Below are 72,065 nucleotides of genomic sequence, written 5' to 3'. Positions count from 1 at the left end.
GGTATGTCTGGTGTTATGATGTCAGATAGGGTGAGTCTGGGGGTAAAATACCTCACGATATTCGGACCACGGCTAGGCATTGTTATCTAGATAACTACCCCTGACTTAATTGTCTTGTGGTTCTTTCTTTTATGAACAAAGGTTCGTGGTAAAACTTATTCCATTCCCCTCATTTGATGTCTTTATCGATCCTCGTTTGCTGCTAGGGAATTTCCGAAGCAGCTTCGTCAGTTTGTTGTTCATATCGATCCTTTAGGCTAGATCTTGTAAGATCATTGTATAGGATTAGTACATGGGGATCGACGTTCGTTAGTGCTTGTAGTATAAACCTCGGGCAGCGATGGACTTCGTGCTTATTCCTTAGGTCAATCCTTAGGAATGAAGGATAGATGATTCTTAGGGCAAATCTTCAAGATTAAAGATAATAATGGGGATGGGTAATTGGGTTGATTGTTTGATGATTAAACATAATAATTATGTTATTGTGGGTTGAAAACCCTATGTACTCACCAGGTTTCCCAACCTGACCCACTCAGTTTATTTGTATCACAGGTGTCGATACGAAGCTACTTTACACTGAGAGATTTAAAGGAGATGTAGATCACTAGTGTAAATAAATGTAAGGTCTGTTTATGCTTATGTTTCAGTATTGACGATGACATCCCAAAGTTTTAATATGAACAAAATACATTTCTTCGGAAATGCTTTGATAATATATTTATCATGTTTTTCTGGAAACAAATTCCACAACATTTTTATTAAGAGGGTACTCTAATTTTTATAAAGCATAAACAAAATCGGTCTTTTCTGGCCGTGAAATTGGGGATGTCACAGTTGGTATCAGAGCATTACTTTAAGCGGACTAGGAATTTGTAGGATTTCTAGACTTAAACTTAGAATGCTAAGTGATGATCGTGAGATGAGTGTCTACCATATTTTAAGACACGAGCACTAGTATATTTTAGGAAAGATGCCTAAAATGCTTTTATGTGCTAAATGTTATATGTTTGCCATATATGATATTATTTGTTCGGATCTATGGTCTATTGCCGACCGGATCTGGAAACCTTATGTGTTCAGGATTCTAAGCGTATGACTACGATATTAGAACTAGCATGTAAACGTTTCGGAGTGATAAGGAGATTTATACGTCTATCATAAATAAAGCTTTCCTATCTTAAATTCTCGCCTAGTACGCCGAACGTCTGCTTGGGTGTACAAAACGTTATGGTGAAGACTTGTAGAGAATTAAGTAAATGGAGGAAATGAAAGGCTTATGATAGTGAATGACACCTATCGGAATATATCGTAAGAGTGGTATCTTGCCTTTAGAATATGTTTGATAAAATAACAGAACGTTTAGAAGAGTACGGTACGTCTGAAGTACACCTTCGATTGGCAGGATGATGGAACGATTGGTGTAAATCTTGAAGTTGTCCCATCGTTTGGAATTTCCATCACCAACCGAGTTGAAGTAGAATTGATGTTTGAAGGTACGCATGGAAGAAGTCCTAGTAGAGTCTAGGAAAATTTTATGATTAATTGGACACATTCGTATGTGTTAAATTGTTTTGTGATTTTAGGACTTGGGGATTGCGAGACAATACTTGGGACGAGTATGAGTAGGTGTGAATAGTAGTAGAGATCTATACTACTGGAAGCACATGACTCACGCTTGGATCAGGGAAAGTCACAAGGTTACCAAGAAATTAGTAATTGATTTCGTTTTGTTCAAGTCTATCGTTACCATCGTTTCGGTAATGACTAATGAGATGATTGATATTCCAACCCTAGTGGTCATATCAAATCGAGTCCGACTAAGACGAGTATGTTACATGGTTTAGAGAACCAAGATCCATGTACTAAGAGTCCGAGAGCATGGATGGTTTTTTTTTACTTGAGGCCATTAAACTTCTGGGTCTGGTTCTGGTTCTGGGTCTGGGTCTGGGTATGGGTCTGGTTCCTTATACCAAGTTAACCATATCCGATGGATCTAGACCCACTATACCTCATACCTAGTTTAGGATAACCATGATACCCGATACTCATACTTGTTAAACATATATCGATTCCAAATGGTTATAGTTCCGGATCAGGTTTTCGGGTTTGCATCTCATCCCTAATCTCCACCCCTTACGCATCTTGCAGTCCTTGATATAATGTTAAATAGGTTTGTCAGCCAACAACCAACCCTTCCCCCCTCCCCTTAAGACAATGCCATGTACTAATAGGAAATTGATATGTACCTATTACAAGATCTATATGCTCAATAATAATTGTAGAATGATATTTTCTAGAGATATGAAAAGTGGATGTCAAAGTCATCTTCTTGAATGGTTGGTCATCTTAACGAGGATGTTTATATACTGCAACCATAAGGCTTTGTGAATCCAAAGCATCCAAAGAGAGTGTTCAAGATTCAAAGATTTATCTATGATTAAAGCAAACATTTAGAAGTTCGAATATTTCATTCAATGATAAAATCAAAGAGTTCGAATCTATTTGTGTTTTGACCTATTATTACTGCTAAGGTTTAACCACTTCAACAAATGATAAACGATTTCACACAGAGTAATGATGCAAAGTGGAAAACAAAGACAATCAGTTTACATGGTTCCCATGATCAGGATAATCGGCTATGTCCACGACGAACACAATATATATATATATATATATATATATATAGAGAGAGAGAGAGAGAGAGATTTATTTTCTATTTTTCTTAAAAAAAAATGATAATTATTAAATATACAAAGGGTCTATCTCTCTCTCTCTCTCTCCCCCTTATCTCTTTCACACACACACACAAGAACTAACCCCACCGTTTACCTACAACTAAATTCGAAAATCAAAACCTACAACTATGTAAAACCACAACTAGAGGAGATAAAATTGAAGCTTTCTTCAATAGTAAATGAAGTTTTTTTCAATTTTCTTTGATTTGATTCATAACAGAAGATAAAATTACATGCTGATTTATCTCCAAACCGATGTTCTTCACATTTTTAGGGGAGAACAAAGGAGAGGATGATGAAACCTTGTTCTAATAAAATCTAAACCATGACTAATGAAATTAAACTCCAGATTTTATAGCCCTCAAGACTACACTCATATGCGTCCTCTTTGGCAAATGAATAGGAAGAGGATTAATGGAGAAAGAAGGTGGTTTTTTACTCATTGCGTCTTCGATCGGTGATGGTTGTGATGGTGGACAGAGCAGTTCAAGGGTTTATGTTCACAACACCTTTGATGTTTAATTCTCCCGATAGTCTTCTTACAAATTATAAAATTCCAAATTTCTCTCATCTTCATCTTCTCCACCTACACATCCTACAAACAAGTTAAAGCTTTACGTACACACCTATAGCTTAGGAAAAAACCAGAAAGAGAGGAGACATAGAGATATAGAGGGAAGTATCAAACATGTATGCGAGTTTTGTGGGTTCTTTAGATCGATTGAAAAGGAAAAAGTCTCGACTATTGGGAGGGGACATCAGATCGACACAATGCACCCTCGATTGGAAAACTAGATTCTCGATGGATATGAGGTCGACACATTGATGATGAATCTATTCACCTGGTGGGTTCATCCCAAGGACACGATTGAAGTTTGTGGGTTAATCCAAATTATAGGAAAAATAAGAGAATCAATTGTTTGAGAAGGGAGAAACTAGATCTATGATGGTGTAATCGATTGTTTGCAAGAAAGAATTCAGATCTTTGATGCTGGAATCTGATGTTGGAATCGATTGTGAACAAGGTTTGCATCGTCGATGGGTTTGCACAGGAGAGAGAGAGAGAGAGAGAGAGAGAGAGTGTGTGTGGCATCCCCAAATTTCACGGCCAGAAAAGACCGATTTGTTTATGATTTATTAGAAAATCAGAGTATATTTTTAAATAAATATATTGCGGAATTTGTTCCCAGAAAAACATGATAAATATATTATCAAAGCATTTCCGAAGAAATGTATTTTATTCATATTAAAACTTTGGGATGTCATCGTCAATACTGAAACATAAACATAAACATACCTTACATTTATTTACACTAGTGATCTACATCTCCTTTAATCTCTCAGTGTAAAGTAGCTTCGTATCGATACCTGTGATACAAATAGACTGAGTGGGTCAGGTTGGGAAACCTGGTGAGCACATAGGGTTTTCAACCCACAATAATATAATTATTATGTTTAAACATCAAACAATCAACCCAATTACCCATCCCCATTATCTTATTTATCTCTTAAGGATTTACCCTAAGAATTATCTATCACTCATTCCTAAGGATTCATCCTAAGGAATAGGCACGAAGTCACATCGTCACCAGGGTTTATCTAATAGGCATGAAGTCACATCGTCGCCAACGTTTATACAACAGACACTAAGTCCATAGCTACCAGGGTTTATACAACGGGTGCTAAGTCAATAGCTCATTTATCGACAATATTATTTTCGGCAATCCACCCGAAATACATGTCAATGAGTTTTTAGAGTACACCGGGTGAACACGTCGTTCACAACACCTACAGGTTGCGAGCCTGCTAGTGTTCCACAGACCATCTAGAATAGTCCATGGTTGTCATCCATACTCTGCTAGATGACGGGGCCAACGTTTGAGTAAAGGCTTTTCTCACTTCTCACCTCTCACCCTCATCTCATGATCTATATCACCTTTCATCTCACCTTCCAACTCATCTTTCATCACACAACCACTATTTTATCTATCCATGTTTTACCCCAACATATTTGTAGATACAAAATACATATACAGTTTAAATCATTTAAAACGTATATAAAATCGATCATCCAACATAGATAGCAAGTATACAGATAATATGCACACATAGCACGTAATTTATATAAAATACTGCATATCTATGTGTAAGATGAAAATAATATGCACTCACCTTAGCAGCATGGGTTGATAGAATCTAACTAGAAACGGTCAGCGCTTCGTGATCGTCGGGCTCGGGAAGCGGAAACAGCTTCAGCAAACGAGAGAGAAAGAAAGTAGAAGGTGTAAGGAATAAAAGGGTCTTGATCGCTATTTATAGGCTGTTCTGGGCCCATTCACGTCGTGAACATGATAGGTTCACGTCGTGAACTTCCATGAGTCATCCCGTAGCTTTAACGCATGTTTTCTAGCCTCGATTAGTGTCTCTGACACGTTTCACGTCGTGAACTTCATGTTCACGTCGTGACTTAAGGCGGCTAGGGTTTCTGCCACATGTCATGCCCTTAGACAGCTGCATCTTCGGAAGGCCACAACTTTTGCATACGAGCTCCGTTTTCGACGTTTTTTATATCCACGCGAAGGTGGAGACGTACTCTACAACTTTATTTTAGAAACCTAAGGCTAAAAAGTAGTAAATCATAAAATCACTTTTTACGATTCCCGGTGTCGTGCCGGTTTTGTCGCGAAACTTCGACAGGTCATAACTTCTTCGTTATAACTCGGATTTCGACGTTCTTTATATGTACGGAAACCTTGTGACATATACTACAACCTAGGTAAGATTATTTATTCTAAATAATCCTCTATCAAAAAGTCATTTTTGACGTTTATTGTCTCTAAATTGACTAGCCCGAATCTGCGGGCGCTACAGAGAGAGAGAGAGAGAGAGAGAGAGAGAGAGGTGGGCCATTTGTATATTTAATAATTATAAAATATTTAAGAAAATGAAAGAAAAAGAGAAAATAAATACACCAATGGTATTAAAGTCATTTCATTTTACTGAGGGACCAATCCGCAACGAAACTAGCTCAAAAGGACCACGAAGCCAAAAAAGTTGAGGTTTAGACTAAATCTCAGAAAAATTGCATACCACATGACCCATTTTACAATTTCGTCTAAAATATAGTTAACTAAAATTAATATTTTATTAATAATGTCTTTTATCGTAGTATGTTTTAATTTTGGTATGTAGAGTTTGACATAACTTTATAAGTAGGATTTAAGAATTATTTTTAGAGAAAATTACGAATATAACAAAATTTGTTAATGATTTAGAAGAGGAAATTGCACTCGTACGTTATAATATTATCGCTAATAATGATAATCGTCATTGATCTCCCACATTCGATGTTAAAACCACCTTAATTTTGAGCCTACTGGCCAGACAAAAAAAAAGACTAAGTTTAAGGATTTAAGTAGAGAGGTGAAGATTTTAAACAAAAAATTATAACAATATAGCTAATGAATTTATGAATGAAGACGAATATGATATTTTGGAGGTGGCTAGGGAGCAATACAGAATGCAAAATGACGAGGCTGACTTTGCATACAAAGGCGTGTGTAATATTTTGAAAGATGTCCTGTATTTTTCTAATTTCTTGTTTTTATTTCTGTTATTTGTCGAATGGAATAATAAGTAATGATAATAATTATTTACTTATCTAGTTTTGTAAGTCCATTTTTAATAGTAGTATTTTATTTTCATATTCCTATTAGTGTTTAATTTAAGTTTATATGTATTCTTATTAGTGTTGGAAATAATTTATATTAGTGTTTTATTTATGTATCTTGGTTATATGATTATTGTACACAAATATTCAGTAGAACTCATATTTTTGTTTGTAGTAAAAAAAACACTTTTTATATATATTTTATATATAAACTAGTAAAAATGTATGAAATAATAGTCAAAACATGTCAGACATCGTACTTAAAATGTATAAAATCATAGTCAAACTGACATGATTTTATTGGGAAAATAATAAAAAAAAATCTCCAAAACCGCAAGGCAAGCCAGAGGAAATCGTAGATGGCTCTTAGCCATTCGTAATTTCTTAACAAAAAAGTTCTTGTTTTTTTTTCCTAAATACCTACATGCTATTAAGATGTGAGCCGAATTCATAACCCATTTTTGTGAAATCACATGTGATGGAAATGATTTTAGGGAATTTGTTAAATAAACCAAAATTAAGGTGGGGTTGAAAAATATGACTAAGGAAATCGAATTTTCATAAAATGACCAAAGTTTCTGTAGGGACGGGTTCTGCGAAACAGCTTCCCCTCTGAGAAATTACACTTGTGCAAAAAGACAAAAACATACGTCTGGCGAGATGGTTTCTCAGAGCAGGTCTCTGCAGAAATAGTACGACCTCTGCATAATTGTTAATGTTCTGCGGAAATGGTAGCTGAATAAACATTCTTTACGTCCGACATTTCAGCAGAGCAGGTCTCTGTGGAAATGGTACGGCCTCTGTAGAATTGTAATTTCTCTGCATAAAGGGTAGCTGAATAAGCATTTTTTTGTCTTTTTGTACAAGTGTCCAATTCCTCGGAGGGGAAACTGTTCCGCAGAGCCCGTCTCTACGGAAACCTTGGTCATTTTTTGAAAACCCGTTTTTCTTGGTCATATTTTTCAACCCCATCTCATTTTTTTCGTTATTTGATAAAATTTCCCATGATTTTATAGCCGACCAAATCCACATGTGAAATCATTGGCTATATTTGTAACTTAATAGTAAATGTTAAGTTACTACTCCCGCTTTACGGGGGAATCGAATTTTCGTAACTATTAAAGTTTATAGAGCAAATATGTAAATATACAAAAGTCTTGTGGTTAAAATCCAAAAAGGCCACGGACAATATACGAAAGTACAGACACCAAAATGCAATATACAAGTTTTTTCGCCAAATTTTAAAACCCAAAAAGATTATGGACTGATGCCGTTAATATAGAACAACTATGTCAAATCTATCAAACACAAAATCTTTACTATTCATTTAAATCTTTACTATTCATTTTCACTTTGTATCGTTTAGGTTTAGGTTTTATTTGCTTTTTTCTTATAATTCTAAAATTTAGAGTAAATTATAGTTTTGGTCCCTATGGTTTGCTCAGATTCTCACGTCCAGTCTAATTTTTGAAAAGTTGACAAGATACATCCTTATGGTTTAAAGAAATTGCATTGCACATCCTTATTCCAATTAAAAAGACCATTTTACCCTTACTTTTGTATTTTTGTTTTTCTTTATATATATATATATATATATATATATATATATATATATATATATTATTTTTTATATTTTTTCGCTTACATTTTATTTTATTTATTTATATTTTTTATTATTTAGATTTTATTTGACATTTTTTGAATATACTGTTTAATTTTTTTTACATTTTGTTCGTTTATATTTTTTTGAATAGTTTTTTTCTAGTTTTTTTGACGTGTTATTTAACTACATTATAATATTTTTTTGTCGTTTTGTTTGTTTATGTTTTTTAAAATATTTTTTGTAAAAAATGTAAAAAGTTCCTTAAATGTGAATATATTAACATAGATTAGGTATAAAATTATAATATTGATATGATTAATTGATAGGCTAACTGAAATTCGAGAACATGTTTCAAGTTATATAATAGCTAATTGGAAGCCATATAAATCGGAAACGAACAAAAATTCTATAAATAAAAAAATCAACTCGAAAACATTTTTTAATAGAACTAATACATAGGCTAATCGAAATTTGAAAATAAATAATTTTTATACTTAATATGTGTTAATCATATACACGTAGGAATGGGTCAATTTGGATCAATGTTTTCCATATAAAAAATGTAATTTAGAAATTTCATTTTCGAGTCAAATTGTTAAAAGAAGTTATATGTCTTTAAAAAACGTTTTCGAGTTTAGTTTTTTATTTTTAGAAATTTAGTTCGTTTTCGAAGTATATGGTTTCCAATTAGCCATTATATAACTTGAAACTCGTTTTCGAATTTCAGTTAGCCTATCTATTAATCTTATTAAAAAAAATATTTGTATACCTAATCTATGTTAATAACAATGTTCTAAAAGGTGCGCCCTGACGTGAGGAGCGACTTCGTCGTTACGAAAAGCCTCATGATGCTGCTGTTAGGCGTGACGTGTGGCAAGACGTGATATGGCGTGTTATGGCACATGTTTTTTCGTTTGAGACACGTTTTTTGCTCTTTTTTTTACTTTTCTAATCGGATATACAAGTATTGTATTTTTTGCTAACTTTTGTTATTAGTTGTTGATATAACACTTCTAAAAATTAGTTATATTTGATATAAATCTATATTAATTATAAATTAATACAAAATTGCCGTCTTACATCACGTATTGAAAAACGTCATGGTTCGTCGTGGCTCGTTAAGGTTGAGGCTTGACCTTGCCGTCACGCCACGCCTCACGCCTTTTGGAACCTTGGTTAATAATATTCACATTTAACGAACTTTTTTATATTTTTTACAAAAAATATTTTAAAAATTATAAACAAACAAAATGTCAAAAAATATTTAAATGTATTAAAAAAAAAGGTCAAAAATCTAGAAAAAACTATTCAAAAAAACATCAAAAGAATATAAACAAACAAAATGTAAAAAAAAAACATTAAGTAATATATTCAAAAAAAATGTCAAATAAAATCTAAATAATAAAAAATATAAAAAAATAAAATTAAAATGTAAGAGAGGAAATATAAAAATGATTAAATTATATATATATATATATATATATATATATAATGAAAAAAAAAGTAAGGGTAAAATGGTCTTTTTAAATGGACTAATGATGTGCAGTGTAATTTCTTTAAACCACATGGATGTATCTTATCAAATTTTCAAAAATTAGACTGTGCAAACAAAATTTGCAAATTGAGTTTCCTTTCGTAAAAGCGAAAATGTTTGCAAAACGCCGTCTCTTATCTATTTTATCTTCAAGTGCCAATTGAATGACCAGTCAAGCGAATCTGCAACTTTTTGGTCTTTTACTGAAACATCGATCGCACAAAATCTGTCAAAGTATTCTTGGACCTTTTTGAATCATACTTATCTTTTGACACCCAAATCAATTCGTGGTTTATATTAAAGATCATAAACTTTAATTTAACTCGATTAGATAAGCATACCAATCTCATTAGAAAACAACTAATCGTGTTTAATAATGCATTCTATTTTTAAGAAACAAAAGAAAGATGAAGAATCATATTTGGATACTGTTTCCTGCTGAAGCCAACAGGTGGCTGAAGGTCGACTTCTGTAGGACCACAATGACCACCACTAGCCACTGTATAGCCCACCCCCACTATGTTTTTGTTTTTGTTTCTTTTAGACATAAACACAAACAGGTTGTGTGCATCTGATAGAGATAACGGTAGGTAGCCTTCAGTCCCATCCAAATTCTGAAAACGGTGGACCAAACGTATTTTCAAATGTCAGTAAAAGGAAGATTTGACTACGATTCATGCATACCCACATGGATATTTGTAGTTTGTGCGGTGGATGAACGCTTGGGTCTGTATCAGATCAGCCACTTTCGTGATGATGATTCATGAGACGTTTTTGTTTGTTAAGGAATATAAGCTTTTGCATTCAACATTTTTTTGCCTTTTTTATGTTTAGTAACTGAATTATTTTTATATTTGATTGTCATTATATTCTTTCAAATTATGATATGATATTATAGGTTATGTATGTTATCTTGACTATTTGAAAAGAAAAAAGATTAAATATTAATTATGTGGATATTAATCGGATAATGACTTGAGAATGTAATGTAATATAATGATTAAATATTAATTATGTATATATATTTAGTGACTGAATTGTTTTTGTATATGATTTACCGTTAAAGTCTCTTCAGATGTTTAAAACTACCATTATGATTTTGTATTGTACGTAAATATTGATCGGACATTAACCTAGTTGTGGTTGAGATAGATCTAATAAGTAACTTTGTACTTATATTTAATCTGTAAGTCATATGCATCTCTTTTGCAATTAGATACCACTCATTTGTAGGTAAGTGATTCCACATTGGATTTTACATTTTTAGGTGAGTGGTTTTAAAAATGAGATATCACTTGTATGTAGGTTCATATCGAAAGGATAAGCCAAAATCCAATGCAGAACCACTAATCATAGGGGTTCAAGTCACATGGTAGATAATAGGTGTAGTTTTATGAGTACGTGTGACGTCCCCTATTTTCCATAACCGAAAAAAACTTTTCTCTATGCTTTCAAAACTATGTTATCTTTGTTTGCGAAAAATCCTAGTATATTAAAAACGTTTTGCGGAAACTGTCTCATTTTATTAAAATATCTTGAATACTGATCTTGTTTCAAAATACATAAACCCTAAGGATATCATAATCAATACACAACATAAGTTACAATGTAAAGACTTAACAGTCCGGTAGACTATTGCAGATTGTCTCTTAATCACTCGACATCCTAATCAAGTTCTAGTAGCCTTAGCACCGTTACCTGTGATGCATATAATTTGAGTGGGTTATGTTTGAAAAAACATGGTGAGACACATGGGGTTTACAATCCCACAATATTATTATGAAAATAATCCATAAATAATAATTCTGCAAAACCAACTTTTCCCAAACAACATAGATATATCATATAACATAAATATTTATAAGACACTATACCATTAACCCTTAGTTACCCAGCCCTTCGATTCTCACATATTGATCCTATTACAATGATCCCTTGAGATTTAACCTGATGGATCACTGTAAGCAACAAGTAGACTATTTTGCTTCGGGGATTCCTTGGCAGTGAAAAGCAATAAGGCAACCATGATGGGGATAAAGTACTCAAATGAACACACAATCCTTTTCACTGGATACATATAATTCATTAACACTTACAGACATACCCACCAGTAGCCTGATACAGATAAATACACAAGATGGTTTGTTTGTGGTTGTCATTTTATTCCAGAAGATGACCACACATACCATCTGGTAGCCTAATATAGATACACCATTTCTAGCTGTCTAAAAAGAAGATGAATATTAGTACAATACTCTAGTACGTAACCCATGCCCCGACACGCAACAATGTCACAAAACAGAACGCTACTTTCCGTTCCAATCTCTCACATACACCCTTACCCAATATCCAATTTAATTGAACTAAGTATCCCTTTTAAGTCTTAGTTTATAACCAAAGAAGATTACGATACCTACAATCAACTTTCAATATAATTTTCCTGCTTATGCAATATCGTTACAATACATGGTATAACTAAACACTTATTCAACTTCCAAAACTGTTTTCCTATTCATACAATATTATCGCAATACAGGGTAGGACTATACCTTTATCTAACTAAAGTTCCTTTATACTTGTTAATTTAAAACTAGACAAGACTACAATCTTTGTAATCAACTTTCAATACTAATCCCTGTTTTTACAACACTATCTTAATTCAGTGTATATATTTAACACATAGTATCAAGTATTTAGTATACATTAATTTTTAAGTAATAATACTTGTATTAAGATTATCATGTAGTATTTACTCAATATCTGTAACATCCCATTTATTGAATAAATAAGTAGATAAAGATTTATAAATGAACAATAGTCCTAAAGTAAATAATATTTAGCGGGGTGTTGGTGTTGGGGAGCCAATTGATACAATTTTAGAAGTTGGGGGTTAAAAGTGTAAGTTCCGGAGTGGTTTGTAAATAATTATGAGGGCAGGGACTGTTTGCTAAATTATTGGGACTTAATTTGAAGAGATTTAAGAGGCTAAGGGGTTGAATGGTAAGTTTTGGATCTAAAATGAAAGGAATTTATAGAGTTAGGGGCTAAAGGGTAACTTTTGGATTTACATTGAAAATAATTTAGTGGGGAGGGACCAAAAGTATATGTTGGGCAACATAGTTTGAATTGGACACGGGATTAAACCTGTGCCTTCCCCTCGTCGCAACATGAAACCCTAAACCTAGAAGACTTTTCAGCCACTGCCTTGCATGAATCCTCAGCCTCAATGTCTCTTTTCCGTCCGTTTTCCGATCAGACATATCCGAGTCGACCGCCACCTTCCTACCTGTTACGTTATCGAGCACCACCATAGCTTTACTGCCGGATAGTGTGGGAAACCGGAGAACCACCGAGGACCATGTAACTCGCTGTGGACGGCGATATGTGGGTCACGAACAACCGGAAACTCTCGGTAAGGTATCTGCGACCATTCTCTCTTTCCCGTATCTTTTTCGCTCCAGCGTGTGTGACGTGGGTACGTCGTAGCTGTCGCTGCCGGCCTCAGCCGCCGGTTCCGTCGACTTTGACACTGCCAGCCTTCAAAACAGTGGCTGATGGTTGTGTTTATCGTCATATTTTTTCGTGTGATGTTGTTGGACTCGTGAAGATTGTTGGTCGGAGGTTAGGCGCACCACCATGGCAACCAACCATGGTGGCTTCCATTTCTGCTGTATCCTGCCGCCACCAGCCACCGTGGGAGGTGGTTTTGGGTGTGTTTATGGGTTTGTGTTTGAGTGTAATTGTTGTTTTCGGTATTTATGAGGTTGAATGTGTGTTTGTATGGTCGGAAGACCCCCAACACCACCGTGAGCCGCCACCGACCACCACTACCCGAGGTGGCAGTGGGTGGTGCCCAACCTAGTGGATCCCTAATGGACCTAAAAACTTAATTTTTGGGCTTGGTTGGCTTGTGCTTGGGTTGGAAAACCCTAATTTTGGGAGATGTTAGTTTTGGACTGTCGGGACCCGTGTTTGGACCAGTGGATTGATGTATGGCTTATGCCCAATCACACCATATAACTTATCAAGTAGAGTGATGAACTTAATGGATTAAGTCCTTAATGGGTTAATTGAGAAACACTTAACCCTAATCTTCATTTTATGTGAAACCCTAATTTTGCTTGAGTTATGAGTTGGACCTTTCTATTGGGATTTGGTGATTGGGCTATTGATGGGTCATCCAAGAATAATCATATGGGCTAGAATATTTAGATGGGCTTTAGGGTAAGGCCCATATGAGGTTTTGGGCCCCATTTGGAAAATTGGGCCATAGTTGGGCCATTAGTGGACCTTTGTGGACCCATTTGTTATTGGGCCTTGGTGGGCCCAATGGGCTTGCGTTATTTATAGGTCGAGTTGGTGGACCACATTTAGACCTAATATGTGAAGGTTTGGTCTTAGATCCTAATGGGGTTAATTATGGGTTTGGCTCAGTGTTAGAGGCCGGAGTACAACAACAGCATTTATAAGATCTGTTCGCCATCCGAGGTGAGTCTTCTCACTATACTTACCTACGTGGTAATTTATGTGTGACCGAAGGGTCTTATTTGTGTTATTGACCATAGGGTCTTATTTACACTATTGACCGGAGGGCTTTAGTACATTATTGACTGGATGGTCTCAGTACATTGTAGACCAGAGGTTCTTAGTACATTATTGACCGGAGGGTCTTATTTGTTTATAATGTAATATGTGTTATCGTGCATACTGTCTTTGTGACTTATGCTGTTATAGTAATCTGTGTATATGTTGATCTTATGTGCTTATATTGAGATATGTGATATCATGCATTCTGTCTTGTGATCTATGTCGTGTATTATCATGTGCATTGTTGGGATAGGACCAGAGGTTCCACCCGAGTTGTGGGACTGGAGGGGTTCCACTAAGACACATTGACCGGAGGGTTTATTCGAGATATAGCTATAAGAGGCTAATGAGATGTGTGTGGTATTTTGGGGAATCACTAAGCTTCGTGCTTACCGTGTTATGTGTTATGTGTTTCAAGTACTTCTCAGGATCACGAGAAGGCGCCGACTTAATTGTACACATGTAATGCCCGCAGATCCGGGATAGTCAATTTAGAGACAATGAGCGTCAAAAATGAGTTTTTGATGGAAGATTACTTAGAATAAATAATCTTAACCAAGTTGTAGAATATGTCCTGTCGAAGTCCGAGTTATAACGAAGAAGTTATGGCCTGTCGAAGTTCCGTACATATAAAGAACGCCGAAATCCGAGTTATAACGAAGAAGTTATGGCCTGTCGAAGTTTTTCGGCAAAACCGGCACGGCACCGAGAGACGTAAATAGTGAATTTATGATGGAGGACTTTTTAGCCTTAGTAATCTAAACAAAAGTCGTAGTATTCGTTAAACCGAGAACATCGATAAAAAGAACGCCCAAATCTGACTTCGTATGAGGAAGTTATGATTTTTCTAAGATTTGGCATAGCAGTGCAAGGCCCGAAACTCGAATTTTAGTTTGAGCGGTTTTTGGCCTACGCGACCTAAATGAGAGTTGAAGATCTCATTAATAGGAACTCAACGATAAAAAGACAGACGAAAACGGAGTCTGTATGTAGAAGTTATGAATTTTACGTAATCATTTAACAGTATAATCTTCTCATACTGTTAAATTTAAGATCAGTCGAGAATTAGCCAATGGGGTCAAAAGGAAAGTTGTAGAGCTTGTCATTACCTACGCGTGGATATAAAGAACGTCGAAAACGGAGCTCGTATGCGAAAGTTATGGGGTTTAGAAGTCGGCAGGGTGCTGCAGCGAAGTGGGTGACGTGGCACAATCTGATGACGAAACGTGGCACCAACTCGACGAGTTGGACTAGCAACTCGACGAGTTGGGGGTCAGAAACTCGACGAGTTGGGCCAGAAACTCGACGAGTTCACCCCTTTTTCAGCCTATAAATACCCCCCGAGAGTTCCTTCATTTTTCATACCAAAACCCACTTATTCTTCTCTCTACTCACTCTCTAAACCTCCCAAAACACCCCAAGAAGCCTAGGAAACCTTTCTAGCTCTAGAAGGAAGCCTCGGAGAGCCCGGAGTCTCCGAGAAAAAGAGTTTTTCGGTTCAAAACTCTGCCCGTGTAAAGCCCGGTTTTCAAGCAAACTTCCCGGTTTCGTCAAAGAAGATTATTTTTAGAAGCGATGTGCTGTCCGAATCACTCCTTATCAGGTGAGTGCATAGTTACTTTCATCTTACACATAGATATGAAGTATTTTATATAAATTACGTGTTATGTGTGCATATCTACTTGAGATCCGTGCTAGATGAAAGATTTAAACTTCTTTGTTTTTAAGATCTAAGCTGTATATGTATTTTATACTTTGACATCTATGTTGGATGAAAGATCTAACTTCTTTCTTTACAGATCTGAACCTTTTTCTTCAGATCTAGGCTGTAGATGTACTTTGTTTATAGATTTGAACCTTTTTTCTTCAGATCTAGGCTGTAGACGTACTTTGTTTACAGATCTGAACGTTTTTCTTCAGATCTAGGCTGTAGACGTACTTTGTTTACAGATCTGAATCATTTTCTTCAGATCTAGGCTGTAGACGTACTTTGTTTACAGATCTGAACCTTTTTCTTCAGATCTAGGCTGTGGACGTACTTTGTTTATAGATCTGAACCTTTTTTCTTCAGATCTAGGCTGTAGACGTACTTTGTTTACAGATCTGAACCTTTTTCTTCAGATCTAGGCTGTAGACGTACTTTGTTTACAGATCTGAACCTTTTTCTTCAGATCTAGGCTGTGGATGTACTTTGTTTATAGATTTGAACCTTTTTCTTCAGATCTAGGCGGTAGATGTATTTTATTTACAGATCTGAACCTTTTTCTTCAGATCTAGGCTGTAGATGTACTTTGTTTACAGATCTGAACTTTTTTCTTCAGATCTAGGCTGTAGATGTACTTTGTTTACAGATCTGAACCTTTTTCTTCAGATCTAGGTGGTAAATGTATTTTGTTTTCAGATCTGAACCTTTTCTTCAAATCTAAAGCTATAGAGGTATTTTATATCTACAAAAAATATTGGGTAGAACATGGGTAGATAAATGATGAGGTATGAAAGATGATATAGGTGAATATTGGTAGCTGCATCATAACCTGTAGATGATTTTGAAACGCAATGTACTCTAAACATCCTAGCAGATGCGCCTATAGGATAATATCGGCAGTTGCGCCTAATAGAGAACGTCATAATCCCGGCAGCTGCGCCTAGATGATAATATTGGCAGCCGCGCCTAAAAGATAACATTGGCAGCTGCGCCTAATAGATGATACTGGCAGCTGCTCCTAGTTGAGAACAACACAATCCTGGCAGCTGCACCTAAAGGATAATAATGGTAGTTGTGCCTGATAAATGACATTAGTAGTAATGGACTTCACGCGTATTCCCTAGGATAAACCTTAGGAATGAATGAATGAAGGATAACTTATTCTTAGGGTAAACCTTAAGAATAAAGATAATGGGGATGGGTAATCGGGTTGATTGTTTGATGATTAAACATAATAATTATATTATTGTGGGTTGAAAACCCTATGTACTCACCAGGTTTCCCAACCTGACCCACTCAGTTTATTTGTATCACAGGTGTCGATATAAAGCTGCACTACACTGACAGATTAAAGAGATGTAGACCACTAGTGATAATGAATGTAAGTTCTGTTTATGCTTATGCCTCTGTATTGACGATGACATCCCAAATGTTTTAAAATGAATGAAAATACATTTCTTCGGAAATGCTTTGATAACGTACTTATCATGTTTTTCTGGGAACAAATTCCGCAACATTTTTATTAAAATAGGTACTCTGATTTTTATAAAGCATAAACAAAATCAGTCTTTTCTGGCCGTGAAAATGGGGATGTCACAACACACGAGATGGAGTTATGTTTCTGAGGATCCTGGATTTTATTCAAATAACTATGAACATGTGTTTTGATAATTGGACATTTTGGGGATTTTGTGATATGTGTTGATGAGATTTATGTGATTTTAAAATGAAAATTTTGTTTGAAAATTTACGGTGTTACAATATCACATTTAACACATAAACAACCATATCCGGTTTGCACCGTATATGTTATGTAGTATTACCAGATATACATATAACATATATTCCAGATAATAAACATTTAATTCTCGTATAAACTTTCAACTCATATTTAATACTTTTAATAAATACTTGTATTAACGTAACACCCATTTCGAGAAGGTTCATTTCTAACCCTTGACTCTTTAAGCTTGCATTCCTTGTCCATACGACGTGCATGCTCGGGGTGTACGCATGACATACTCATGCATGAGGAACACGGGTTTGCGTGCGTACGCTGGGCTTACTCAGCATGTACGCGGAGCGTACACTGTTTAGACCAAAACCCTAATTTTGAAGGTTTGTGTGACATCCCCATTTTCACGGCCAGAAAAGACCGATTTTGTTTATGCTTTATAAAAATCAGAGTATCTCTTTTAATAAAAATGTTGCGGAATTTGTTCCCAGTAAAACATGATAAATACGTTATCAAAGCATTTCCGAAGAAAAGTATTTTTATTCATTTTAAAACATTTGGGATGTCATCGTCAATACAGAAACATAAGCATAAACAGAACTTACATTCATTATCACTAGTGATTTATATCTCCTTAATCTCTCAGTGTAATGTTACTTCATATCAACACATGTGATATAAATAAACTGAGTGGGTCAGGTTGGGAAACCTGGTGAGTACATAGGGTTTTCAACCCACAATAAATAAGTTTATTAACTTTATCAAACCAAACAAACCCGATTACCCGTTCCCGTTATCCTCACTTTATGTCCCTAAAACATCTAACACAAGGGACCTAGTCTAAGGGACTTTCATCGGGGTGACAACACATGCTTCGGGGGTTCCTCAGCAATTCATGTCAAATAAGGCAACCATGTGGGGGATGGAGTACTGCTGGTGAGCACACAGTTCAAATAAACACCTACAGGTTGCGAGCCTGCTAGCGTTCCACTGGACTGTCTAGAATAGTCCGTGGTCGTCATCTATACTCCGATAGATGATTGGATCATCAATAACATCTATATTGAGGCCTCTCATTATTTTATTTGGTCACACAACAACTATTACATCTACCCATGTTTTACCCAACACGTTTTGTAGATATAAAATACATATACAATTTAAATCATTTAAAACGTGTATAAAAATATTTCACCTAGCATAGACAACAAGTATTCAAACAATATGCACACATAGCACGTAATTTATATTAAATACTTCATATCTATGTGTAAGATGAAAGGGACCATGCACTTACTTGAAAAGGTGGTGATTCCGAACTCAGACAGCGCTTCGCTTCTTAAAAATAATTTCCTTCGATGAAACCTAGTATTATTACCACTAGAGTTTAGTATATTATTCGCCGAGAGTAATTAATAGTCTAGCTATTATTACTATTATATAAGCGTTAAAAAATACTTATATAACCCATAATAATAGCCCAAGTACTTATTATAAGTCCTAATAACGTTACTATAATTAAATAAAAGCTATATTAAAAATAGCGTAGGTGTAGCTCACTTACAGCGAGTTTTATAGAAAACCGGGCTTTGCTTGAAGCAGCGTTCCCGAGCCGAAAAGCTCTTCTTCTCGGAGCCGTCGAGCACTCCGGGGCTTCCGCCTCGTGCTAGGGAGGTTCCATAGGCTTTTCGGGGGGTTTCAGGGCTAGAGAGAGGTTCTAGAGAGAGAGAGAGAGAGTAAAGAGAAGAAAGAATGGGAAATGTGTGAAGAAAATGAGGGTGTGAGAGGTTCTATTTTAGGGTGAAAATGACTGAACTTGGTGCCACATGTCACCATCTAGTGGCAAGACTTGGGGAGAAAGCAATGGCCAAGATTGTGCCACATCACCCATTTTCGCACAGCACACTTCCGACTTCTAAAATTCGTAACTTTCACATACGACCTCTGTTTTTGACGTTCTTTATATCCATGCGTAGGTAAAAATAAGATCTACAACTTTCATTTTGACTCCGTCAGCTAATTCTTGACCGATCTTAAATTTAACAGTACGATGAGATTATACTGTTAAATACCCGCGTAAAATTCATAACTTCTACATACGGACTCTGTTTTCGTCTGTCTTTTTACCGTTGAGTTCCTATTAATGAGATCTTCAATTCTCATTTAGGTCACGTAGGCCAAAAACCGCTCGATCTAAAATTCGAGTTTCGGGCTGTGCACTGCTAAGCCAAATCTTAGAAAATTCATAACTTCCTCATACGAAGTCAGATTTGGGCGTTCGTTTTTTGTATGTTCTCGGTTTAACGTATACTACAACTTTTGTTTAGATTTCTAAAGCTAAAAAGTCCTCCATTGTAAATTCACTATTTACGTCTCCCAGTGTCGTGCCGGTTTTGCCGTAAAACTTCGACGAACCATAACTTCTTCGTTATAACTCGGATTTCAACGTTCTTTATATGTACGGAACCCTTGAGACGTATTCTACAACTTGGTTAAGATTATTTATTCTAAATAATATTTTGTAAAAAAATCGTTTTCGACCCCTATTATCTCTAAATTGACTAGCCCGGATCTACGGGCGTTACAATTATCTCCCCCTTAGGATGATTACGTCCCAGAATCATCAACGAAACAGGCCTCACATGATGACTCCATACGTTATCTCTTCATCCTAAGTAATAACCGTAACTTTGATGTTTCTTCGAACGAATATCTAACTCTAAGACTTCCTGATTGCAGACGGTGCTCGATCTTGCACTTGCTCCCTATCTCACATTAGACTCCAAATTATGACCTTCAAGTCACAATCTCGATCCTTACTGGAGACTGCTTCTTCTTCTTAACAAACTTAAGATAAGTTATTTTATTACTAAAATGGACCGATGTGTCATATTCTAATGACTTATCATCGTATGTTCCCACGCTTAGAATAAGGTCTCTTAGAGTCTTCCAGAACAGACTATACATTTCTTCATGTTCTAATCACATCTTAAAAGGTAGAATTTCTAGCTACAAACAACTATCGCGATACCTCTACCGATCGCTTTGATTAACTTTTATTTCAATCTTCCGACTTAAGTCATATGCTACATCAAATTGGTTCTCTGAACCACGTAACATACTTATCGTAGTCGGACTCAATTCGATATGACCACTAGGGTCGGAATAACAATCATCCTCTTAGTCATTACCGAAACGATGGTAACGACATATTTGAATAAACGGTATCAATTACTAGCTTCTTGGTAACCTTGTGACTTTCCCTGATCCAAGCGGAGTCCTGTGCTTCCGGTAGTATAAGCCTATACTACCTTTCACACTTACTCATACTCGTCCCAAGTATTGTCTTGCAGTTCACCCAAGTCACCATACAAGAAAATCACATAACAACTTGACACATTAGATAACAAAACGAAGGTTTTATATTATTCCTTGAAACGATTACATAGGTGTTCAAGTTCAACCTATACTATGCCTCTAATAGGCTACACCACGTGGTACTGTTTACACGACTACTTCATAGATCCTCATTCTTGATCCCTTTCATTTTGCATCTTCTTCGTCAAGGATCATATGGAACGCTTTTGCCTTCGGTTTCGGTGGAATGTTTGGTCTTGCCGCCTCTTTCTTCTTCGGGCAATCCTTAGCAACGTGCCCTTCTTCACGGCATTCATAACACACCCTTTTGTTGGCGGTACACTCGTCGGCGTAATGTCCGGTCTTCCCACACTTGTAGCAAGTCACTTCCTCGCTACATTTCCTGAAGTGCTTCTTCTTGCACTTCTCGCACCATTTCACTTTGTTTCCTCCTCCGCTAAACTCCTTTGAACCAGACTTGATCTTCTTATTGGGCCTCGTAGACCCCTCAAACTTCCTCTTTTCGCCAACCTCAATCTTGTTGGCAGCTCTTCCCTTAATCATATCCTCCACAGACTTGGCAGCCCAGATAGCTGCCTCCAGAGTAGGTGCCTGACGCACTGGCACCGCGTACTCCCATGGAAGTCCCTTTGCGTACTTGTCGATCTTCGTCAGCTCATCCGGAACAAGACGCAAGGCGAACTCCATCTTCTATGTGAAGTTGTTGGTGTATTCATCAATTGACATGCTTCCTTTCTTCAAGGTCAGGAACTGGTTCTCTAGCTCGAGCAGGTTTTGGGCTGAGCAGTACTTGCGTTTGAACTGCACCAAAAACTCTGCCCATGTCAGTTGCAGGGGCTCATTGGGGCTCAGAGTCTTCCCCATGGTATTCCACCAGTGCACAACACCTCCTCGGAATTGACGTACTGCAAAGGTGGTTTGTAACTTGCCTCTGCAACCACACGTCATGAAAGCTAACTCCATCTCCGAGATCTAATCCATGACTCCGATCGGATCTTCCTTTCCAGTGAAAGTCGATGGATTGCAAGTCAGAAAATCCTTGTACTTGCATCCATTCCTCTCGACTCCGTCATACTGGTTGTTTTGTCGAACTATTGGTGGGTTGGCTTGACCAACGGTCCCACTGTAGTTCCTGTTCAACTGGCATTGTAGGTTCGTCCCTATTTTCATGCAACATTTGCCTCATCTCTTCCCGTTGTTCAGCCAACATAGCCCGTATCATGGCTTGTACTCCGACCATTGTAATTGGCTCAGGAGCATCTGCTACAACATGTATTTGTTCAATCACTGGTGGTTGATTCTTGTTCCCATTTGCATTCCCGGCTCCACTACGAGTTCTTGCCATTTCGATCTATATACCAAATCAGACGTTCGGTGTGCAATGACGAGAATTAAGATAGGAAAGATTTTATTTACGATCGACGTGTAATTCTCCCTATTTCTTCAAAAAGTTATATGCCAGTTCTTATACCGTAATTAAACGTTTAGAAATCTGAACACATAAAGTTTCTAGATCCGGTCGGCAACAGACCATAGATCCGACCATACAATGCATATCATAAATCATTTAGCACATAAAAGCATGTTAGGCATTTTCCCTAAATTAGCTAGTGCTTGTGTCTATTCAGGTGCTTTACCTAAATTTTATTAGACACACTCCTCACAATCCTTGCTTAGCATTCTAAGTTTAAGTCTAGAAATAAATCCATATTCCTATTTCGCTTAAACTAATGCTCTGATACCAACTGTGACATCCCCATTTTCACGGCCAGAAAAGACCGATTTTGTTTATGCTTTATAAAAATCAGAGTACCTATTTTAATAAAAATGTTGCGGAATTTGTTCCCAGTAAAACATGATAAATACGTTATCAAAGCATTTCCGAAGAAAAGTATTTTTATTCATTTTAAAACATTTGGGATGTCATCGTCAATACAGAAACATAAGCAAGGATTGTGAAACTTACATTCATTATCACTAGTGATTTATATCTCCTTAATCTCTTAGTGTAATGTGACTTCATATCAACACCTGTGATATAAATAAACTGAGTGGGTCAGGTTGGGAAACCTGGCGAGTACATAGGGTTTTCAACCCACAATAAATAAGTTTATTAACTTTATCAAACCAAACAAACCCGATTACCTGTTCCCGTTATCCTCACTTTACGTCCCTAAAACATCTAACACAAGGGACCTAGTCTAAGGGACTTTCATCGGGGTGACAACACATGCTTCGGGGGTTCCTCAGCAATTCATGTCAAATAAGGCAACCATGTGGGGGATGGAGTACTGATGGTGAGCACACAGTTCAAATAAACACCTACAGGTTGCGAGCCTGCTAGCGTTCCACTGGTCTGTCTAGAATAGTCCGTGGTCGTCATCTATACTCCGATAGATGACTGGATCATCAATAACATCTATATTGAGGCCTCTCATTATTTTATTTGGTCACACAACAACTATTACATTTACCCATGTTTTACCCAACACGTTTTGTAGATATAAAATACATAAACAATTTAAATCATTTAAAACGTGTATAAAAATATTTCACCTAGCATAGACAGCAAGTATTCAGACAATATGCACACATAGCACGTAATTTATATTAAATACTTCATATCTATGTGTAAGATGAAAGGGACCATGCACTTACTTGAAAAGGTGGTGATTCCGAACTCAGACAGCGCTTCGCTTCTTAAAAATAATTTCCTTCGATGAAACCTAGTATTATTACCACTAGAGTTTAGTATATTATTCGCCGAGAGTAATTAATAGTCTAGCTATTATTACTATTATATAAGCGTTAAAAAATACTTATATAACCCATAGTAATAGCCCAAGTACTTATTATAAGTTCCTAATAACGTTACTATAATTAAATAAAAGCTATATTAAAAATAGCGTAGGTGTAGCTCACTTACAACGAGTTTTATAGAAAACCGGGTTTTGCTTGAAGCAGCGTTCCCGAGCCGAAAAGCTCTTCTTCTCGGAGCCGTCGAGCACTCCGGGGCTTCCGCCTCGTGCTAGGGAGGTTCCATAGGCTTTTCGGGGGGTTTCAGGGCTAGAGAGAGGTTCTAGAGAGAGAGAGTAAAGAGAAGAAAGAATGGGAAAGGTGTGAAGAAAATGAGGGTGTGAGAGGTTCTATTTTAGGGTGAAAATGATTGAACTTGGTGCCACATGTCACCATCTAGTGGCAAGACTTGGGGAGAAAGCAATGGCCAAGATTGTGCCACATCACCCATTTTCGCACAGCACACTTCCGACTTCTAAAATCCGTAACTTTCACATACGACCTCTGTTTTTGACGTTCTTTATATCCACGCGTAGGTAAAAATAGATCTACAACTTTAATTTTGACTCCGTCGGCTAATTCTTGACCAATCTTAAATTTAATAGTACGAGGAGATTATATTGTTAAATGTCCGCGTAAAATTCATAACTTCTACATACGGACTCTATTTCCGTCTGTCTTTTTACCGTTGAGTTCCTATTAACGTATACTACAACTTTTGTTTAGATTTCTAAAGCTAAAAAGTCCTCCATCGTAAATTCACTATTTACGTCTCCCGGTGTCGTGCCGGTTTTGCCGTAAAACTTCGACGAACCATAACTTCTTCGTTATAACTCGGATTTCAACGTTCTTTATATGTACGGAACCCTTGAGACGTATTATACAACTTGGTTAAGATTATTTATTCTAAATAATCTTTTGTAAAAAAGTCGTTTTCGACCCCTATTATCTCTAAATGGACTAGCCCGAATCTACGGGCGTTACAGTTTGCAAGCTATATAATCTGCTTTATGGCCCTAAGACCTTCACTCTCATCAATCTCCATCTAAAATTCGTCCCTCTAGCTAACCCTAATCATGGAGAGTGCACCTTGAGCTCATTTGTGTGTTTTGGTTGTATTCTTTAAGAAGAAGAAGGTGGTGGAAGGACTTTGGAGCTTGGAAGAAGTTTGGATCTAGGATTCTCACCTTGCTAGAAACCTTCAGCAAGTAAAAAGCTCCTAGCTTGATCATGTTTTATTATAGATCTAGTTACTCCTTCATTTAGGGCATTTTTGTCCCAACCTTGGTGATTCTTGAGCATGACATGCTCTTAACCAAATAAGCCATCCTTTCAGACCCATTGAGGGGTATTGAGTCATAAAAATGAGATCTTGATGCTTAGTTATTCCCCATGCATGCTCTAGAATGTCTTTAGGGATTAAGAAGTTAGGATTGTTGGTAATAATCACTTAATGGACATGCAAAGTCATAAAATTGGAAACTTTATGACTCTTAGTGGTAATTTGGCCCTGGATCTATAATTGGAACGTAAGAGCTTAATGTATTAAGCTCTTATTATGGAAAAATGGACTTTGGTGCGTACGTCGTGCGTAGTTTGGGGTACACCGTGCATACGGGGTCAACGACCCGATTCCGGTCAAGGCTCGTGTACGCCCATCGTACAAGCTGAGTACGTCTGGTCAGTTGAGTTGACTGAGTTGACTCGTTGATTTTGACCTTTGACTAGAGTTTTGTCCAAGTTTGACCTAGGGATATTTTGAGTATTTTGACCAATTTGACTTTGACCTTCAATCTTGCCCCGACCCTAACAATTCTTCTATCAACAAATACCACAACAATTTTATACGATGCAACCTCTTAGACCAACAACATTTCAAAAAAATTCTCCGCTCCCCGAATACGTTCACTCACCGGAAGTCGAATTTGTTCGAGAAACTCAACCCGATCCCGAACCGGTAGCCGAGCCTGATCCTGAAATTGTTTGGGAAACCCAACCCGAATCGTCCAACCCTAAAAAATGCGGAAAAGCAAAAGCACCGGTTCGAAAAGAGAAGAGGATGTCTCAACAATGACAACCGGACGAAGAGTTGGTTTTAGCGCAATCATGGGTCGATATTCCGAAAGATTCCAAAAAAAGAAACGTGCAAGAAGATGACAATTTGTGGCGACAGATAAAGGATCGTTTTTCTGAAGGTCATGGATCGTGGAGAGTACCGCACTAAATATCAATGTACTAGCAAGTTTCGCGAGATGAACAAATTTGTCACTAAGTTTAATGACATTTATAACAATTTGTTAACATGACGAAAAAGCAGGGAAGACGATGAACAAATCTCAGAGATGACCCTTAAAATTTATCTTGTTGATAGTAATAAGAAGTCGTTCAGGTTTCTCGATGATTGGAGATTTTTATCAAACTTCCCGAAATTGATAAAAGAGTATGGTAACGAAGAAGGTGGTTAGAAAAGAACCAAAGTTTCTGAGACGTCTTACACTACTTCATCATATGCACATTTAGGGGTCGATTTGAACGAAGTGGATGAGTTCAAGCTGGAAGAAGTGGTTAGACCGATGGGTCGGGATAAGGCAAAAAATGAGGATCGTCGTCGAATACATCGAGAACGGGAAGAGGAGATGATATACATAGAGTTGCTACAAGTTTGGAAGTTTATAATTTGAATTTTTTGAGTTGTTTGAGTTTTGAAAATGAGAAGTTGGAGGAGGAAAAGAGACCGAGAGAGGAAAAGCAATGGGCTCGAGAGGTGAAGCAAAAAACACGGGATATGGAATTTTTAAGAAAACCTTACGATCATCTCATCGGAGACGAGTTCGATATGGTTTTGAGGGCTAGAGCGAAAATCATGAAAAAAATATTACAAATAGTATTTTTTTTGTCGGTTTTAAGAATGTAAACTTTTTTATGTTTTTAGTATTGTAATCGTTTTTATGTATTTTTCTTTGTCGTTTTTAGGAATGTAATCGTTTCATCTAAATTAATGAAGTTTTTTTAGTTAATTACATGTTATTCAACTAAAAAAAGGAAAAAAAAAACAAAAATGTTTTTTAATTTATTACATTTTATTCAATTTTGAAAAAAAAAAACAAAAACAAATGTGATAAGATGTAGTATGAAGACACTAGTTTTGTGGGGTGTTGTAAAAAATAACATGCCATTAAAAAATATGGTAAATGTGATATGATACCCACCAATTACCAGCCTAATAGATTCTTCTCCTTTTTTAGAGGGATGTAAAAAATAATTTAATCAATAAACACATGCAACATAGTATAAAAATGCAGTCATATTGGAATATATTATAAAATAAAAATGACACCGGATTTTATAAGTTTTTTGGTTTTTCGTTTTGATGCAAATTCCTATTTAGTTGGTGATCAGTGCAAATTAACGTATAATCAACAAAAGTAACTAACTGAAGTAGGGACGTCTCGCTTGATTTTGTGGATCATGTGAAAAACTAAAAATGAGCCCCTAAATATAATTTTTTTATATATAAGCAAAATTTGTTAATACTCTAATAATTCGTTAAATGTTATCATTTTATCAGGATTTGTGAATATTTATGTTCCAAATAACACATAAATATTTATATATAAGGACACCTTTGAAGACGCCCATGAACCTATGTTCCAAATAAGTGAATAACACATTGCAATTAACCACCTGAAACGTTGGGAATATTTATGTTACATTTTGTTCGTTATGACAAACAATAAGAAACAAATACTTAAATATTACATTTAACGCATATAATTTCACCCAAGAAATACAAGTAATGTTAAATACCAATTGAACATATAATACTTATTACATTCTACAAGTTACGACAAGCAAACAAAAGAATATTCATAATAGATGATTCAAGACAATTAATTTCACCAACAAAATTCCACAATACAGACACATTTGTCATATTCAAGAAATTTAAACAAACAAGTTCCATTGGTGTATAAATATATAAATTTTAATCATTTAGTTTGAATTTTAATAGACCAACATTTATGCATATCATTTGCAAGTTGCAACTAGAAACCTTACACGAGCCTTACAAACAATTTACCTGAACTCATACAAAGTTTTAAGATAATTATGTCGAATAGCACTTAAAGCATACAAAAGATTTTGAGAAACAAACTACATTAAATGTTTTAAAGTTTCCAATAAATCGAATTTGTTGTATAAAACTATAATGAAGCTTTGTTTTTTTTTACTTGCTACACTATGTATAGCAGGTCATCATTAGAATTTTCATATTTTGGGCCAAGTTTTAAATTTTGTTATGATTGTGATACATGGTTTTTATATCTCTTTACAACTTTTTAAATGTAGACAAAATTGCAAAAATGGTTCCTGTGGTATGCAAAATTTTGGGGTTTTAGTCCAAACCCCAAGTTTTTTGGATTCATGGTCCTTTTGGAGTGGTTTGTATGTGGAAATGGTCCCTAGATTTAACTTTTGTTAACTTGTTGCTGTTAACCCTCTCATGTGCCTCCCACATGAGGGTATATTTGTCTTTTCACTTCTAAGGAACAATTTTTGCACCTGAAAAAAATATATCACCCTTTTTAAAAAAAAAATTAATACCTATTTATTTATTTTAATAATTAAAAAATAAAAGAGGTATCTCTCTCTCTCTCTCTCTCTCTCTCTCTCTCTCTCTCTCCAAACGCAACTTTGACCTACACATAAACACACACTGTCGATTGCAAAACAAATCTAGACTAAATATTGTCATCGATTCACCCGATCACAAACCAAATCTCCAAAATAAAATACAAATTAAACTACTGGTTCATCAACCATGTCATCCTTCTTTGTAATCTTCTCCAACTCCTGTGCATCCAATCGGATCCCAAATTGGTTGTCTCCTAATTTCATCTTGATCAATCAGTTGTGTTTAATCATCATCTCTTTACGTCTGCACCAGATAACTCAAAGGCACTTAGATAAATCAAAGGCCCAAGATGATTGTCGACGTTTTCCTGTGTATTTGACCAAGTAACACCAAACCCACATCACACAATTTTACAATTTCAACAGCATTAAGAAAAATGTGTATTTGAGAAACATACCTGATGAAGAAAATGAAGACGATGGCAACGAAATTGAAGAAGACCTTGTTGGTTTATTAGGTTTTAGGGTTCTCCAGATTTGGTATTCGATTCCAGATTTGGGTTAATGGGAAATCACTGATCAATAACCCACATCCTCCAGAATGAATCGTTCCAAGGTTCCAGTTTCACACACGATCACCATATCGCTTCCGGAGCCCTTGAAATAAACCGCCGCCACAACTTCAACCTCCACCGCTAGAGCACGTTTCGAATCCTACCCCCACGTATTGATTCATCAAAAGTTCATCATCAGCAAATTCATCACCACTGTGATTAGAACCAGTTGTTGCACAAGTGAAAAAGAATATGGAAGTTCCCCCACAATCGAACATTATTTAGGGGTTTTAGCTATTTTTGGGAAATATGGACACCTTGATCAAATTTTGGAGTACATCTAGACATTACCATTTGAAACCCACATCAGAAATCTGGGAAGCTGTAATGAACTATGCTCGAATCCATGGAGATATAGATCTTGAAGATAGAGATGAAGAGATATTAATCAATCTTGATCGATCAAAGATTGACCCAAAAAAATTCCAACTCCACTTCCGAAGAAGATGATGTATCTTACTCACGGGTAGCTAAAAGGAAGAACGGTGGTGATTGGTCCAAAATTGATTAGCTTCTTGAAAATTTCTGCCAAGGGTAAGAGATGGGTACGTGGCAGGGAATTGAAGTGTAATGTGTGTGTTTCTTCAGGTTTACCGAGAGAGAGAGAGAGAGAGAGAGAGAGAGAGAGAGACCTCTTTTATTTTTTAATTATTAAAAAATAAATAGGTATTAATTTTTTTTATAAAAAAGCGGGATATATTTTTTTCAGGTGCAAAAATGATCCCTTATAAGTGAAAAGACAAATATACCCTCATGTGTGAGGCACATGAGAGGGTTAACAGCAACAACTTAACGGAAGTTAAATCCCGGGACCATTTCCACATACAAACCACTCCAAAAGGACCATGAATCCAAAAAACTCGAGGTTTGGACTAAAACCCCAAAAATTTGCATACCACAGGGACCATTTTTGCAATTTTGTCTTAAATGTATGTATTTTCTATTTTTGTTTTTATCTTTTTAACTTCCGCTTTTAAATAGATTTTAGACAAAACTGCAAAAATGGTCCTTGTGGTATGCATTTTTTTGGGGTTTTAGTCCAAACCACGACTTTTTTGGATTCGTGGTTATTTTGGAGTGGTTTGTATGTGAAAATAGTCCATCCGAAAATTGAAATGACTATAATACCCTTGGTGTATTTATTTTTCATTTTTCTTTCATTTTTTGTAAATTTAATATTTATTTATTTATTTTAACAATTAAAATAATAATAAAGGGACCTCTCTCTCTCTCTCTCTCTCTCTCTCTCTCTCTCTCTCTCTCTCTCCTGAACACCATTTAGGATTTGAAGAAAAAACCCAGATTAATTTCTTCAACTCCACCTCTTCTTCATTTGTTCTAAAACTGGCAACTTCATAGAAAGAACTTTACAGCCTGCACTTCTGAGGGAAAAACACACACACAAGCAACCGATGCTCTTCAATCTAAGCTAAAATCGATGAATGATTTGGGTGTTCAATCGAAACAGTAAGTGTTATCTTCCCCATGTCAAAAACCAGCAAAACCAACATCAAGAAATTTGCTTTTGAAACCTTCAAAAACTCCATTGATGAAACCTTAGATTTTTTGCAACCTTCAAAAACTCCATTGATGTTGAAACATTCAAAAACTCCATTGATGAAAACAGGAGACCCACTTGCTCCAATATGATTCATTTAAATCTCAGAATTTTTTGCAATACCCACATCGAGATCTAGTTCAACATATGTTTCGACAGTGTTGGTGGCAATACCCTGTATCCTGTGAATGGAATCACAAATTCGTCCAATGGATGTATCCTGTGAATGGAATCACAAACTCGTTGATTCTTAGACTTCTCAAACTACCCAATACTTGTTGAATCTTGAAGGGAATTGATTAAAGTCATTACCGTATTCCTCTTCTTCCTTTATCAAAAACTGCCCAAACACAAGATAACAGGCACCAGCACTCTCTAATTTTCAGGCAGTGATGAGGTAGACCTAGATGCAATCTATAAGCAAACTCCAACAACGGATGTAGATCCAGATGCAGGTATCTGGTGGGACGACTTTAAACCCAAAATAAACTCGATTTGGGTAAATTTTTGGACGTGGGTTAATTTTTGGATGAAATCAGAAGAAGATGATGGAATTAAAACTTCATATACACTTTGTTCTCTGCCACCAAGTATGAATAATTTGTGGATGATATCAGAAGAAGAAGAATTTCTACAATAATTTGGTTATGAACTGGAAATTGTTTGTTTCTACAATTGAAGAATCTGGGGGTGATCAACGATCCTTAACAGGTGGGCCTTTGACCCCCATCGTTTATGAGATCTTTGATTTTTTAGCAAGCCCGATCCTTCTTAGTGTATCTGATAAATTATAGTTTTCAGATCATTGATTTTTTTATGCATATAGATGAACACATAAATTGTTCCACTTGATTTTATTTTCCACTGGTAAATCGATTTGATACAAAAGGAACTAAGAGAGAGAGAGAGAGAGAGAGAGAGGTCCTCTATTATTTTTTAATTTTTAAAATAAATAAATAAATATTAAATTTTTTAAAAAAATGAAAGAAAATTGAAAATAAATGCCCCAAGGGTATTATAGTTATTTCAATTTTCGGAGGGACTATTTCCACATATAAACCACTCCAAAAGGACCATGAATCCAAAAAACTCGGAGTTTGGACTAAAACCCAAAAAATTTGCATACCACAGGGACGATTTTTGCAATTTTGTCTAGATTTTAATTCCAATGTGTATTGTACGGTGGCATCATTGTAATACTACATTTAAAACTGATTTAAAAAAGTTATCAATTTTTATAGTAACTAACCTAGTGAGATATTGACATGACTATAATTTTTTATAATTTTTGAAATGTTCTAGAACGTTGAACATATATACATATAAAATGCCGAAAAAATATATAAAAAAAACTTACAAAAAACACTAAATTTAAAAACAGTATAAAAAAGTTATATAAAAATATTGTAAATTATAAAAAAGTTTTAAAAAAATGTATAAAAGTTTGAAAAAAAAAGTTGTAAAAAATTATTTTGTAAAGAAAAATTAAATTTGGGAAGATTTTATAAAAAATGATTGAAAAATTTGGATCAAAACCGTAACAAAATTTTAAAAAACTTAGATCAAATGTAAAATTATGAATGACTTTTTTATAGGGAGATATAGCATGTAAAAAACTAAAAAAACAAAGTATGTTACCATTTTAAACAATAAATTCAGTTTGTTAGCTATTAATTTTTTTTTTGAATAACTTGTTTTTAAAAATCAATGATAACTAAAAATTAAACATATAACTTCTATCACTTTTAACAAGGAAAACTTTAATTTATTTAACACCGAATAAATTCTAACACAAAAATGTATGAAATATGTTTCATAAAGAAATCATAAGTTCTATTTTGATAATCAGAAGTCAAATACAAATTAGTATTTAAATACCAAACCAAAGAACGTATAACATCACGTATCACACATGCGAGAATCGATACAAATAAACACATATACTCAATAAGGAATGTATTAACAAATTTAAAACACAATTAAACAAGAAAGCCAAACATTATCAAAAGTTGTATACAAGCAACCGTGCACGACTATTTAATTTTCTACAAATAATATGTATGAGTTTCAAGTTATATCACATAATATCCCAAAAAAAATCATACAAAACAAAGTTTGTATATTTTATCATTTTATGAAGACAAAATATTGATAATCAAAGCAAATTAGACAAACAAAGGTGCTAATTTTTGGGTTTCGAATATCAGTACAATTACTAGGATAAATCAAGGACCGTGTATGAGAAAAGCTTTTCAAAATTTGTGATTTCAACCTTATAGCCTAGGGTACGTATCACGAAATCCGATTTGGGATAATCCAAGAACAATCGAATTGTAATACAAGCCTATACCAAATTTAGAAACACATGATTACCTTGCAATCCATGTGTTTTCCTAAGAGAAGAAAACAAATTTTGTGATGTTCTAACTGTTCTCCAATGTTCCTCTCTTCTATTTATACATAGAATATGATCGTTTTAGGGTGAAAACAACGCCCTCTTAATAAACGTGAAGCAGAGTCATTTATAGGGACAGTTCAAACATATATTTTGTGCTTAGGACAAGAGAAAATAAAAAGGCCTCTTAAATACACAAGTATAGCCAAACAATCTACAAAAATCTATCAGCTTAAAGAAAAAAAAAATCTTGTAACTATTTTAGATATAAAATCATTAATAATAGTATCAAGATAAAAAAAAACTTTGGTTCAATGGTTGTGTCGTGTGCCTTCTATCCGATTGATCAGGAGTTTGAATCCAAGGAAGCTGGTTTTCTTTGTCGTTCTAAAAAAATAGAAGTAAGATCAATCTTGTCTATCATATCTTTATACATGAACGTAGTCAAAAAATTCTACATTTTTTATGACATCGATAAGATAAGTAATTTTTAATAACTTCAACTTTGAAATTTTATATGCAATGAAACTCAAACCGTTAGCACATAGGAATTATGACAACATAATCGACTAATACATTCTATCATTGCTTAATGTTTTTATAGGTCGTCATTTTACAATTCACCGATTCAAATCCCTCATTTTGGTTGCACATACTAATATTCTTTTTGAACAACGATGATAATTATATGTCTGCTATTGTTTCTTCCTCAAATTTAGGCCTTTGAATTTAGCTCATTTTCGCATATGTATTTTTTTTTCTTAAAAATAGACTAATGATTATGATTATATATTAATATTACGTAGCTTTCCCTATCATCAACCGTTTGGGTCAGGCCTCATTTGGCACCCATGTTTTAAGGGTGAAAACACTCGTCTTCTAAGGGGCATCACCCCTGTTTTAATGAGGTAAAGTTGAGCCATTTGGTCTTAATCGATGGTTTTAAGTGTGAAAATGGCACGAAGGGCTCTACGTTTGGACCCTGGTAAGGGTGCTATCCTTAAACCCTGCCAGGGGTGATGTCATTTTCGCATATTAAAAAGTTCCGGGCTTGTCTCAAATAAAAATAACCATTTAATAGAAAACAAACAATCTAAAAAATATTGAAAAAATTTCTGAAAATATCATGTTATGCGATTCCCTTAAAGGACATTGCAGGCTACCAAAATACTGGCTTTACCAAACTTGGTTGCCCACAAAAAGTTTTTTTTGGAATATAATAAGAAATAGACAATTAATTAAATGCTTTAAAAAATACGTAAAAAGAAAAAAAGGTCAGTTTGATCAAAATAATACTATAATTTAACAACAAAAAAACAAGAACACTTTATCAAACCAAAACCAACAATTAATATCATATTTATTTAGGAAAATAAAGCAAGCTAAAAAAATAGGAAATAATGATGTCATCTCCAAATCATTTGTCTAATGGAATCATACTTCAATTTCACAACCAGTTTCAATCATTTTACAAATTGATTTACAACAATCTTTGCAAAGCTAAATCATGTGGCAGACAATCATGTAGTTTTCTAATCGCATGTCGTTTTTTTAACGGTAGACATATAAAAACCCGCTAGCAAAAAGCTAGGTAAAGGAGAATACAAACACAACAAGAGAAACCGATTACATAATAAGTATCTTGGGATCTTGAAGGAAACCCACCTAGTTAGTAGTTGTTCTCCTATGTTTATTATTATACCAACAAAACGACTACATAAAAATCCTATCAAACATATCCGCTTTTTCAAAAGGAGTTTTACCAAATAATGTATCATTCCTAAAACGAATCCAAAAAATGTAGCATTCATGAAAACCCCAAATATGCCACCACAGAGTGTAAACAAACTTACTTCTATGATATCACATTTTTCTGAAGATGTAGCCTTTGAAACTAAGAGCATTCATAATGATGAATTCAACGAGAGAATTGAATGAGTTGACAAGTTTAATTCTTATTTAATGGATGAAATTCTACCATTGTAAGATGCCACATTAACATTGGGTTAATTTGGAGTTCAATAGTCATTAATATCTTTAATGGAAAAAAGAAAAGTTTTCTATTTTTTAAATAAATATTATAAACTAATTTCTGTAATATTCTATTCAACTTTATAGAATTCGATGCATTATATAAAATTTTCATAGAGATGTATGAAATATAAAAATATGATTTAACAATCTATTAATCTTTATAAAGTTTAATACATGGTGGATGTCCTACCTCAATCAATCTCCATAATTCAATAAAAAATGCATTTGAAAACCTCAGCTTATCATACTAACCCATGAAATCACACTTCCTTTCATCAAACTGCAATTTACAAGAAATCAAACTACAAACCCATTTAGTTAATTACATAACATATTTGACATGCAATTCCCAAACATACATTTATGCATCACCAAACATGTAATCCTATTTAGTTAATGTCACATTAACACTAACGACCAATATGAATTTTTATTCAACAATATATATATATATATATATATATATATATATATATATATATATATATATATATATATATAGGTTCTATGGAAAATAAAAAACCCTAAAAATCATAAAAATGCATAAAAAAAAATACTTAGAGATCACAATTTTTTTTGAATTTTTTTATGAAAAAATCGCATGTTTTTAAATAAATTCGCTGATTTTTTTTTTGAATTTTTTTTTAAAATTTTTTTTTCAGCGAATTTATTAAAAAACCTGAGATTTTTTTATAAAAAAATTTTAAAAAAAGTTTTGTAATCTCTAAGTATTTTTTTTATGCATTTTTATGATTTTTAGTGTTTTTTAGGGTTTTTTTGTTTTCCAAATAACTCTTCCCTATATATATATATATATATATATATATATATATATATATATATATATATATATATATATATATATATATATATATATATATATATATATATATATATATATATAGGGCTAGGTTATTTTGTTTCTTACATTTATTGTGTGCTAGAATGCACCAATAGGAATTTAGTAAATTAAATAAATATAGATATTAAATGATTTCCGTAATTATATGTATATTAAATGATATCCATAATTATAATTCTGTTTTTATGGAAACTAATTAAATCCGTCATTAATGTCAGTAATAACATTCTTTTAGAATGAATTCGCATATAAGTTTTTATATATGAGTTCGTATTTTGTTTCAGGACTCACTCACTTAAAATACAATAAAATTGCATGGAATATGAAGAACGAGAGTGTATTCTAGTAGAATACACTCTCATTCTGCTGAAATACACTCTCATTCTTCTACATATTAATTCATTCTGAAAGAATATTATTGTTGACATTAATGACGAATTTAATTAATTTCCATAAAAATGAGTTATAAGTATGGATAGCATTTAATATACATATAATTAATACTAAATTCTTATTGATGCATTCTAGCACACAATAGATGTCAGAAACATTAGAATCTACCTCTCTCTCTCTCTCTCTCTCTCTCTCTCTATATATATATATATATATATATATATATATATATATATATATATATATATATATATATATATATATATATATCATGGTTGCAGAAATCGGGATTAATCAGCGATTAATCGCTTGGCGTTCTCCAACCGTCGAGGATTAGGGCATTAATCGGAAATTTAAGATTAATCGGGTTTGGCGGGATTAATCGGCAATCGGTCAACAAAAGTAAAAAAAAATCGAAAAAAAATCGAAAAAAGGTCAAAAAAATTTAAAAAAAAAATTTAAAAAAATTCGAAAAACCAACTTTTTTTTACTTCAAAATTTTCAAATTTTCAAAATTTCAAATATTATACCAAAATGTTCATATTTTCGTATTTTTAAATTTCCAAATTACAATTTTTCTTATTTTCTAATTTTGAATTACTTTTTTTTCTAAAGATATATTAATATTTAATTAATTTTAATATCTTATTAATAATCTATGGTCTCCGATTAATCCTCGATAATCCCCGCCAATACCGATTAATCCTTTAACATCAGTCGACCGTCGAGCTACCGTCAAGCTATTTTTACAGCCTTGATATATATATATATATATATATATATATATATATATATATATATATATATATATATATATATATATATATAAACATGCATTTTTGTCATGAAAATAGTTCTATTTTCCAACACAAAAAAATGTTAACATGAATCTAGTACATATTTTAAAGAACAAAAATTTACCTTATTTTTAACAAACAATGTAGTATTCATGGCAATGATCTTATTCACAAACTTGTCAACATGTTATCAAATAAAATATTCTAGCATGTAAAAGTGACCAAAACACATAACAAGAAAATTCATAGGCCATAATAGAAACTCGCAGTGACAAAAATAAAAGTAAAAACCGCCATAGACACTTTAACAATTCTTAGAGTCTTATTAAACTCAATAGAAATTTTGAAAATATTTTTATCTTTGAAAATTTTATAGTTCTATCATGTATATATACACTACATGAAAAAAGGGAATTAGCGGTTACAAAAGTCGTCGGTAAAAGTTAGATTTGTCGCTGGTAAAGGCAATAGCGGCGACACGTTGCCGCTAAAAAGTTGTCGGTACTGCCTTGTCGCTATTACTCAAAATGTCACCCGGTAAAGATATTTGTCTTCGCTAATAGTCATGTAGCCGGTAATACCCTCTGTCGCTGCTAATAACCTTGTCGACTTCCCTCTGTTGCCGGTAATAGTGCTGCTGGTAATATCGTTTTTCATTTTTGAAATTTTTGTTTAAAAAAAAATCAACATTGTAACATCCCAAAAATTTCAACAATTTTAAACTTTTCAAAACGATCATTTTACTAATAAAATGTTCCCAAAATGGTGTTCTCAAAACATTATTTGAAAATCAGTGCCTCCCAAGATCAATGACATAAAATCAGGATGTGTACGGTCACGTCTTCGTCTTACCACAAATCTCTAAAACACCTGAAACCATAAACTAAAAATTATAAGCACAAATCTTAGTGAAATCCTCTAAAGTACCAACACACAACAGATAAAATAAACAACAAACAACATGCATACAGGGCCTTCAACATGATTGGAACGCCCCACCGGCCTACAGTTTATCTGGTACGCCCACAGAGCCTTCAGTCTGACTGGAACTCCCCACCGGCCTACAGTCTCTCTGGTATGCTCAGAGAACCTTCAACATGATTGGTACGCCTCACTGGGCCTTCAGCCTATCTGGAACGTTCTCCGGGCATTCGACCTGACTGGTACGCCTTACTGGCCTTCAGTCTATCCGGGACGCCCTGGGTCTGTTGGCCTTCAGCACCAAGCGGGACCGCCTCAACCCAACCACACATACAAACCATGTCGACATATACATAATAGATAAGCATACATATAACATACTGATATAAATATTACCGGGTTTGTTGACTGGCAGCACAAAGCAGTACAGTCTCAACCCAACCACACTACATCAACACATGCGACCGGTAAACATATAGCCAAAACAGATAACAAGCAAATTTAACAGATCACTAAGCATAGCATCATCCTATCTACCATGATACAGATCTAACAGATCACTACAGTACTCAATCATACGATAAACTAGGATAACTATCCAAACGGACGGCATTGGTGCCTTCGACCCGCAAGTACAGAGAGGAAAACTCACATCGCAATACCGAAACATACAGACGATCCCTGACTGTTGGCTGACAGGCCCCCGAACCGCCAATATCAAGACAACACCCCATCAACCGCCGATCCCACGAATAATCTTTGATTGTAGATGCGCTAAAATCCACGTGCTCCCAAATACTACGAAGACAATCCATCAATATCCAGCCCCTGACTCACACTATGAGTTCAAATTAGGCTAAAAGACATTTTTAACCTTCCACAAGTTTGGCCCAAAGTCAAGGCCCAAACTAGATGACTAAAGGCCTAAAATCCAAAAATAAACATCTAAGGCCCAAATATGGTTGTAAAAATCGGTCTAGGCGACCGATTAATCGGCACCTAGACACTTGGCGGCCTCCAACTGCCTACGAATAAGGGTTAGAGGGTAAAATAATCGGCCTTGGTCAAAATCGGTAAAAATTAGTCCAACTCGGTCCAAATCGGACTAAATCAGTCCAACTCAGATTCCAAATTAAGCCAAATCGGTCCAGCTAACCACATGCTCAAAAGAGCCGGCTAGCCCACCGAGTAGTTGGGTTTGATTTTTTAAAGGAACCTAAGTCTCCTTTTATAGGATATGTGTGCCTTCGATTATTGTCCCACCATCGATGTGGGATGCCAAACTTGTAACAGTTCTATACATCTTTGCACGTGGATGTCTATTAGTTCACAACTCCATCGATGTGGGATGCAGACGGTGAAGCAGGGGAATCCGAATTACTTATTGATGTTCAATCTCCAATTAGGTATCAGGTAAAAACCAATATACGATCATCATTCCATATTCCCATCAAAACATTCTTCAATCTGTTTCATTTTTCATCTTCTCCAACTGGGATGAAATGTGAATCTCCTTGCCTTTTCTAATTTTTCCCTACGTTTTGTGACAGCCTCCACATGGAATAGTCAGCAACGACCTCCTCCCCACCCCGATCGTATGAACACCAACAATGGAAATAGTAATCTTGAAAGGATTGGTGAGGAGGAGATTAGGTTGAATCGAAGAAAGATGGAGGTGGACAACTTAAACCACATGAATTGTTGCGTTTTTTTCATGGGAGAATGAAATTTGAGTACTCATCTTCTTCATCATAATCTTTGCTGTGCTTTTTTCTTTGTTTTTTTCTCGTTGGGCTTTTTCAGCCAGTTGTTGCGTTTGCATGTTATAAATTTTGTTGTATACTGGAAATAAGCAATTGATGTTTGTGTGTTATAAATTGTGTTTAACAACATGGATACCATGTGCTCCATGAAATGCCTAATGTGGTTAAAACGTTGTTCTTTACTCCAGGTTCACCTATTTTTTGCTTCCAAGTTCATCCGGTTTGAATGGATGAACTAAAGAACTGTATGTTTGCTGGGATGAACTAAAGAAGTGCTTTAAGGTTCAAATTAGGGACTTCTTGGGTTTTAATGGAGCTTTCATGGAAGGTCCTTAACTCCTTATCATGGGCAGATTTTAACTTCATCGAGTCTCAATTGGCACAATGGAATCTACCCAATTGCATTCGCTATAGTGATACCAAACCCATTAATACCTAGACTTGGTTTCTTAAGTGCTTGTAAGATGATTTTGATTTTATTGGAACTTTTAACTTTACTTCCATCCCAGATAGAAAAATATGAAATTTGTTATTTTATTTTGATTACAATGGGATTACACTTTTGTACTAACATATTTGAGTCTCTTACATGTATTTAAGGGTTCATACCGTCAATTTACAAACTATTTACCCATGTTGTTCTCCATAAGACATATTTAAGAAAATATGAACAAACAAGAAACTGGATTCGTTAGTTTAATTATGTGATAAATGTTTTTTAGTTCTTAGGATAAATGTTAAATTCTTTAATTTATTAACTTGTTTATTTATATTATTAAGATTAATGTTATATTTATTAATTTTTTAATAATTAATGGTCCCCGATTAATCCCCGCCTAGCCGATTAATCCATTGACCCTAGTCCACCGCCGAGCTACCGTCGAACGATTTCTGTAACCTTGTATGGCCCAATTTTCCAAATTGGACCCAATTCCTTTCGTGATCCTTCACCCAAGAAAGTCCAACAAGACAAAAAGCCCAAACCACAAAATCCAGATGGCCCAAGACAATCCGAGCCCAAAACTGAAGCCCTAAACGAAGAGGCCCAAATTGCAGCGTACGTGGGGCGTATACGAGGCTGCGCAGAATCCACCATCGAGGTAGTTGATTGGTTACGCGGGACGTGTAGCTCCTTACGCGGGGCATACCCTCGCACAACTCATCTTTGTCATAAGTGCTTAATGGCTTCAGCACTTAAGCTCACACTTCAGATCCAGGGTCCAGAGGCATACTAGGGTCATAAAGTCTCCAACTTTATGACCTTACACGTCCATAAAGCTCTTAATAAGAGGTCTTAATCCATTAAGACCCTTCTACCAAAAGTATGAGACACTTCTAGCCAGTGGGACCTCATTTTTATTACCAAGGACCCCTCCAAGGGTCTGAAAGGACGACTCAAAACCTCCAGAACATGCCATGCTCAAGATGAAGCATTTAGGATAAAAAAGAAGCATAAAAAGACCCAAACATGAAATCTATTAAAAGAACCATAAAGGTATGAACTTTATACCTTTAGATGATGGAGAAAAGAGCCAAACTTCCAGATCCAATCCTTGCTTCAAGCTTCCAAGCTTCTTGATGCACCTTTCCTTCCTTCAAAACACCAAGAACTCACTTTAGGGCTCAAAATCACACTCAAGGGGGTTAGGGTTTTTCAAGAACGACTCTAAGGCTTTGGAGGCAGAAAAGGTGGGGATAAATGGCCATAAGGATGCTTAAATACCCCTCAAACCCTAAAACTTAGGGTTTCTTTCGGACATGAGTACGCCCAACGTACATGTGTATGCTCAGCGTACTAGGGCACACCCTAGTACGCTTAGCGTACTAACATGTACGCTCAGCGTACCACTCCTTCATCCAAAATTACAATCTTGCCACTAGCTCTTCTTGCGACTACTTCCTTCCAAAACAAGGAACAAAATGACATACTATAAAACTAAGAGATGAACTTGAAAATACCTGAAAATCGAGGTGTTACAAACATTGTCGGGTGCAAAAAACAAATATGTAACGACATTAAATGCATAAAAAAATCACATAACAACATCTGATTTGGTATCAAATAGTGTTATAATTCCATACCAAAATAAACGACAAAAGTGTTATAATTCCAACAAGTACCAAAGTGTCACAACAAGTCTAACATACAAAACGCAAATTAATTATCCGACGAACCATCATCTCCGTTCCCCTTGTTTCCTCCTTGATCTTTCTCGACTGAAAAAAACGCATAAAGTTCCTTCCTACACGCCAGGTCGTTGAGCATTGCCCGAAGATTTTCCAAATATATAACAAATACCAAAATATATAAACTTATAGGTTAAACTATCAAACGTAAACAAAAACTACCAAAGTACATTGCTATTTCTTGCACTTAAATACATGAAATACCAAACGAACATTGTTATTTCTTGTACTTTGGACAAAAACACAATTACAAACACAATTACCAAATCAACATGCATTTATTGATGCCAAAGTACATTGTTATTTTTAAATTATGGACAAATTACAAGAAAGTACTGTAACATATGTTTTGCAGTGTGTTTCGAAAAATATAAACATCGTAGTCTAGGAGTCACAGGAAAGTACCATAACACCTTATAAGCTACTTTCTTACCTTTGGTGTTTTTATCGATCCATCGACTCTCTTTACAAACGGTACAAATCTGCAATGACTCGTGTTCTTTCCAAAAGAGAAAACAATTGTTTTTGTACACATGTATCGACTCGTACCCCAGACCAATCTTCTTCAATTTCTTTTTGGCTAGATAATGTGAAAGGGGAACCTTGTTGTCTTTGGGAAATGCTGATTGCAATAACTCAAGGAGTTAATCAAATGAGCTATCAGTCTATTTGTTGTTCACCTTGATATGAATTAACTTTGCTAAAAAATCAAGGGAAGAAAAAGTGCAACCAGGATAATTTTTAGTTTTCAATTCTTCTATCAATTGTGCAAAATCATCATCCACACCGCCACCCCATGTATTCGAGGTTCCTTCATCGACGTTAATATCATTTTCTCTCGATTCCCACATCACATTGTCGATAACATCAGCCATTTCGTTACTTGGCGCTACAACATCTACAATAGGAGGAATTAAAGGTTCCCCATGAAAGATCCATGTTTTGTACGAATTACTGAAACCATTTATAAAAATGTGTTGTTTCACTAATTTTGGGTACTTCAAGTAACGATTATCACATTGTTGACATGCACATCTGATTTTACTATTACTTTGGACTTCTCGATAAAAGGGTTGAGTCCTACTTGGAACTCGAGATAGTTTCGATGTGGATTACTAGTCCAACTTTTATATATAGACATGATGTTGCTGAAACATAATTTCGGGTTTAGAGTTTACTCTACGGAAAACAAAAATCAGATAGAGTATTCATAAAGTAGATGATTGACAAAATATCCTCTAAAACGGGGACAACAATTCGAAAACAGCTAGAGTATTAACAAGGTATGGTTCTAAACCCCTTTTTTGAATACCTTATCTCATATGTAAACGTACATTACATGATTGTATGTTTAAGAAAAATTTGGCAGCATTTCCCCTTAGCTGCCAAGTATATATATATATATATATATATATATATATATATATATATATATATATATATATATATATATATATATATATATATATATATATATATACCCGAAGAGAAAAGAGAAAATGACAAGCGAATCTGTCTTAAATAAACAATCATGTAATAATGTTCACATCCTAGATGAGATAAAATACTAAAAAAACAGTCCCAATACGGGGACAACCTGAAATTAATTTCTAAATCAATTTCAGGCGGATGTTTTTATGCTCATGATGATTACAAAGAAGACACACAAACAAATAGAATTTGGAAGATTTTTTTGGGTATTTGTAGCATCTTATTTTTTTATATTTTTGTTATTTTGGTATTTGATTTTGTTTTAAGTTTTCTATAACAGCATTGTACTTTAAATATTAAATTGTTTTTTCTATTTGAGCATTTTACTTTTTTTTATATTTTAGTTATTTATAACATTTTATTTTTGTTTTTTTTATCAATTATATCATTGCATTTTAAACAATTATATTATATTGTTGTTTCTTATTGTAGTGATTTACTTTATGTTTTCATTGCTAACAATAACATCCTGCTTTATTTGTTTTTTTTACAATCCACATTGTTTTTTTTTCTTTTATAAAAAATAGCATTCTCAATAATAGCATCTTACTTTATTTGCTTTTTTTTACAATCAATATTGGTTTTTACAAAATAAATAAATAAATAAATAAAATAATAGCGTTCTCAAGAATAGCATCCTACTTTTTTTTTTAAATCCACATTGTTTTTTTTTTTTACAAAAAATAGCATTCTACATAATAGCATCCTAATTATCCCAAATACACATACTTTCATATACATATACCACATATACACCAAATACACATACTTTCACATACATATATAATAGCATCCTACTTATACTAAATACACATACTTTCACATATATACATAATAGTATCTTACTTATAATAAATACACATACTTTCACATACATCTACCACATATACACCAAATACACATACATATATAATAACATCTTACTTCAACCAAATACACATACTTTCACATATATACATAATAGTATCATACGTATACCAAGTACACATACTTTCACATACATATACCACATATACACCAAATACACATACAGAATAGCATCATACTCATACCAAATACAAATACTTTCACATACATACACCAAATATACATACTTTCACATACATACACCAAACACACATAGATTCACATACATATATCAAATATAGACACATATGCCAATTTCACATAATATATACGAATACACATATTTTGCAATTAATCTCGAAATTCACAATAAATGGAACCTATGGTGGCAGAAATCAACAGATGGTGCAGTGGTGGCGGTAGTCGTCGGTGGTGACAACAATAATCGCCGGTAAAGCTGGAAATCAAAAACTGAAATTGACATTTTTTGCAATTAGTTACTATTATAAGCTGAAAATCGATGTTACAAGATAAAGAGGAAGAGAAATGAGCAAGAGATGACCTACTGTCGCCGGAAATGCCCTACAGTCATCGAAGAAATGTCAAATCTATCGTCGGTATCTCCTTTTCACCGCCAGAATCTCACAGTCGGGAGTTACTTGGCCAACGAGGTGCTCCTCGTTGGCTGAATCGGTCGATGGTCAGAAATGGGGAAGAAAAAAAAACAAGAGAAGATATGGAAGCACCAGAAAAAGAAAGTGAAGAGAATGCGTCAATTTTTTGTTATTTGCGTAAAGCTATACCGACGATACATTTACTGTTAACGTTTTACCCTTTAGCAGCGACAAACATCAATAGCGACGACAATGGTGGAGGGAAGTATAGCGCGTTTTTTTTCGACCTTTAGTGGCGACAATTTTGGCCTTTAGTGGCGACATTTTGTCGCCGGTATTGAGTTTGTACGAAAAGGAACCCCAGCCGTTGGATTAGATCGTCGATCGGAATGTTGAGATTTATCGGAACGGATTAGTGCGGATTCGGTCCCCTAAACATTACCGGCGACGCTATTAGCGGCGACATGGAGTACCTTTAGCGGCGACTCTTGCTTGAGTCGCCACTAAAAGTCTATGTCGTCGTTAATAGCATCGCCGTTAATAACATTATTTCTTGTAGTGTCGATAAATCAATATTTTTGTATATTTTGTTGTTTCTTTTTCTTAAATAATTTTATATTTAAAGTGGGACTGGGACCGCTCTAATTGAAGAAAAAAATGGGTATTTGGTCACTCTTTTATAAGACAAATACAAAAGAAATTAAAATATATAGAACCCACGATGATATATCTCATTCATGTACCTATCATTTAAAATCCAAATAATTGACGACTTTTTGCCCTAGCTTCATTCACACCCAACTCGGTGATTCAAATGATTTGTGGCCATAAGGTGATGCAAAATAGTGACAAAAAGATAATGCTAACTTATGTCACACCATCTCCCCTATAAATTATGCATTTTAGAAACACCATAACTACACAAAGAAAAAACAATGGAAGATATCCACATCCAACACAAAACTCATGATGGAAAAAGGCCCAAAGGTGGCCTCATCACCATGCCCTTCATATTTGGTACACTCTTTCTTCTTTCATTTACTTATTTTAATTTTTACAAAAACATAAACAAGACTCATTGCTCATGATTTCTGATGGTTTGATGTACATTTAGCGAATGAGGTGTGCGAGAAGCTTGCGGTGGTTGGATTTCAGACGAATATGATAAGTTACTTAACACAACAACTTCATATGCCCATGACAACAGCCGCCAACACCCTAACTAACTTTGGTGGCACCGCGAGCCTGACTCCTTTGCTCGGGGCTTTCATAGCCGATTCCTTCGCCGGTCGGTTTTGGACCATCACAGTTGCTTCCATAATTTATCAAATTGTACGTTTTCAGCTTCCAGCTTTCAGCTATCAGCTTTCTGTTTTCTTGTCCGCTTTTAATGTAAAATCTTACCACTTACTTTTATTATCACTAGGGGATGGTATCTTTGACAACATCAGCAATACTACCAAACCTAAGACCACCACCATGCCAAAATGGACAAGTATGTCAAGAAGCCAACACGGGTCAACTCGCAATCTTATACGTATCCCTTCTGCTGACCGCAATCGGGTCGGGCGGGATCCGACCCTGTGTGGTGGCATTTGGGGCAGACCAGTTTGATGAAACCGATGAGAAACAAAAGACTAGCACGTGGAAGTTTTTTAACTGGTATTATTTTTGCATGGGGGTATCTATGCTTGTTGCAGTGACAGTTATAGTTTATATTCAAGACTATGTGGGGTGGGGATGGGGTCTTGGTGTTCCTTCGATAGCCATGGCTCTTTCGATTGTGGCCTTTGTGTTCGGGTACCCGTTGTACAGGAATATGGATCCATCGGGTAGCCCGTTTACCCGGTTGGTGCAAGTGTGTGTTGCAGCTTATAAGAAGAGAAATTTACCAATGGTTTCGGATGCTAAGTTGTTGTATGAGAATGAAGAGCTTGATGCCTCGATATCTATTGCTGGGAGACTTATCCATACGAAACAAATGAAGTAATTCTCTATCCTCTTCATAAAATAATATCTAATATATAGTGAAATATTATACAAAAGAAATACTTATAAAAATAAAACGAATTTTTAATATTATAAACATGTTTTTATGACAAGCCAAAACCTTGAACAGACACCTTACACATATCCTTCCAAATCGTTGCAGGTTCTTGGACAAAGCAGCCATTGTTACAGAAGAAGACTACGCAAAATCGCGATCAAAACCAAACTTATGGAGATTAAACACAATCCACAGAGTCGAAGAACTAAAATCCCTCCTCCGAATGGGTCCAATCTGGGCATCTGGAATCATTCTATTCACAGCCTACGTTCAACAAAACACATTCTCCCTACAACAAGCCAAAACCATGGATAGACACCTCACAAAATCCTTCCAAATCCCCGCAGGATCCATGTCCGTTTTCACCTTAAGCTCCATGCTCGCCACCATCGTCTTCTACGACCGTGTCTTCGTCCCCATCACGCGGAGGTTCACAGGGGTAGAACGGGGAGTTTCTTTTCTCACCAGAATGGCCATCGGTTTTACTATATCGATTCTAGCCACACTTATAGCTGGGTTCATGGAGATAAAGCGTAAAAATGCCGCTTTTGCCCATGGGTTGATGGATAAGCCTCATGAAACGATTCCGATAATGGTGTTTTGGTTGATGCCTCAGTATTGTCTGCATGGGGTGGCGGAAGCGTTCATTTCGATCGGGCATCTTGAGTTTTTGTATGATCAGGCGCCAGAAAGTATGAGGAGCACGGCGACGGCTTTGTTTTGGATGGCGATTTCTGCTGGAAATTACATGAGTACCCTTTTGGTGACATTGGTGCATAGGTTTAGTCAAGGGGCAGATGGGTCAAATTGGCTTCCGGATGATAATTTGAATAAGGGAAGGTTGGAGTATTTTTACTGGATTATTACGTTGTTGCAGGTTTTTAATCTGGTTTACTACTTGTTTTGTGCAAAATTTTACACTTTTAAACCCATTGAAGTTGTTAATAGAGATAGAGGTGAAGTCGATCATCATGGAAAAGAACTTGAGCTTGGAAGCCATGTTTGACTAGTATTTAGGACTTGCACTCGCTTTTGGTTGAAGGTTTAAACTGTAAAGTACCAAAAGGTATATGTAGTGGTCAAAGTCAAAGGGGTATATATGTAATCTAAGTTTAAAAATCTCGATACCAAACTACTATTAAATCATCGATTAAGCTTTGTATTTGCTTGTATCGTTCTTAACTTCTTTGGTCGACTTCCATGTGTCACTAATTGTTAGGCATCTTGATTTGGTGTTAACTGCTTCAATCCACCACATTTTAATATCAAATTTGGTGCTAAAGTTAAAAGTTTATTACACTTGTAGTTTTTTAATTGTTTCAAGTTCGATTTATATTCTTTGAGTTAATTTAATCTTATATCATATATTTTGAGTTATTTTAATTGTTTCAAGTTTAAATTTATATAATTCTAATTTATTTTAATTGTAAAGTTATTGTAACAGAAAAATATAAAGACAATTTTATAGAAAACGAATAATAAAAGAGATATTTTTGAAATCTAAATAAGTTTGAAACAAAAATATATTTAAAATATTATTTTTGGTGTAAAAATGATGTTAGATTTGGAGATGAAGGAGTAGTTGTTAAAATGTGGATATACATAAACATAAACCTCTTAAATCAGGACCACGACTAGAACAGCTGAAAGTCTGAAGCTAATTTATCTACACTAGAGTCGGGTAAGGCTGGTAGCACAAAATTGGTAACATCATCTACAATGCAAGTAGTATAAGAGTTGAATAGGGTGATGATTAGGATTGAAAAAAAGTTGAATGGAGTATGGATGATGACATGGAATAGAGTTGAATAAAGGAGTTGAATGATCATTGAATGACTCAATAAAAAGAATAAAGTGATGATTAGGATTGAATAAGTGTTTAATGGGTTGTGGGTGATGTTGTATAGATGTTTAATTGATGACGTGTCAATCCTTTGAACTCTTTAGAGTTCAATGAATCCATTGAACTCTATAGAGTTCAATAGATTGTGAATGTCTATAGAGTTCAATAGATTGTGAATGACATATTGAAGGAAGGAATAAATATAAAATATTCATTCCTACTTTTTTTTGTTTTGATGCATGTGGGGTTGATAACCTGGGGTTGATAACGTGCCCTCTGATTTTCTTTTATTTTTTATTTATTTTGTTTTAATATAAATCTGTACAATGAAAATGAATATATTGACATTTCTTATTTAATTAGATAATGTTATTTTTTTTTTATCTTATTGGTTTTGATTTTGATGCATGTTGTGATAAAAAATATTATGTGTTATTATATTTTATATTTTTTAATGAATTGAATGGGTTGGATAAGATAGAGTTTTCATGTGTTATGGGTTGAGAGAGTTGAAAGAGAGGAGATAGAAAAACTGATGTGGTGCTGATGTAGCAATGAGTTGAGTGAGTTGTAAGGGAATGATTCCCCCCTTCCTGAGAGCTATAAATGGATAATGTTTTTGTTCGCCTTGTTTGTAGACTTCACTAGTATTGTGAGCCATCGCGATTATTTGAATCATTTCAATTGTCCATGGGATATAGTTATATATTTTGTTTTATTGAAGGGTTGAATTTTATACTTAGTGAGAAGCTGGAAAATAAGAATTACAAAGTAATATTCATAATTGGGTTTTGAATCCATGAAACTCATGACTTTTAGTTTTCGAAATCTAAAAGCTATGGAACAGTTGAATTTTATAATTAGTGAGAAGTTGGAAAATAAGAATTACAAAGTAATAGCCTTATTTAGTTTGGGTTTTCAATCCATGAAACCGATATGACTTTCAATTTTCGAAATCTAAAAGCAAACCAATTACATGAGCTCGCTACAATGCTATCAAATAACACATTTATCATAATAGCATTCGTTCTAATGATCAATGAGTTACGATACCTTCAAGTACTTCACCACTACTCATGATAATAGCTTTCATCGCATACTTTTTTCACGTGTCATATGCAACAAGTCAAACCACTCAAAGACATCCGTGAGACCGTGACAAAATGAATGTCATGTCATACCTTATTACAATCCTACTACAAAGTTGAGATGAGACCTTGCAGTAAGAGAACATATCTTCCGGTTGCATAGAATTTATTCTAATAAATCAAAATCCATTTGTCACATGTCATTTTGAGATATTTTTTAAATAAATAATATCTATATGTCAATTTATAAATTTTTTTTAATTTTCAAAAATTTAATAGCCACATAATACTAATATATATATATATATATATATATATATATATATATATATATATATATATATATAGAGAGAGAGAGAGAGAGAGAGAGAGCTAGGTTCATTTGTTTAAACTAATTATTGTGTTATTGTATGCATAAATGTGGGCCAATTAAAATTAAATAAAAAATTAAATAATTAAATAATTAAATAAGGGTAATATAGTAATTTGTTTAGTAACTACCAAAAATAATCCCTATAATTATGGTATTTGACTTTTAACCTAATTTATCTAGTTTATAAAACCTACAAGTATTACGGCAATGGAGATACTGTCGATGGCGGAGGACACAGGGCTATTTCGGATTGGGGAAGAAGCTGAAGAAGGCAGAGGAAGAAGCGTTGGAGATTGCGAAGGAAGTAATTGAGTCAGCTGAGAAAGGAGTCGAAGCGGAAGAGAGACAGATCGAGGCTACGTTGATCGTTAATGGAATATTAGGGATTGCGATCGTTACTGCAGTTTTAGTTCCTTTGTCACTAACATCGTATCGTCAAACCCAGACCTGAAACAATAAAGGTTAGTTTTCTTCCTATTCACGTGAAATTACTCATTGATTCGAGTTTAAATCGATTTTTAGTTATTTTTGTATGTGCAATTGTTACTGTTCATCTGATTGTGTTCAAAATTTTAAAGCTATTTTACATCAATTTATGGGATAGTGATTTGCATTCAGATTTATGTGTATCCCTCCCGTTAATTTGTGATTTAATTTCCAGTAACATACATACAAATTCAGGATGCATGCTGTATGAAGAAGGCGAGCCTGAAAATGTATATTGACATAAAATTAAACCATGCATCTTTAGAGTTAACTATACAGATTATGATAGGACAAATAGGTGATTATTATAATACCTTTTTCTAAAAGAATAACTCATTGTTCATCATTGTAAATGTCTCTTCTATAAGAGCTAAAACTAGAGTCACTTCCAGTACAACGAATATTAGCTAGGAATCTTAATTATGTGGGTGTTAATGTTAGAAAAATGATTAATCCTGAAAAGAAGAAGAGGATTTGATTGAATTATGTAGAAGAAAAATGAGATTTCATTGAATGGTAATTATATTTAGAATTAAACAATAAACAATTTCAATTAACCAAATAATCTTTTTTCTAACTTGCACTCTCTTTGAATGTGATCAAAACAAACAGCATAATCCTTGTATAAAACAGAAGAGTTTGACATTGATTCTGATATGAAATTTCCTACATTTGATTTTGACAGTGAATTCAAAAAATTAAGAGAAAAACAGTAAATTACATACATACATAGTTGTCTAGAGTTCAAACATATTGCATGATTATGATTAAAAGATTGGACCTCTTCCCTTATCTGTTGATCGTGTTTGTTTCTTAACGTAGTTTGGTGATGAGTAGATAATCAAATCATCAACAACATTTGTTTTCATTTTTCTATTAAAGAAAAATATGGAATTTTCCTTTTTTAAAATTATCTCAATTGTCTAAAATACCCTTAGAATGAAATTAGATGGTATTTTTCAATTATCTTTAATTTAATAATATGTATTAATCACTTTCTTAAAATAAGTAAAATGATTGGCCCACATTTATGCATACAATAACACAATAATTACTTTGAATAGAATAACCTAAGCCTATATATATATATATATATATATATATATATATATATATATATATATATATATATATATATATATATATATATATATATATATAGTAGCCGTTTACCCGCGTCAAGCGACGGGATACCGGAGAACGAAGAGCTCTTGCATTGTGAAACAAATAGTAAGACTGATAAAAAGATAGATCCGCATAGAAACGATGAACGGTGAGTGTGCTAGATCGATTGGAGCCTACAATGGAGGTTAGGAGGAAGAGCATTTGAGTGAGTGAGGATGGTGATACCGGAGGTACACCGGAAACTGAAGCGAGTTAGAAGAGAGTCCATAGAGGGGGTGGATTTGACGACGTCAAATGTTGTGTGTCGAGGAAGCTAGGGTTTAGTGTTTCCAAAATGTAGAGATGGAGAGGTACGCTTTCATTGTAAGCTTAATAAAATTGTACATTATGTTGTAATAAGTATACCTCTTAAATTTCAAGAAACAAGCAATATGTTTAATAATATATATATATATATATATATATATATATATATATATATATATATATATATATATATATATATAGTCAAAATCAAATAAGAAGGAAAATTTTGGTATGAAGGTAAGAAGTTTTTTTTCTACATATTTTTTTAGCGAACAAACAAAATGATTCATTTGTAAGATGATTCACAAGAAAAAATTCCCAGAAAAACATATACATGATTCATTTTAAGTAATTAAGAAAAAATTCACATTTATGACAATTTTAGTGAATAACAACAAAAATCATTGTATAAATGAATCATCGAGATGTTTTTTTGAGATTTTTTTTTTGTGAATCATGTTATTTTTTATTCATCTAATGATTCATTTGTTTTGTTCGTCAAAAAAATATGTAGAAAAAAAATTTCTTACCTTCCTACCGAAAAAAACTTCTTACCGTATATATATATATATATATATATATATATATATATATATATATATATATATATATATATATATATAAATGGCAAATAATAACTCCTAAGGAAGTCTTTTTTTTATATATTTTTGTGGATTTATATATATATATATATATATATATATATATATATATATATATATATATATATATATATATATATATATATATAAATGGCAAGTAATAGGAATATATATATAAGTTGTCGTGATTTTTTGAAAATTTGGAAATGTCATATCTATTTGATGGGTTTGTAACTACCGAAGTCAACAATGAACAAATTACAACCATAAAGATTTGTGGTTGCATATTCATTCCACTTTGTCGAGCTGAGACTCTTGGGGTCCTATTTTGGGACAAAGAGGAAAAAAAAAATCCAAAACTACAACAAAAAAAAATCCATTATATTAGCACTCTTTTTTTTGCTCATAAGCCTTTTGTTCACTACAAGAAAGTCATAATAAATATTAGTTACTAAAAATAATGGTCACTGATTTGACACTTAGTGACTACAAATAGTTGTCACTATATTAGAGATTTATTGACTAAAAATAATGATAATTTAATCTTTTTTTTTTCAGTACCACACATTGTAATGGTCTTGAATAAATTTGTGACTAGAAAAAAATGGTCACTAGGTAAAAAAATATTATGACCATCAAGTAGTGGTCATTGAATCAAAGAGAAGTCAGTTACCAAAATTATCATTCAGGATAAATTAATAACATTTCATTGGATATTTATTCAACTTAAATGACAATAATGCCCTTATTTTGAACCGACGAGAAGTCTCATCTCCATTACGCACAATCCTCACCTCTAGGGTTGTAAACGAACTGAACGTTCAACGAACTGTTCATGAACCGTTCGGCGGGAAGTTCGTTTGTGTTTGTTTATTTAATAAATGAACGAACATGAACACAAATCCTCATTCGTTTAGTTAAACGAACAAACATGAACAATGATCTCGTTCGTTTAATTATGTTCGTGAACGTTCATTTATGTTTTATGTTTACGTTTGTTTATGTTCGTTCACCTAACTTCATTTTATGTTCATATATGCTTAATTGTGTTTGATTATATTAATATATCATATGTTCATATATGTTTTTTTTTTATCTTTGGTCATTTATGTTCGTTCGTTTATGTTCGTTTAACATGTTCATGAACATAAACGAACGAACACGAACAATGTAATTTGTTAAACGAACGAACATGAACAAGAAAACTTGTTCGTTTATCCGTTCGTGTTCGTTTATTTGTTTGTCTAACATAAACGAATGAACATGAACAAGCCCCTTTCGTGTTCGTTTGGTTCGTTTACAGCCCTACTCACCTCCCTTCCTTCTATCCACAATCTGCATCGACCACCGACATCATCGTTACCTTGCCTTCCGTCTTCCGCCAATGTATGTCAACACAAGCTTCTAATACTTACAATTTCATCTTTGCTTCGGTTTTAGGTATTTTCTCAACGCTCATCTTACTTCGTATGACGATCGCTCTTCCAGAAATAATCAATCAGTTCAAATTTTTAATTTTGAATATAGAACATCGAATTGTTGTTAAGTTTAGGTGGATTTCGCTATTGATGAATCGTTACTGGTTTTGTTATAGCTTAATTTCGCTAATCTTAATTCCTTCAATTCTATGAAGTGTTATGAAATGTTAATAGTACAACTCTAATTTGAACCAAACACCCTTGTAGTAGCCAAGACCTGTGTTGCCCATTCGCATGCATACTTTTGATTTAAAATTCTGTATGACATTATCTTTTATCAATCTCTTTTTTAAATACTAAAATGTGCATACTTTTAACGCATGTTGTCGAAATGGTTTTGGTTTGGGAAACTATTCAAATGGAGTGTGTGGTGGTGTTGGGCATGGTGGCAGAGGGAGGAATGATCGGAAACTGTATTTAATTTTATAACTTACTTTATATCATTGAACACAAAACAAATCTTGATTTATTATCATTCATTTATGGAAGTGATGGGATCTACGGGCCTCTTACAAAGCTTGAGTTTATGGATCCATGAAGGCTGTTTGGTAGGATCTGAATTTTTAAGACATCTGAATTTCTAAGAGGGTCTGAATTTTTAAGATCTGAATTTTAAAATGTTGTTTGGTTGGAACATCTGAATTGTTGTGCTGAAAGTTGAAAATGACCGTTTTACTCTTTTGTTTAAAAATAATAATAAATATTAATAAAAGCACAAAAGGTTTGAAGGAAATCACAACTTTTAATCCACTGTTCACAGCTTTTAAATACAAATTCACCTAAAATTCCAAATTACGAAGATGAAACAAGAAATAATCTGTTACAAAATCAAAATACAGCTTTTACACTTTTAATGCAGAAAATTATTAAAAAAAATCCCTTTATAGTTGAAAAACCATCCATCCCTGTTTGATTATTTCTTTTGATTCCTGCAGCAAATTGATACTCCTTTGAAGCCTCTCCCTTTCTGCAGCCACCACTAATGTTGGTTCACCATTCTTTTCAACACAATGTTCTAGTAACCTTCCAAATCAAATTCAACTAGATCAAAGAAATATAATTTCAGTTCGGGATCTCGTAATCGGGGACAACCTCCAAAAATCTATCACGACTCTTATCCATTAACTTGTACCAAGAACTAACATAATCAAGGCACATGTGTTTACATCAGGTTGTTTACAACTTCAAAGACATATATGGATAACCAAGAACTAGTTCAACCACAAAGGCCACAAATCGTTTTTCAAGCTTACATCAGGTTGTATTTCACAAATAAAATTGATTTTCAAAATCTTGATTTCAGAAAATCAACAAGTCGAATATATAAAATCGATTTTCAAAATTTTGATTTCTGAAAATCACATAATCAATTCTGTCCATGAAACCCCAAAAATATCATAAACTTCGAATCCAAAATCAAAATCATGATGTTATTCATATAATCAACAACGCTAGATATCAGAATTTGAATCAAAGCATCTGATTTATAGAGAATCGAAGGTCAAACCTTGAAATTGATTGCAAATGCCAAACCTCGAAATCGATTGCTCCAGACATCAAACCATGAAATCGATTGCTCCAGGGCGGTGGCAGTGGGGAAGACGGAAGCAGAAATAGCTATGGTGGAAGAGGCAGCGACTGTGGGAGGGTGTTATGGGTGTGGTGTCGTCGACGAAGGGAGAAAGAAACAGAGTTCTTAAATCGATTTCATAAAATTGATTTAAAAAAACCTTACCTGATGATGTTGTCTCCGAGTTTTGACGGAGCTGGAGGTACAGGGGGCTCGTGGCGGTGACCGGAACGGAAGGCAGATGGTGGAGGCGGAAGGTGCGCATGATTGAGAGAAGAAGGTCTAGGTGGAGGTCTATACGTGAATAGAAGGAACGGTGGGTAAAAAAGGAACAAGCGTCTCTTATTTTTTTCAGACTCCGTTTCCATATCTGAAATATTAAGAGGGTTTAAAAAAATTAAGAGCCAAAAAAATAAGAGGATACCAAACAATCTATATCTACCTCTTAATTTTTCAATTAAGATGTAAACAAACAAGGCCTCCATCTAGTAGTGACGACTGTTATTTAGTAGTGACAACATTTAGTGACGAAAAAGGTTGTCATAGATTAGTGGAAAGAATACTTTAATCACTATTTAGTTACCGGTTTTATAATTTGGTCACTAATCAATTTTTGTGACGGACCTATAGCGACGAAAAGTGACGACCTAAAGTTTGGTCACTAAATCATTTAGTGACGACTCCTATTGTTAGTGACCATTTCGTTTTCACATTTAGTATAAAGGGTCAACGACCTAAAAAGGTAACGAACTTTGGTCTTTGTCCACATTTAGGTAACCATGTTTTTTTCGTTTATTTGACCATTGAACTTATTTGCCCTGTTCAAAATAGGGTAATATGACTGGTAATTACGATAATATTACCCAATTATGAACAGGTCAAACAAGTTTATTGGTCAAACGTGTATGAAAAAACATGCTTACCTAAATATGGACAAAAACCAAAGTTTTTTATCCGTTTTGGTAATATTGGACAAGAACCGTTTTAGGGACTGTACCCTGGGATCAGGCTCTGACAGTCAATGAACAATTAAGTTAGGCTTGGTCTAACTCAGTTCAGTCTCAACTAGTCATGGGCTAGGTTGTGTTGCTAAGTCTTTACAACACATACAACCTAACCCTTTAAGCATATACAACTTAGCCCCTAACTAGTTGGGCCTAAACTGGGTTGGCCCAAGACCTGACCATCTCCTCACACACAAGACTGGACAACCCAATTTCATGTCACATCAATGGATCTTATGACTACTTGTATTTAACATAAAGAACCAAATATTACCAAAATGGGTAAGGAACTTTGATTTTTGTCCATATTTAGATAACCATGTTTTTTTCGTACACATTTGACTAGTAAACTTGTTTGACCTATTCATAATAGGGTAATGTTGCCGCTAATTACCAGTCATATTACCTTATTTTGAACATGTCAAACAAGTTCAATGATCAAATGTGTACGAAAAAAACATGGTTACCTTAATGTGAACAATGACCAAAGTTCGTTGCCTTTCTAGTTCATTAACCCTAGTATAAAATGCATACCAATTGTATTTAGGTTAATAATATGGAAATTTTGATTCTAACATTTTGGTTTGCAAGTTCAAAAAGATCTTAATATTTAAGAGGTACTTTATGATTGCATTTGTTATGAGGTGCACAATTAGGAATCTATGATTTTATTTCTGTTTGCTTATGTATTAATGAAGGTATGATTATATTTGTGTATACTTAAATCTTTAGCAAGCAACTGAAAAAATATCAACATTTTCATATTTTTATTGATCTTTGGTACTTTAAATTTGAAATTGCGAGTAATATCAACATTATTTGGTAGAGTAAATTATAATTTTGGACCTTGAATTTAATTGATCTTTGTAGTTTTGGTCTAAAAAATAGTTATCGTGTAATTTTGGTTATTATTTCAAAGCTTTTAAAATATTTTGATCCTATTACAAGTAAAAAGATTGTCGTAAGGTCGAGGTTATAGGATGGTGGTGACACCTAAATCTAATAACAATAAAAAAATGAAATAAATAACAAATTATTCATAAAAAAAACATCATAGGACAACATAGTCATTTTACAGGGACCAAAAGTGTTGAATCTTAAAAAGGGACTAAAATTGCTATACTAAACTTTTGGGATCAAAACTACAAAACTAATTAAACTCAAGGACCAAAAATGTAACTTACTTTTTTTTTATCCTAACAGCAACAAATTTATATTTTGACAAAATTGCAAAAATGGTCCCTGTGGTATGCATTTTTTTGGGGTTTTAGTCCAAACCACGACTTTTTTAGCTTTGTGGTCCTTTTGAGCTAGTTTCATTGCGGATTTGGTCCCTCGGTAAATTGAAATGACTTTAATACCCTTGGGTATTTATTTTCTATTTCTAAATTCATTTTTTTAAGTTTTAATAATTACTTATTCATTTTAATAATTAAAAACTGAAAGGGTCATCTCTCTCTCTCTCTCTCTCTCTCTCTCTCTCTCTCTCTCTCTCTCTCTCTCTCGCAAAACATGAAGGAGAATAACAGATGTTATTCCTACCTTTCTTTTTCTAATGTTCTTCTTGATTCAACTTTCCTTCCCTCTGATGGAACCTCTCAGGCTTTGCTTTGTAAGAAGTTGCTGGTAAAGATAAGCTTTAAACAGAGCTTCATTTCTGATAATTTTTGGCATGCTTCTGCTCATATACATACAAAAACTTGTATCTCTAAATATACCACTACTTTCTTTCTCTAAAACTGCACTAATTTCTCTTTGTATAAAATATATAGTTGGATTGATTTCAAGGTATGAAAGCTAGGTATGGAGGTGGATGAAATTGAAAGACAGCAGTTACTTCTCTACATAGATTGGGATTTTTAGGAAGGATTGATTCAAACCCAAATTGGGATTTTCAAGAAGATGATAGAGTGACCAATTTCACCATAAAATCTAAGGCAAATGACGAAGAGGGTGATTGCAGACACCGGAATCGATGCCCCTCATCCCACCCACCACGATTTTGATCGAACTCCGACCATTGTTATCGTGTGATTAATTCTGCTTGCTTCAATTTTCTCCCTTTTGTGGGTCTCGATTTTCTCCGGATTGCACTCGACTTCAACATTAAGGGGAACACGATGGCAATGTTTGATTTGAAATCCGACAATCGGAATCGGGGTCTGTACCATTTTCGTTTTCTCTAAAACCTCACCTACAATTTCAAACCGTTGTTCTTCATATTTTTGATTTACAAGCCTGAATCGATTTCAAAGGAAGATTAGGGGTAGGCATAGAGGGAGATGGATGGTTTCAATTCATCGAAAATGGTAGACGGTGGTGAATTTGTGACTGGTTACAGGGGAGGCTGCTGAACAGTAAGATGAATCGATCTTCATGTTCATGTCCTAGGATACATCTATGACCTTTGGTTTTTACTCTGGAAAATCATGTGTGAATGGACCCAAATTATTTCATATATGGGTGTATGTAAACTAAGAACTGAAGAAATCCCTTTCATCTATAATTCTCAAAAACAATGTTTCACGATTTCATTTTCAATGACTTCTGTTACCAACTCATTCAATGTTACCTGAATATTTAATTGATTGAAATCATACAAACATGTAGTTAAAAAAACTAGAAAATCGAAAGCAATTGTGCAAGAAGACAAGAAGTGTGTGTGAACCAAAAACTAGTTCTTGATCTGGGTTTCTGCCAGGGGAGAGAGAGAGAGAGAGAGAGAGAGAGAGAGAGAGAGAGAGAGAATGCCCTTTTTTATTTATTAATTATTAAAATAGATAAATATATATATTAAATTAAAAAACATGAAAAGAAAAATGAAAAATAAATACATGAGGGGCATTACAGTCATTTTAGTTTACTGAGGGACCAAATATGCATCGAAACTAGGCCAAAAGGACCATCAATCCAAAAAAGTCGAGGTTTGGACCAAACCTCAGAAAAAATGCATACCACAGGGACCATTTTTGCAGTTTTGTCTTATATTTTTTACTGGTACTAGCAATGCATTTTAATTTTATACACGTATTAGCTATCTACTTGCTAGGGATGAAAATGGGTTTAAAACCGAACCGGTTTACCTGGACCTGGAAAGCCCGGAACCCGAAATTCACGGATTATAAGAACCAACAACCAGACCGGTATACTGTAACCGGTTCCGGTTCGATTCCGGGTATCAATCGGGTATAGTGGGTATGAAATCGGTTGGAAACGGAAATTGATAATTGGAACCGGATTCATGTATTACACCCGGAAAGACCCGGAAACCGAAATTTTTGAACAAAAGAAAAAAAATGTTGTAACCCCGAATATTTGCTAATAACAAGAAGGGAGACCGTTGTTTGACAAGTTATAAAATCTTCACTCGTAGGGGGTTACCACATCTCGTGCAAAAGAACGATCTATCAATAAGTTTTATAAAAAAATTGTATATCATTTTGGAGTGTTGTAAATGACTTAATACATGACTCAATACATATTCTGAGGGTTGTAAATGACTCAGTACATATCCAAATAAGATGTTTCTGGAGTCTATAACTATTGTCAAACTGTGAACTACATTTAAAAAAAAATCAGCCCGAAAGGATTTATAACGAAGCAAATATGACAGTTTAAAGCTAAAAAAATTCAGCAACAATGTTGTAATAGAAACAAAACAGAACTGATATCTCATTTTTGGAGGGCTGTAAGTGACTCAATACACATGCAAATAAAGTGTTTCTGTAGTCTGTAACTATTGCCAAACAGTGGCCTATAATTTTAAAAAAAAAAATCAGCCCGAACGGAGTTATAACGAAGCAGATATGACAGTTTAAAGTTAACTAAAAATTCAGCAACAATGTTGTAACAGAAACAAAACAAAACAAAACCGATATCTCATTTTTGGATGGTTGTAAGTGACTCAATAGATATGCAAATAAGGTGTTTGTGGAGTCTATAACTATTTCTAAAGAGTGAACTACAATTTTTTTTTCTAAAAAAAACAGCCTAAGTAGACTCACAACGAAGTAAATATGACAATTTAAAGCTAACTAAAAACTCAGCAACAATACGAAAAAAAATTATGGAATAGAATAAGAAATTTTTTACTTCAAAGCCTATTTTCTTACGAGTCATTAAATTTTAATATTTTATCAGATTTGAATATCTGCCAACATTCCTTCGAAACAGTTGTTGCTTTTTGTTAAACCGTCTTATAATGTTCATTTCGAAATACATTTATTAATTAGAGAATGGTTAGATGGTTAACCTCATCAACAATCCACTGAAAAAACCAAGAACTGGTTAACTAGATTATTGGCTTTAGGTTCAAAATATTAATAAATTGATATTTTTGGTTAGCCATCCATGAACAACCTTAATTGCCATTTCTTTATTTTGTATATTTAAAAACTAGTTTATAACCCGTGGGAACCACGGTTATAAAATTAATTAAATTTTTATAATAAAAACTTATAATTATTAATCAATTATTTTAAATAAGTCATTTTAAATAAATTATTAATTAATAGATATATCAAAATTTTAAAGTTATTATAACTTTAAATTTAACATATAATTAGAAAATATAAATTTGAATTTTAAAATGAGTTGCCTAATATATTTACATGACACATGACATAATATTAATGAGAAGTTGTATTAGAGTGACACTTGTCAAAAAAAGATTAAAACTATTTATTTATTAGAATAGGGATGAGTTGGAGAAATATGTCAGTTTCTTATTGTTAACACGATCAGAAAACTTCAATCTTTACGGGTGATGAAGTCAGGGCGGACCTAGGGGCGGTCCACGGTGGCACCGGCAACCCCTAACTTTTCCGGCCGCAGTGGAAAATTTTTCAAAAATTTTTGAAATTTTTATTTTTTATAGTACCGTGCAACCCCTAAATTTCACGTGCAACCCCTACTGTTAAATCCTGCGTTCGCCCCGGATGAAGTCCCTCTTGTAAGAAGATAAGGTTGACGTGCTTTCGTGTTATAGTAATGATCTATTGGAGGTAATATTAGTCTTGAGTGAAGAAGTTTTTGTGCATAATATCATTCTTTTTAGAGTTACTTACATATTTGGTCGTTGATTTTATTTTATTATTTTAATTTTGGTTTCAAAAAATATATTTTTGTAGTTTCAGTCCTTATTATGGGGTATTTATTATTGTTGGTCCATGTTCTGAAAAATAACCATAATACCTTTTTAATCTTTAATATTTTTATTTATTTTTTAAAATTATTATTATATTAGTTTTATGCTTGGTGCCCACCCAAGCTTCGTCATTGTATACAAACACATGTGACACATTTCATCAACCAAACAAACTCATCAGGTTTCTCAACCGGTTGTTAATGGGTGTGCATATTTCAAAAACATATTCATGTTCCTTACAGGTTGCTATATTTTAGAGTTAAAACAAGAAATTTTATTTTAATTCACAAGATAAGGCTAAAATAACAAATAACATTGTATGTTCAAAGTACATTGTTAATTTAGCCTTATTTTCCATCATGCCCTCAACATGTAAATATTGCTTATCTTTTTTCACATATTATTTGTTGGTGCATATGCGATATTGTAGATTGAGAACTACCAATGAGATCTTGAGATTGAGAGGTGACTAATAATATTCAGACTCTAACCACGAAGACCAATTTCTATACATGTTGATGTATATTAAGGATACAATTTTACCGAATGCCATTTATAAAAGATCATCTCTTTTTTTTTTTTTTTTTTAAATTGCTTATAATTTTACTTTAGAGTAAATTACATTTTTGGCCATTTGGTATAGTTGCTTCTAATTATACTTTAAACTAATAAGTTTGGGTTTGACAAAATGTATGACTCAAAGGTCTTTAAGATATTATTGGAAATATTATAATAAAAATAGAAAATTGTATTCATATGATTTGTATTATGTTGCATTTGAAGCAATATAGAAAGAAGCATCAGAAACCTCGATGTTGTACAAGACTATTAGAAGGCCTGAACGTGTGATAGTTGGTTGGTGGATAATAGGTAGTGACGTTTTGTGGGTATTCTTTTTTAATGGCATGGTTATGGAGAAACAAGTACAATACTAGCAAATATCTCATATTGGTACAGAATTTGGTATCTTTGTTGTAATTTTTTATTTTTATTTTTATTTGTTATAGTCCAATTAAAATGGACAGTTTTGGAAGATTTTGTATGGTGATGACAAATATTATATAATCTGAAATGTTTTCCCTCCTTAACGTTCTAGCATCCACAAAAGAGTATTTTCATGACTTTAGTGAGAGAATTTATCTTATTTCTAATTAGATTGCTATAGTCGAACTTTCATATTAAATAAGTTGATTTGTGCATAGATGACTTACTCAAAAATGGATTTTATTTCTTTCTTTTGTCCCTTAAGTAGTATAATTTGAAAGTTAAGGATTCACAAATTAATTAAGATGTTTTGAAATAATAGGAATATAGTGTGACTTTTAAGTTGATGAGTAGGAAAAAATGAAATATAAGTGAAGAGCATAAGGAATTTTGTATATTAATTATTCATATATCATTAATCTAGATTTAACATTGCTTATATTTACATATTAATTTTAAATAATAATATACAGTCTAGGACAAACCTTCAAATTTTATATAATAATTACTTTTTTGCAAATCAATGATTATAATTTTTAAAATTTCTATATTATTTTACTTTGTGAACCGTATAGTACACGAGTTATAACCTAGTATATAAAATATAATAGGGAATGAAAGTCAAATCCTTTATTGGCTAAGTTAACTACAATAGGGAAAGATTTAGTAAAAATCACCATATAAAAATGTTAACTTTCCTTGCAAACATTCACCATCTCATAGTTGCACCACCATCTCCCAAAAATAAGATCATTGATATATTTTTTTTAATTGTACCAATTATGAAAACATTGATACCGCCTAGTCCCAACACCATGAATCTTGCATAGCACTTAATACAATCGACCCTTCAAATTTAGATAAAATTGTGAGTTGTTGACCTTCCATCCTCTGATATCCCATCGTTGCCTCCAAAGCTAACCACTCGTTCTCGAATGATCTATAACAGTACAATTTTGGTCACCTTTTTGGTAAAAAAATTCTTTGAAATATGTTCAACAACAACGATTATCCAAATCCAAATATATTTCCAAAACAAATTCATAACCCCATCTCCACTCCATTTTTAAGAGTCGAATGAAACACCATATCTCTATCATGAAGTTGATTTATATAACCAATAATTTGAGACCAAACTCCATTTGTCTTCACACTTTCCATAAAAGGGCAAAACCCTCCATTCCGACCAGGATTGCCTTGATGCACTTAACACATAAAACATTACCATTGTTTACAAATCTCCAACGCCACTTTTGTAAATAATAATAATAAATTGAAAAATCATGAAAGGCCTTTAATGTTTCAATTCCAATCACACATTTATCTTTAGGAGCCATAGCAATATCCCATTTGACCCAACAAATATTTCTCTCATTTCCTCACAACCATGAGGACGTTAGGGGGGAAGTGGACAATTGCACAAGGCCCAATTTGTTTTATTATATATTTTTATTTAAAAACAAAAACTTATAATAAAGATAAGAGCCTTTTTTCCTGGTTCGTCTAGAGCCTTTGACGATATTTAATTCCTCAAGACCGGCCCTGATCACCACCCCACAAGTATTGGGCTTTAATAGATTCCAACGGTTTGTTGACTTTTTCTGGGTAGTTTGAAGATCACATAAAGTGGATTCTAAAGCTAAAGGGAGTAGTAACACTCCTAACACCTTACCATGTCAGATTTTGGAATGTCACCTCATTTTTGACCATTTAGTATATAATCTTAGCATTTGGTAGGAAGTGGTAACACTCATAGCACTCCATTATTTTATTTTATTTTTCTAATTTGATTAAATTAATTTATTTTAATATAGAAACATTTTTTGTACATAAATATTAAACAAATGAGTAGTTTTGGGCCTAACAAGATTGTTTAAGAACGCTCAAAATGCAACCATACGGTATCTTGTTGGTTAAAAAATATCTGCAATGGTTGATTTAAAATAGGCAGAATTTCATATATGCCCTTCCTAAACATCTAAATATCGTATTTGTCCGACCTAAACTTTAAATATCGTATTTGCCCTTCTTAATGTATTTTAATATCATATATACCCAAATCTATTTTTTTGATGATTTTGATTGATTTATAATCATTTTTACCATTTTAGAATCAATAAAACTAAAAAAACAACTAAATTGACGATAATACCCTTCCACGTTTAATTCACATGAGGTTTAATTCAGGCGAGGTTTTATGGTCGTCTTCCTTGAGTCATCTTCCTCTCAGTTGTCGTCTTCCTCACGATCGATTTAGTCTCCTCACACATTACTTGTAGATAAACACAACAGGGTCTGAAAATCGATATATTAATCAACTACAACACAGCAGGGGGCACTTGAAATCACCATGGTCACGTAGGAAAAGAAAACACGCACTCACTCCTCAACAGTGGAGAAATCTGTTCACACCAGAAGAAAAACTTGGTGTAAAATTTATGAAAAAAGTTCGCAGTGGGGTATGCATGTTCCTATTCCTTGCTTAAATTTTAGATTTCACAGCATTGCATTTCAATTTAATATTTAATTTCTCATAATTGATTTGTTGGGAGTGGATGCAAGTATCAGGTTAGAAGTTTGGCATTTCCTACTTGGAGCGTAAGTATAACATCTCCTTTCTAAATTTTGTTACACAATTATTTCTCTTTTCATTTCCAAACTTTCTGTTCTTTTTTTACATCTTCAGTACGTCGGGAAGATCAATTAGTTGTTCCACTTGTGGCATGCAACTGTTCCAATATTGCAGGCAAATCAAAAGGATATGCCCAAATGAATGTGCATGATCTAAATCTTGTTTCTTGATTGGTGTCACAGAAAGGCATCAATACCATGGGAAAATGAAGTTAAAATCTTGACTGATAATGAAATAGAGGGTAACGCTAAGGATGGTTTTTGACAGAGAGGAAGATGACATGAGGAAGACGACCAGAAAACCTCCTGTGCTGATTTGTAAAGAAAGGGTATTATCGTCAATTTAGTTGTTTTTTTAGTTTTAATGATTTTAAAATGGTAAAAATGATTATAAATCAATAAAAATGATAAAAAAAAAATAGATTTGGGTATATATGATATTAAAAAACATTAAGAAGGGCAAATACGATATTTAAAATTTAGGTCGGGCAAATACGATATTTAGATATTTAGCAAGGGTATATATGATATTCCGCCTAAAATAAATTATAACAAGTGTTACCCCATGTGATAAAGCTAGATATGAGAAACAAACATTAATAACAACATGGAAAGGGAACTCAAATCACATACGAGACCTAAAAAGCAGAGGATACATAAAAAGGGTATAATGGTCAAAAACAAAACAAATGTGCAAACACAGTTGTACTTTATGAATTCATGCTATGAAATGCAAACATAATTGTTAAAGAGAAAATGGTATCAATTGGGTTCTTGATATACAGTACAGGGATGAATCTTTTACATATGTGATCATATAAAACTAGTTCAAGTCTTCAAGAAAGGAAAAAATGCAGAAATTTGGTTTCAATGTTTCATACATCAGATCATTCAGTGCATCTAGATACCTTTAATCCTTTTTTAAGTCTTAACATCTTAAATTGTGTAAAAATCATTCTTAATACAATTTCACAAAGTACTTACAATTCATGGCATGTTTAATTACAGTTTAATCTTTAATAAGACACATATCCCTATAACACAATAAAAGCTAATCATCACACAGTCAATTCCACATAACTAAATTTACTTCTGATAACAAACCAAACAACACATGCAAACTCAACAGTTTTCAGAACAAGTATTTTCTAGGTTACAAGAGACAACAACCTTACAATACTACAACTTATTATCACCAGAAACTCTAGAAAACACAAAACCCTACCATTCCAATAATCAAGACCAACGGTCTAGCCATTACCCACCAAAAATTGTGGCAAAATAAAAGCACATAGCTAGGACCTCTTACTCATCTACACTGATTTTCATAGTAACACAACAACATAAACCGAATAAACCGACAACTACAACTTAAATCCAACTCAAAAATTAAATATTGATGCATCGTATAGAACAGTTTGTGAATGTATCAATATGAGTAAAATAGCAATAAGTTAATTATAGCTTGCCCTAATTTCCAACACAATTGAAAATCGGATACACAGAATGAAAAGGGAAGATGAATAACATGTGCAGTGTTTGATACACATAATTTCAGCAGTCGATATAGAACACTTCTGCAAGTCAAACGAATATATGAAATCAGAAGTCAAGCAAACTTGTACCTTTGGTTTCAGTAACTGTCTGCAATTTCCATCCAGGGCCGACTCTACATTCATTGAAATTAATGATTAGATTAGAGGGAATGGTAACACTCCTAGCTCATATCACTTTTTTGCCTGCCACATCATCTTTTTGTCTTAACATCTAAATCTTAGCATTTTATAAAGAGTGGTAACACTCCTAACACACCATTTTTTTTTCAAAATTAATTAAATTATATTTTTTTAAATAATTTTTTTAAACCACAAACAATTAATATCAAATAAATTATATTTTTTAGAACACAACATTTCATATTAAATTAAAAAAGTTACAATAAAATTTTGTAGGAGATTTTTTTCCCAATTCTAGAAATTTATGTTGTAAAAGAAGTTGTAAGTTGGAGTCGAATCTGTCATAAAGCTAAAATCGAGGGACCAAAACTGCCAAATTGTGAAATCTGTGTCATCTTCCTCATTTGCTACTGAGGAACAAATTGATAATATTTCTCTTTTTTATTAACCTGTAAATTTCAATTTCATGGAAAAAAACCCATTTGCCAATCATATTGTTCCATTTCTTTCTCTCTTCTCTCGCTAGACCCTTGGCGAACTCCTGCTAACGAGCTTCATAGCGAATATTGAGGAGTGGTGTAGATCTCTTGACGAGGCTCTTGGCTAGGGATGCAAGCGGGGACGGATATTGGCGGAGACTGCAATCCCCGTCCCCGTACCCAACCTCCGATCCCCACATCCGTCCCCGTCCCCGCCCCGCCAAATCCCCAATGGAGTCGGGTAAAAAAATCCCCGTCGGATTCGGGGAACCCAATGGATACCCATTTAAAAACTAAAATTCATTTTTTCTTAATCTAAAAATATAAAAATTATAAACAATAACTAAAAAGTTCAAATTTTTATCTTTCATTCTCAAAAGACTACAAAATACAAAAAGGTTGATCACGATATTCTAAAATTTTGATAGGAAACTAAAACAAATTGACAAGTTTACTGTAATCTTGTTAAAAAAAATATATATTTGATATTCAACAGCCCCAACATTAGTACTTCCAGCAGCCTGATAGCCTCACAATTTGGCTCCATGGGTTGTTGAATTTGATCTTGTCTCACTACAAGAACACATGAAGCAAACTACATAAGCAGGGGAAAGGAAATTAAAACGCAGCAAGTTCATAATCATAGCAGGTAATTAAAAATACACATGATACAGTCATATAAATCATTAGCAAGCTCATGATAGTATACACGTCCAAAGTATCATAGCAGAAAGATACCAGAGAAATCGATTACAAATAGATTCTTTGAATACATATGGAATCGATGCAGTAGAATACATAGACATTACAGATTCACATATACGCTAAGATAAATCGAGTCAGTGAAGTGCAAAGAAAAATAAGAAGATATCGATTGCAAATAAAAATCCATTGCAAATCTGTTTTTTGAACAAATCGACTACATATATGTCGCAAAAAAAAATCGAGTACAGATAGCTTTACATATAAATTGTAAATCAATTTAGTCGCAAATAACAAATACTCAAAATCCAGTACATAAATTCAGTATTATATCTGTTGTAATTAAAATCTATTAAATACTTAGAAATGGCTCACAGTTTACTAAGCACGACTCTTCACAATTTACTAAGAGACATAATCATTATTCTCTTTCTTGTAAATTGAAAACTATTAAAAAATAATTAATAAAATCGAAACTTATTTCGAATATATATATATATATCGGGTTTTAAACGGGGCGGATAGTACAATACCCGTCCCCGTCCCATCCCCGTTTCGGGTAAGATATCTAATACCCATCCCCGATCTGTTACCCGCTAAGGCGGGGAATCCCCGATCCGTTCGGGTCGGGTCCCGACGGGTAGCGGGGAATACCTGATCCGTTTGCATCCCTACTCTTGGCGAGAGGGGTGACGAGGCCACTCCCTCCAGCCTTAGGGCCCCCAATCCTAAGGGGCCCACTTAACCTTAAACCAAATGTCGATTAGTTAAGGGACGGATGACGATTTCCGATTCTCCATTCGCAGACACGCACATTAAATTCTAAACGACTGTTCTTCTTCTGTGTTCTCGATTTTCTTCTTCTTCCTGGCTTTGAAGTCTGAAAAATAATCGATTCTTGAATCTTGATTTGATCAAAAATAAAAAAAAAACGTTTTTTGAATCCTGACTGCTTAAAAATCGATTCTACATCAGTCCATTCTTGAATCTGAAATGGTATGTTCTTCCTCTGATTCTTTATTTCTCCATATTCCATAACTAATAACTGATAACTTCTTTTTCGATTAGACTGTCTATTAGGGTTAATATGGCTTAATTTTTTTAAGTTTGACTGTGACAAGTTGTATTTTTGAATTAGGTTTGGACTTTAGATATTGGATATTGGAATCAACTTTGGATTTTGGATATTGGAACGATTTATTAAAGGGCCCCAACTTTTTGGTTCGCTTAGAGCCCCCAAACTGGTTGAGACGGCCCTGCTTCCATCCATGGTCGTAAGATACAAGAACCGAATTAGGACCAAAGAACATGATCAAAAGGAAACTGATATATTTTATCAGTTTAAGAAAAGAAAAAAGAAACACAAAGAATCAGACATTCACCGCAGCTTCCATCCACCAATCAGCTTCCACCCTCATCGTCTCTCTCTTCTCGCCAAAATCGTAACAAGGATCGGATAGCGACCCCTTAGCGAGCGCTAGGGGGCGGTGTTTGTCACACCCCGGCCGACGGCGGAAATGTCGAGCTTGTGCGACAGCATCATGGTTCACAGTTATTGTTTACATATAAGTATAAGTGTTTTTATTGAGGGTTTGAGTTTATAAATAACTCTATATATGAAGTTTGTTTGTGTGTTTTATTAGTTTTTGTTTGGTACTTCAAGACTATTAAGTAAGGATCAGTCAATCAAGAAAAGTCAAAGGTCGGGATCATTTCAGCGTATAGCTTTTATGAAATCCAACAACCCACGGCGACAAATCCATCTTAGACATTTCTCCCGTAAGTAGTTTACAGTAGTGTAATTAATATTTTTATTATTATGTTTAAGGGATTAACTTAATCAGAGTAGCGAGTCTAAAGCTATAGTCGTAATTTACTAAGAAAATACTAGTTCGCTATAACCAATAGCTCTGATACCAATCTGTCACACCCCAGTCGACGACGGAAATGCCGACCTTGTGCGACATCATCATGGTTCACAACTATTGTTTACATTAAACAATACAAAATTATAACACAAATGTTATTTTTATATTACAAAATATATTACATGTCGTGCTAAGTTTATAGAATACAAGAAACCAAAAATTACAAGTAGTGCTTAATCAGATAAGTACAATAAAGATAAAAAGTGTTTCGACGATCCCATGAATGTTTCCCAAAAGATTGAAACGATCGACTCTTATTTTCTTGAGAATACATGTGATTTAAAAATGTCAACATAAAGTTGGTGAGTTTACATGTTTGTATATTTGTATCAATGTACTTTTTATTCCAAAAAATATTTTTATTGTATATAAGTATTTTCAAACTTATATTTATATGTGTACTTTATTTCCAAAAGTACTTGTTTTATCATATATAAGCATTTTCAAACTTATATTTTTATTTGCTTTTAGACATGATTATCAATGTTACATGAGTTCCCATAATCGAGCTACTGACGAGTTGTTGCCCCTCACGACGTTTCATCAGACGTCGTAATGTTTAGAAAGTTATCACCCGTGACTTAACCGTCGATGGTTGTAGCTCGCAACCGCAGGTGGGGGTGTCAGCCCGTATAGATCTATACATAACTCTTTCGCTCACTTAAGATTTAACGATTATATGTAGGGGACTTTGCTAAGTATTACACTTAGGTGATGAATGTGTCCCATGTAAACCCTTGAATAAGTAGCACTAAAAGTTGTAGTCTTTTAACTTTACATGTTTATGTTTACCGGTTTATGTTATATAATTATAAAAAAAATTATAATTATATCGTTAAATAATTTTGTAAAACTTAAATAGGCAGTGTAATAATTTATTCATGGATTAATGGCAATGCATAATATAATTTATATTATGTGGGTAGAGTAACGGTAATGCATAATATAATTCATATTATGTGGGCAGAGTAACGGCAATGCATAATATAATCTATATTATGTGGGCAGAGTAACGGCAATGCATAATATAATTTATATTATGTGGGTAGAGTAACGACAATGCATAATATAATTCATATATGTGGGCAGAGTAACGTCAATGCATAATATAATTCATATTATGTGGGTAGAGTAACGACAATGCATAATATAGTTCTATATTATGTGGGTAGCGTAGCGATAGTGTTTACTAAATTTATATAAACGTCTATTTTAGCGGTAAATTGTTATAACGATTGTGTAACTAAATTATATAAGCGATATAAACAATTTACGATTTATATAAACAAATAATATAAAAACATGTATCATCCACCGAAAAATGATAAAAAGTTTAAACTTGGGCCGTGAAACTCACCCTCGTAGCGTAGTTTATTTAACAATACTTCCTGTTGTTGGGAAAGTAATCGAGCGTTCGGGAAAGCAGGACCTCGGGTGTGGGGAATTTGAGATTGATTTACTTTGATAGAAGCTTACAAGAGTTCCATCTATTTATACTAAAAGTTACACCGCCTCCAAACGCATCTAAAATGTTCCTACGTACTAATGTTTAGTCATTGGCACGTTATACTTGACGCATCAATGCATGGAATTTCTTATTTGGTTCACATGTGTCTTCCTTCTTAATTCTTATCCATGCATACGTACACATTTTTCTTTAGACTTCATTACGAAATAGCTTCCACATTTATCATATATATATATATATATATATATATATATATATATATATATATATATATAT

The 72,065-nt window shown here is 33.9% G+C and overlaps 1 protein-coding gene and 1 long non-coding RNA gene across 3 annotated transcripts; one reads left to right on the top strand and one right to left on the bottom strand.

The window, feature by feature from the left end:
- The first annotated feature begins 45,738 nt into the window (after positions 1–45,738).
- LOC145132112 (protein NRT1/ PTR FAMILY 3.1-like) lies at positions 45,739–48,046 on the top strand. Its single transcript, XM_079066765.1, has 4 exons — positions 45,739–45,870; positions 45,968–46,185; positions 46,280–46,839; positions 47,006–48,046. The coding sequence occupies exons 1-4, from the start codon at positions 45,789–45,791 to the stop codon at positions 47,904–47,906; spliced, it is 1,761 nt and encodes a 586-aa protein (XP_078922891.1). The 5' UTR covers positions 45,739–45,788; the 3' UTR covers positions 47,907–48,046.
- A 6,877-nt stretch (positions 48,047–54,923) lies between these two features.
- On the bottom strand, positions 54,924–56,208 carry LOC145129077 (uncharacterized). Of its 2 annotated transcripts, XR_013717287.1 has the most exons (3): positions 55,937–56,139; positions 55,709–55,839; positions 54,924–55,242 (listed from the first exon to the last, which is right to left on the bottom strand). It is a non-coding gene; the product is annotated as an uncharacterized LOC145129077 (long non-coding RNA). The 2 variants fall into 2 exon arrangements; XR_013717286.1 differs by having other exon boundaries at positions 55,709–56,208.
- Positions 56,209–72,065: the final 15,857 nt, after the last annotated feature.

Source organism: Lactuca virosa, chromosome 8 (genome assembly GCF_052849685.1).
Source record: "Lactuca virosa cultivar CGN04683 chromosome 8, Lactuca_virosa_CGN04683_v6, whole genome shotgun sequence".
NCBI classification, from domain to species: domain Eukaryota; kingdom Viridiplantae; phylum Streptophyta; class Magnoliopsida; order Asterales; family Asteraceae; genus Lactuca; species Lactuca virosa.
The sequence above is the reverse complement of the archived record's forward strand: the minus strand, read 5'-3'. Positions and strand labels throughout refer to the sequence as shown.

Bases quoted from the DNA above. Each gene is read 5' to 3' on its own strand.
- LOC145132112 (XM_079066765.1), top strand. From the start codon at position 45,789: ATGGAAGATATCCACATCCAACACAAAACTCATGATGGAAAAAGGCCC. The intron at 45,871-45,967 runs GTACACTCTTTC...ATGTACATTTAG, and splicing joins CACCATGCCCTTCATATTTG to CGAATGAGGTGTGCGAGAAG. The intron at 46,186-46,279 runs GTACGTTTTCAG...TATTATCACTAG, and splicing joins CTTCCATAATTTATCAAATT to GGGATGGTATCTTTGACAAC.